Genomic DNA, 72,089 nt, shown 5'->3' with positions numbered 1-72,089 from the left:
GACTGAAATCAGCTGTTCAACTGTGCTTGGCAAAAAGAATTCAAAGCAATAGGCGATTGTACCTCTCATTTGTTCCTTTTGATGCAACTATAGAAGATGGGTGAATCATACACAGCGGGGTTTTCTATGTTGTTCTCTCTGGAGGGAGGGGCCTCTGGCAAAAACAGTATCAGCAGTGCTCTTGGAAGCTGAGACTCATGATGACCTTGGAGGTGACACTGGGGCTTGTTCAGAGGTAGCAATGGAAGGGCCTGGAAAGGGGGACAATCAACTTTGGGCTTCCCAAATGTGTGTGGATCTTCAATATTTGTCATCAGCTTCTGCAGATGGCACATGTAGTGTGTGCCCATTAGCAGCGGCTATCCCGAAATCATTTCTCAAAGCAAGCAGAGAACAATATGTGGAGATTTCTCAGAGCCTAGAACATGCCCACTAGGCAGCAGGATGACAGGGGCGATGAAGTAAGGAGTTTGAGACCTGGCCACTTTGAGTATGAGCGGCTGAGGGCTGAGCGTCACATACTATTGCAGCAGTTCAGAGGAGTGACAAAGGACATAGATTCAAGATAGGGAAAAGATTCCTCTGAGTGTGAGCCCCAGCTTCCCAGTATTACACTATCCCAGGAGAAATGTAACTACTAATAGAACTGCATCAAACCTGAGTGCTTGCTTTATCCTACACTTTACATATTTCTTCTGTTATTCTTGCTGTGGTGTGTGTGTGTGTGTGTGTGTGTGTGTGTGTGTGTGTGTGTGTATGTGTGTGTGTGTGTGTGTGTGTGTGTGTGTGTGTGTGTGTATTCTCCCATCCATGTCCATGCAGAGGCCAGAGGAGGATGTCAGGTATCCTGTTTTGTCATTCTCTACTGTATTCCCTTGAGATGGCGTCTCTCACTGCACCTGGAGCCTCTAGCCTTCCACGTGGTCTCACTGGGCAGCAATCCCCAAGCATCCTGTTTGCACCCATGCACAGTGCTGGGGTGCACATGAACATGGTCAGCTTTTTGTGTGTGGGTGCTGGGGTCTGAATTCAGCAAGGGCTCTTATCCACTGGCATCTTCCCCATCACTCCTTTTTACTCTTGAGAAAACTGACATTTCAAGACTGGTCCTGGGTCCCAATAGCCCATCAGTGACAGCTCTGAGCCTGAGAGATGAGGTCAAAAGGATAAGTAAATCCTCTGGGAGGAGGTTCTAGGAACTAAGCAGTGCGATGGGAAACAAGAAAGTGCAAACAGAGGCAGCAAGATGCTTACCTAGGTACAAGGGGCTCAGCCTTGCTGGCAACTCTAGAATTGGAGCACAATACTGTTTAGTTATTACTTGGCCCTAGAAGCAAGACCGCTAGGGGCGATTATGAATAGATTTCCTGTCTGTCACTAGTTGATGCTACTTCGTGGATTGGAACCTTCATTGGCTTGTGAGCGTAGACTAGTACGCTCCACAATCACTTGTTGCAAGCAGACCTCAGTACTAGAGGTGGCAAGCATGGGAGGTATAGCCAACCTATACACCCTAGGAATGCAGACACTTTCCCCCTTTCATTAAGCCCTGCTTCATGGGATGATTTAGACGGCCACTCCAATAAGGGAAGGGCAGAGTTCCAAACACTAACACATAGGGCTCTAGCACTTCTGTTTTCCCTCCTCCCTTTCCTCTGATAGTGCACCTGCAGTTGTCCTCATCGGGCCCTAGCTTCTACACTGGATGAGACAGCACTGTCCAGGAGAATGCAGACCCTGGACAGACAGGTCCATGTTCAACAGAACCTATGGCATCTCTCCAGTAAGGTCCCAGGCTACCACCTCAGCTTTACAACCGTACGTTTCTGAAGCCTGCTCTTCACCTGCTTAGTCAATTTCCATGGCTTGGACATGGCTCCTTGAATGCTAGTCCTTGTCTCTGCCTAGGTCTCCTGCACAGGAAAGCTTTCAGTCTCCAGGCCCAAACAAAGACAAGTAATGTCTCTCTCTCTCTCTCTCTCTCTCTCTCTCTCTCTCTCTCTCTCTCTCTCTCTGTGTGTGTGTGTGTGTGTGTGTGTTTCATCACAGGGTCTCTGTGTTGGCGAGCCTAGTTCAAATCCCAGCTCTGCCACCCTTGGCTAAATGATCTCAAATGAGGTACTGAACTGTTTCCTCTTGGAACAAGGGAGATAATAATAGCATGTGTTTTGTCAGCACTGTTACAAAGATTAGACAAGTTAATCCATATAAAGCCCCGAGAACAGTGCTAGGCACGTAGCAAACACTTGAAAATGTTAGTTAGCGCTATCACCAACTCGGAGCGTCATGCCAAGGGTCTTACCTAGGCTGTGATATTAATCCTCTGAACAACTGCACATGGAAGGTATTATTAAGGATTTGGTACGAATAATTTATCACAGCTCAGAGGTTAAACCTCAGCCTGGGTTTGATTTAGGCAGGATTCCAGCCCAGTTCTGGAACATCTGCCTTTGGAATTCGGCTGCCTTAGTAGGCTTCTTCTCTGTATCCGCCATAGCATCCTGTTTTGTGCCCAGCCCCTCCTGTGCATGGGAGGAGGGAGTGGCAGCATGTTGGTAGCCTTGACCTGGTGCCTGCCTCTGCCTTGGCCGGACTAGAGCGGCTCTCTGGGATCTGGTTAGCAGCTAATGATCAGTGGGCTCTGGCTGTAATGATCGGATTAGCTGTGCCTTAATCACTGTCTATTGTTTCAGCAGCGAGAGAATTTCACAGCTCATTGACTGCTCTGACTCCTAATCTACACGGAGGAAACAATGTCGCAGCTCATCAAAGGCAATCAGCTGCTAATTGAAAGGAAATGGAATTTTACAATTACAGGCCACCTTTCAGTGCTCAGGATTTCTAAGCACTTCTCTCCACCCTCCTCTGCCAGCTCAGCACTGGCAGTAGCAATGACACCCCTGCTAGAGTCTTCCCTGAGAGCTGCATTTAGAAGCCTGGCTCCATAGGCCAGCAAAGGGAAATGGGCATCTTAGCCAACGTCTGGTCTGTCCTTCAAAGCTGGATGTAAGGAAAATGCAAGGGGTTGAACATCGGGAGAGCAAAGGATGGTCCAGCTTCCCCTACCCAACCCCTGCCACATTGAGCATACCCCCTTCTTCTCTGTGCTCCTCTCTCCTCTCTGAAATGGAGACATTGACTCTGACGACCTCCAAGACTCCTCTCTGCTCTGGTGATTCTATTTGCTGTCTTCACTGTTTCTCCCAGAGAGTAGAAGACAGTTCACTGGAGTCCTTTTCCTTGCCCAAATATCTGCTTTCTCAAGTGCTTCCAATGTGACTGTCTTAGATCTCCCAAAGGACTAGTTCTAATGAGGCTTTAATGGGATGGAAAGCAAATCTGGGAGCTAGCCCACTCAGCCCTCTGATGAGACATCTCTCTCCCCTTCCTGGATCCATTCACTCTCTTGGATGAATATCAATCACGATTAATTCTAAAGACAGCCCCGTGAATTGTTCTGGGTTCTGTCTTTTTCCCAGGGAGATTCTGTGGAGACAAGATTGGGAGGGCTGCTGGCCAGGAGGGCCTTGCTGCCTTGACCCTGTCTTCCAGCCCCATTTCCAGCCGCCTTTCCTCTGAGAACAAGACAAGCCCATGTCTGCTTTGAGCTCTGGTCTGTATCATCCTTCAATAGCACTTGTCTGTCCCTGAGCACAGCCGAGGCTCCATAACCCTGCAGTGCCATTCTCTCAGGATTCCCATGATCCCTGGCTTGTCAGATATGCTTATCAGGCCGACACTGGAGCCCTTCCACCCTTTTAATTTTTTTTTTTTTTTTTTTTTTTTTGCAAGCAGACATGTTATGGAGTATCTCAAAAAAACAAAAGCATGATCAAAAATAGTTTCTGTTTGGCCATGTTTCAGTTTCAGTCCCATTTCCTTGCTTTAGACAGACACTGCAGCAGGACCCTAGTGTGACTTATGGCCTAGAGAAATGGACAGTAATTGAGGCAAATCGAGGCAGCCAAGGGCTGGCTGAATCTCCTTTCCACCAGCCCACAATGTGCTGGGAAGAGGCAGGGTATGGGCCTCCCACTGTCTTTTTAGAACCCAGGCTCAAGGAGAAGATGGGAGGAGAAAGACCACAAGGGCTAAGGTAAACCAGGACAAGAGAGAAGAGGAGAAAGTGGTGACGGAGCTGGGCTGTATTCTCTAATATGAGAATGACTTGGAAGCCAGAAGAGAGTCTAGGTTGGATATGGTAATAGATACACAGGCCTATTCCTCCAGGATAGGTCCATTAGCCAAAAGTTGGGTCTAGAGAGTCAATGTGGAGGGCAGAGTGAAAGCCAGGGACAAGAGGAAGGTGGTTCTAAAGACTCACTCAGGATATGAGTGACATCTGCAGTATAGTGATGCTTAGTGACAATATCAGCTATTTACGAAATGCTACTGTCCCAGGAGAAGAATGCTGGCTGCAAGGAATCCTGGGATAAGTCTGCCCACTGGAGATGGTCAGTGGGAGAAACTGGGAAACTCAGGCCATCAACCTCAGTGGCACAGCGTTCTTACCTACAGAGCTATCCTGCCCGGCCTCTTGCCTTGCCAATGCTTTTGATAGATGACAGGTAAGTGTCATAGATATATTTTTCACATTCCTGCTTTTCAGATTCGGTGTGCTTTCATTCATTCAACAAACACTATCAAGGCACCTACAGCATGTCAGACGTATTTATGTAAATGAAGAAAACAGGGAGGATTTTTTTTTCCTGCCCATTTGGGGCTCAACCCAATCAATCACTTATTTAAATTAGCAAACATTCATTCTGTTCTATGTATAAACCACTTAACATTTTTCTGTTTTTTTTTCTTAAGGTAGAAATATATTTCAACATATGTAAAGTTGAAAATGTCAATACAGATATAAATAAGTGCAGTTATCAAAATACCTGAACAGAGAAGTTCAAAGTTGTCCTTGTAACCAGAAGGTACCAGTGCAAACCAGAAAGGCTTATAGGATCCAAGATGGCTCCAAAGGCCATCCCCAGGGGACCAGAGCTGGCCCTGTCTCCTCCCCAGCAGGCAGCAGCCACGCCCTCTGCTCTGCTTCTTGTGGATGGTCTTCCTGGCAGCTCTCCTTTGTGTCTGAAGTCTTGAGAATGGCAAAGCAGCCTTTACTGTCTGCTTTTCCTTTTGCTGTATCTCAAATTCAGATTCAGCAGTGAGAAGACAATTGCCACATTAGAGCCCGTCATCATCATCAGAGGTGCTGTTGCAGGTCTGTGCCCTCCCTAGGTGGACTCATATTTAGGGGGTGACAGTTATGAAAGCAAAGCCTTATAGAAAGAAATACATGTCTGGCAGGCCAATTCATTGCCTTCTATAACTCATTTATTTGTTCTTTAAATATTAATCGGTTATATATTTATGTAAATCAGTAGCGAGGATGCATACTAAGCTATCTACATAAGACATAGTCCCATGGATTGCAAATTTCACACCATAATAAGGGGAGTAAACAGCAAATAAATATTGTTCATGAAGGATAATGGCATGTAGATGTCTTTCTGGTTGTGCTGTGGGGATGAAGGAGAAGACATCAATTCTCTTTGAAAGAGAGAGAGGACAAGTTCATTAGGGTGAAAATAAAACCACTGGATAAAAGTAGAAGGGCTTACACCAGCAAGACACTGGGGTGTGCTTGGGGAGGAACCTGGTGGTACTACTGCTGGTGTGACTAAAAGCCAATTTAGGACTCTGGGCCAGAGAGGATTTAAAAGCAAGCTAGGAGTCAAACAGTTGAGGGTTAGAAGGCCTTGCTGAAGTGTTTGTAAGTGACTTGAGGAGAGAGACTGTCATGATCAGACTTATATTTTGAAAGAGACTTCCTTGGTGGCAGCAGCAAGAATGGATTAGGGTGGATGGTGCTGGAAGATGGAACTCAATCAGCAGGCTCTTCTACCAAGTGAGAAAGTAGGAGTTGAGGCAAAGAATGGGGGGAAAAAACATCAATGTACCTGTGTCAGTATTTTCTTAACCTAATTCCATGGAACATATTGTCAACTGATCCCTTCTCCCCAGGCCAGATAAAACATGTCAGTGCTATTCAACTTAAACAAGGAAGGTGTTACTGTAGCTTCCTTAGATGAAAGCTCCTGACAACCAGCATCCAGTCTAATCCACTTACACTGAGACGGAAAAGAGAAAGAAGTCGGGAATGTTCATGGACCCCAAGAATTCAAGAGAACTTTCTAACAGCTGTTCCTATTCTTGCCAGTCATGTGTGCCATCCGATTCTACATAACTAGTCACAACTGGCTAGTGCTTGATGGCTGCTCTCCTCTTTTCCATGCATAAGTGTGTGCGGCACACATTCCTATATGTGTGTTCCCGTGTTTGTGGGTACACCAGTGTGCAGGTGCATGTGTTTGCAGGTGAGTGTGGTGGCTTGAAGTTGACATTGGATGTCTTCCTCAACCACTGTCGGCTTTATTTTAGGCAGGATCTCTCATTGAAACTAGAGCTTGGTGATTTTGGCAAGTCTAGCTAAGCAGCTTACCTTGGGGAATCCCCTGCCTCTGCCTCCCAGGCGCAGGGATTATAGGCAGCCCTATATTGGATTCACAAGTGTGCCTGTAGTAACCTCTAGGGTTCTAGGATTGGAGCTTGAGTTTGCCCTCAAATTATTCACGGAGCCAATTCGCTCCCCCCAAATTTCCATGTTCTAATTTTCACCTGAACCCTAGAAGCAAGAAAGTACTCAGCTCCCATCCTCCAATTTCTCTTTCCTTGGAGCCTAAAAACGAAACCAAACAAAACCCCCCAAAAACCCAAACCAAAATCAAAACAAACATCAACAACAAAAACTTAAGTGTGGGGCTGAGAACCTGGGCTTCCTTAGAATGCTGGGTTCTTTAGGCCTTTGAATCCCCTCAGCAGGCACTGTCCTGGAAACCTGGTTTTTAACTCAGTGCCACACACTGTAGACAGAGCAAAGCAGGACTCTGGACTAAGTGTTCTTTTATTGCCCCATATTGGATTCATCTCAGCAAATTTGTTTTATATCTTCTTCCAGTTTGTCAGGTCCCCAAGGGCAACACCTCTGGGAAGTATTAATGCCCCAATCCCCTCCTGATTGCAGCAGCACATGAGAACAATCCACAGAGAAGAGGCAAGCAGCCTGGATTTGCTTCACCTTGGCTGGGACATCAGAGCTCAGAGATCCAGCCCAGAGATCAGCTCAGAGGTCTATTTCCGATCATCCTGGTATCCATCATTCTGGCCTTCTGCTCATTTAAGGTAGTAGAGAGAACAGACCCAGCCCTGAGATTGAGTGCAAAGCCACAACCAGATCCTGCAAGGCCCTGACATATGCAAATCTAGTGAGTATCCACTGGCAAATGTAGGAAGGCTCTGCCTCACACCCCTCTAAGTCCAACTCACCCACTTCATGCTGCTCTGGACTCAGACATAACATCTTCTCAGACAAGCCATCTTCTGCCCTCATGGACACTGACAATTTCTCATCTCTATCATTGATTTTGAATCTAAGTACTTCTTAAGTCTCAAATTGATTGAGGTAAGAAAGAGGCTCCTGGGGGCTGGAAGGATGGCTCAATTATATATGCTTTGCAAGCATGAGACCCTAGATTCCATCACCAGAACTCGTGGAAAGACTGTCAAGTATGCTTTTAATCCCAGTACTGGGGAGGTGGAGATTCCTGGGCCCAGTGGCCAGTCAGCCTAGTCAGAGAGCTCCAGACCATGGAGAGATGATATCTCAAAACACAGGTAGCTTTTGAGGATTGACATCCATATGAGGTTGTCCTCTGGTCTCTGCATGCAAATATATATGCACACACATACAAACACACACACACACACACACACACACACAGATAAAGACAGAGACATAGACATAGAGAGACACAAAGAAACAGACAGAGACAGACAGAAACAAAGAGACACAAAGAAAGACACACAGAGAGAGATGGAGACAGAGAGGGACACATACACAAAGACACACAGAGAGACAGAGACACAGAGACACAAATAGAGACACAGAGAAAGAGATGGAGATAGAGAAAGAGAGAGATTTTCTGATGCTGATGTCACACCAGTCACACCTCCAAACTGAGTGTAATTTGACTTATATGTGATTCCCTAGCATACACAAAATGACACTCAAAGAAATGTCCTCAGGCTCAGCTCCCCTCTCCTCCCGACCTCCTGCCATCACCCCAGGCATGTAATAACATTCCAGAAATATACTGCCTGTCATATATTATCACTTAAATTTAGGCCTGATGTTTCTTTTGGTGACAGCATGATGTGAGTGCTACCTGGGCATATCCTCTCCCCCTGCCACCCGCCACCTGCCCCAGGGAATGAGACAAAACATCATGATCCAATCATCTCCAGGAATTATTCCAATTAAAGCTGCCTTTTCAGGAATATTGGAATTGCAACACAGCAAGAGATATGGACTTAGAAGTCTTGCCCTGTGCCTACTCAGCACCCGAGTGTCTGAAGAGTCTGCTTGCTATTTGCAGTGTCCTTCTCTGTGGAAAGAGGGATGATGACATAATTAGGCAGGCGGGTTTTTGACAAGATCAAGTAAAGATGTTTTGTAATTGAGAGCTATGTCAATATTATTTAATAATAACTATAACAGTGATGGTAATAATGATGATTCCTGGCTCCTTCTATGAAGTGTGCATTTTCTATGCAGTAGCATTATCAACATTAAGTGTGTGATATTTTATAGTTTTGCAGAGGATGTGCAAATCCACTCTTGCATGCTTTATTATTTCCCATTAATACCGGAGGAAATGGTGTCCAGACAGTTGTGGTGAACGCCTGAGTCACACAGGCAATGGAGGAGTAAAGATCTCCCAAGCTCAAACCCCACAGCTTCTTCACGTGCTTTCCACCAGTACAAAAGAAGGAGAGAGCTAGTGTCACATGGGGACACCAGGGGGTGGAAGAAACAAGGCTGCTAACTTCACTCCACACACCAACCCTCTGTTCATGCTGAGCAATCTTGGGGCCTTCACCCATTTGCCAAGAAGCAATAGAAACTTCTGTCTGACAAATTGGTGTTTTCCCCTCTAACTATATACCACACACCCCATCCTTGGTGCTGTAGATATTGTGGGATATGTATTCATTTCACTGAGGTAGTCTTGTTCATGGGTTCTTTATTGCTGAAAGCAAATGTGTCAAGCAGACCCTTTGTGCTGAGGTAGTTCTGCCCTCCTGGTCATTCTGTGCTCAGGCAACTAGGTCACCTTGTCCTTCTATGTGAAGGTGTCCCTGGCTTCATTCCCTTTGTCCCTGGAATCCTTCTGTTCCCATCCTTCCAAGTCAATGTGGGGGGGGGGGGGCTGAGATTTTTTTTTTTGTATTTTGTTTTGTTTTTTTGTTTTTTTTTTTTTTCTTGAGCCCAATCCTTCTAGGTGCAGGTAATTTCTGAGTTCCCCTGGAAACAGATCTGCAGCACATGCTGGTGTGTGCAGGTTTCTGATGTAAATGAACTTGATCTAGGGTTGAGAGAGGGAAATGGTGTGAGCTGGGAGAGCAGACACAAAGGGTACTAAGGAACAGGCTATTGCCACAAACAATGGATATGTGTCCTCCAGGACAAAAAAAAGGTGTCTTGAATCTGTGAACTAGAAGTGTCTCTCAACCGAAGGTGTTCCTCTGCTATTGCCTTCCTGAACTTCTAGTGGCACAAGAATGTGCCTCTCAACTTCAAATTGAGGGCCCAAGATGGGAAGTGGGAGGGATATGCTGTGCACCTAGGCAGAGAAAGCACCATCAAGTAACCTTTGGGACAATCTAGGTGTGCGGGTTCTGTTTTGTTGTTGTTGTTGTTGTTATTTAACATAGAGTCTTCTGAAAAGAGGAACGTCAACTGAAAAAATGCTTCCATCAGATTGACTGAAGGCAAGTCTATAGGAGCATTTTTCTTGTGTAGTGATTGGTGTGTGGAGGGTCAGCCCACTTGTGGGCATGTGGCCATGACTTGTATAAGAAAACAGGCCGAGCAAGCCAAGGAAAGCAAATGGGTAAGCAGCATTTCTCCATGGCCTCTGCTCTAGTACCTGACTTCCTTTAGGGTAAGCTATAAGCCATAAGATGAAATAAACCTTTTCTTCCTCAAGTTGCTTTTGAGCACAGTGTTTACTGCAGCAACTGAAAATAAATGTAGACACTGACCAAGATCCAACAACAGATCTGATAGAAGTGGGTGCAGCTGGAAGAAGAGGAGTCAAGAGGGTGAGTGGGTCAGAGGAATCTCAGAGCAGGAGAATGAATGTTTAGTGGGCCTCTGATCATGATTACAACGACAGGTTTGCTGTTCTATTAGGGACTTCCCATGGCCATCTGTTTTCGTTGTTACTCTTGTTTCAGACAGGGTCTCATGTAGCCCAGCGTGGCCTTGAATTCCTGATTCTTCTTCTTCCACCTCCCAAGTACTAATGTCACAGGTGTACACCCCACCCCCACTCTCCCTATGGACATCTGAACCTGTTAATGCAAGACCATCAAAGTGCACAGTCTTTCTTGGCTGAGCACTCCCACAGCCAAGTCTTGGGAGCACGTGTAAAAAGAGGCTTTGACTCTAGGTGACCATCTCTGGGACTCTGGACGATACATGGGAGCAGCATGAGCCATTAAGGGTCTAATAAAGTAATTATAAAAAGGCTACACAGTGTAAGGAATGGAGAGGCACTCTGCTGCCTCAACAGCATGCTCCAGGCCTTACTGAGGGCCACTCTCTCAAATGAAGGGGGGTGTTGAAAACGCAGAGCAGAAAGATTGATAATTATTTGAAACAAGCTTAAACATTCCGATTGCTCCAACTGCCTTAAATCACTCTACCATATTTATACTTGACTAGTGTTCTACATAACAACTTCCAAATCAAAGACTTTTGAAAAATCTCAATCACTGTATTTTGAAGTGATTGAGAGCTTAGGGCGTGAGCAGTGTGGAAATAAGGCATATTAACATTATTAGCGCGACAAATTTCCTGAAGTAGTTACAGTAAGAAATGATCAAGGCCTTAGCCTCTGCAAAGAACGAGCAGCACTTGGTTCATGCACTTGGGCCTGAAAGGCTTCTTAACTCTTTTGATGCTGAGAGGAGCTTAGTAGCTGGAAAGTGGAGGATTCAGAATGGACAGTATCTCAGGCTCTCTTCTGTTACTGTGATAAAAAAATATTCTAATAAGAATTACTTGAGAACACCAGGGATTATTCTGGCCACAGTTCAAGTGTATATAGTCCATCATAGTAAGAAAGTCAAGAAGTCATAACCTTGAAGCATCTGGTCATATCTTCTCTGTAATTTGGAATAGATATGATGCATGCTTGCTGCTTCTTAGCTCCTTTCCTCCACTTAGATGTCCAAGATTCAAGCCAGGGAATGTTGCTACCCACAGAGGACAGGTCTTCCCACCGGAATCAATGCAACACTTTTGATCATCATTCCTACAGTCCTGTCACTGAGATTGACAAGCACATGGTGTTGTCAGGAGATCTAACAAATCAAGACATCCTCTAGTAGAAGCATGGTTAGCTGATAAGGATGAAAGGAAGCCAGATTTTATGTAACACCATCTACAGGGCAGGTATTATCTTAAATGCTTTATAATTTTGTAGCAACTGATACGTATTCAACTCAGATTAACCAACTCCTCATGGGAAATATTATGATCTCCCTGAAGGTCTTCCTGACAATTACTCTAGTCAGTTTGATGGGGTATAGAATTACCTAGGGATATGTGTCTAGGTGTGTCTTTGAGGAGGCTAATTCCAGAGGCCATTTTCACATATTGGAAATATGAGAGTTGAGCCCTCCTCAAGCCTTTCATGTAAGTCCCTAACAAAGGTTTAATGGAAGAGGGAAGACCCACCCTAAACATGGGAGCCACCACCCCTTGTTTTGGGTCCTGGGCTAATCAAAAATGAGAAACCAAACTGAGCACCAGTGTTTATCTCTCTCTGCTTCCTGACTAATAGGTATAATGTGGCCAGTTACCTCATAGTCCTACCATCATGCCTTCCCAGACTTGGTAGACTATATCCTCAAACCATGAGCTAAAAATAAGCTTCCCTTCCCTACATTGTTTTTGTTATACTAAGAAAAATAGCTAATAAAGCTCTCTGTTTACATAATGAAATGGTCAGGATGAAAAACAAACCCACTCTAGGCTCTCTTCTCTTGTAAGTGGGAAGAAAATCTTAGTTCTGGCTTTGTTGTACACCAGATAGGTGTTCCCATTTAAATCTTTGGAGAACCTTCTAGACTTCAGCTCTCATTCAACACCCAAGGAAAACAGAGTTCCAAGCAGATTGACATACAGCTACAGAACTTTAATCTACCTATCTTTCTGGCCATCTGGCTTCTGTTTTGATCTTTGTTAAGGGCAGGGAATGCTAGGTGTGCAGAAAGAAGTCAATGCTTATAACATGAACAGGACAAGGTTAAAGGCCTCTTTTCCTTTCCAGTCTACCAGACTGCCATACTGAAAAGGAGTATCAGAGACAACTGGTCACTTCAACTGGGACCAGGAGGAAGCAGTGACATTGTGAGTCACATGGTTTGGTTCTATATCACCATCTACTTCTGAATGAAAACATGAGCTTGAACAAGTAGAATTTTCATTTGTCCTTTTGTCTTTTTGTTCTCTCCTCTCCTCTCCTCTCCTCTCCTCTCCTCTCCTCTCCTCTCCTCTCCTCTCCTCTCCTCTCCTCTCCTCTCCTCTCCTCTCCTCTCTCCCCCTCCTCTCTCTCTCTCTCTCTCTCTCTCTCTCTCTCTCTCTCTCTCTCTCTCTCTCTGTATGTAGGATTGAACCCCATGCTTACCTGGCAAACACTTGACTCTCGGTCATATTACCAGTCCATAAGTAGACGATTCTGAAGTTTATCTGGTCTCCTTGAAGACTGATGGTAGTTCATATGTACATAACATTCTCCTGAAATTGCATAGTATATGATAGATGTTGAGTAAATATCAGAGCCCAGAAAATGGCTAGACTGTAAATGCCCCTGTCAATAACATTATCATAATTGCATAATGTGTGTGCATAGTATGTGTGTGCATGTGGAGGTCAGAGGTCAACATCAGATGACTTCTTCAATGGCTGCCCTTGTTAGTTTGGAGACAGCACTCCTCACTAAACCTGGAACTTGTGGCTTTGGCTAGGCTGACTGGCCAAAATGCAGCAGGGATTCTTATGTCCTTGCCATCCCAGTGCTGTCCTACAGGTCCAGCCTACCAGCTATTGTGACTTCCCCTCTCAGGAGAAAGTTAAGTAAAAATATGAACAGACAAGACTTGACTTGGGTAAAGCTACAGTTTAACCTTGACTGGGAGGGCAGCTGTTTCGTTAACTGAACATCTAGCACCCTCCCCATAGTCCTGCCTACCTTGGAGTACATTCCTAGTGTCTTTCTTTTCCTAACCAGGATAAACCTGGCAGCTTCCAGCCTTCTTCTAAGATATCCTTCCATTCATTAGCTGGTATGAAAAGAGAAACCTCTTTTGCTGTTTCTCAAAGAGTCATGGCAAGCCATTGTAACTCATTATAACTCTGTTACCTATTTCTTCTTTTTGAGACAGGTCTCTTATGTTTTTGAGGCTGGCCTGGAATTCACTATATAGCATAGGCTGACTTTGAACTCACTGTTAACCTCCTGCCTCAGCCTCTTGAGTACTGGGCACAGGCTTATTACCATCATGCCCAACTTTAGGTTGCTCCTTTCTAACTGAGCTCCATTTCAAAGTTCTCAGAGATTAGACAAGTTATTTGTCTTCTCCATCTCTGTATTACTCAAGTTAGGCTATGACCTCACCTGGAGCTAAGTGTTCAACCAAATACTAATGTGTTGTCTAGATTGCACAGTTGGAACCTTAGAATAGTCACAGGGTCAGGATTCCTATCTTGATTCCAAGGGTGAGAAAATGACTGGAATGGCACATACACACAGATTTCATTTACTTGGGTAATAGGGACTCCTTAATATTTATTATCTTTGACATGACTTAGACTAACTTCAAACTGTATTACCACTGCCAATCTTAGCCCCACCACCACACACACACACACACACATACACGGCTCTCAGACCATTATGGAAGAGGCAGTAGAAAGACTAAAAGTGCCAGGATGTGGAAGGACCAGAGCCAAAGAACATCTTCTGGACATTGACAGGATCATTCCACTCAGGAAGTCTCAGCAGCTCTGGTTGCCTGCCCAAGACCTGTGCACAAGATCAAGCTAATCAACATTCCATCTTGTAGTGGGGAGGGGCTTATGAATCCCAACTCCTATGGAGGCACTGTTAACAGTTAATAGCTTCTGCAGGAGGAAGAATCAGGTTTGTAGTGGTGTAACTCCCAGTAGGTTGACCCATACTCCAGAGGATCTCCCCATACTCCTGTGTATGTGTGCAGTACAAATCTGACTCAGTGAGATAAATATATGTGTGTGCATGTGTGTATGTATGTATGTATGTGTGTGTATATATATATGTGTGTGTGTGTGTGTGTATGTGTGTATGTAATATATGTATATATATGTATACACACATATGTATATATACACACATATATGAATATATATATTTATATGAAGTTGGGAGTGGGTGAGAGGGTATCTGGGAAGAGTTAGAAGAATTAAAAGATAAAAGAGAAGAAGGGGGTGAATATAATCAAAATGCATGTATGAGATTTTTAAAAGTTAATATTATATTTTTTGAAGTAACAAAATTTTAAATTAGATAATTTAAGTTCCCATTCATCTTCTGCATTATAAAACAAATTTAGGGGAAAGAAATTAAACAAACTTCTTTTTTTCAGTTATGGCACAAAATCTCAATGCTAGATAATATGCCCAAGAGGGCTTTACTCTCCAACAGAAACTCTGTGAGACTGGTCCCTGCACACCTACTGAATGTAAGAGGAAGACAAAATAAAAAAGCTGGAGTTGTCTAAGATAGGAAAATTCACAAAAATGCAGGACTAATTCCTGGTTAGGGTGCAGAATATGTAAACAGAGTTGTATCTTAAAGCCAGACAAGTGCCTACTAAGAGTTACACTGCACAGTTCATTAACTAAACAAGGAATCTACCCTGCTTGTCTATGAGCTTCCCTGCTGTGATGCTGGCTTGAGGTGACGTCAAGGCCCTCTCTGGAGTGGGTCTCAAAGAGAATGAATGCACTGATATTTGGGTACCAGCATAAGATTTCCAGAGAAGCATCTCTGGGAAGCTGCTGTGTGGTAAGGATAGAAAGCTAGCCAGAAAGACCATGCCCAGCCATTTTCCTGTGAAATTTTTCCAGGGTGGATAGATTCATTGTGGTAGTCAGTGTACTTTAAGAGCACTGTCATGACTACCACCTCTTACCATAATGGCAAGTGTTGACCATCCTGATGGGTTCTAAGCCTCTCAAGGGAAGGGGTTGTGTTGTTAACCATTGTGAGTGACATCAATCCACCTTGATGACAGATAAAATCTAGTCCACCATACTTAAGGCTCCAGAACTCATTCTATCTGGCTAGCTTCTTTTCTGCACGTTGATGGCTAAACAGTGGATCCCACCATGTGGTATATTGATGGTGCTCCACATGTTGGGTTTCCCAATTGCTGACACACTCTTACTGTACTGTGTTTTCCAGGCCAGGGTACTTGAGAAGAATGCTAAGGTACAGGGGTGGGACTAGGTCTTGGTTTATATTGACAAGGGTTTGTGCTGTAATAAAGGTGCATTTGAGCAGGGACAGGAAATAAAGGGAGAAAGGGTGTGGCAGTAAGTAGATAAGACATTTGAGAGCTACAGACACTGAAGAATGTCTTTAGGACCAAGCATGTGCGTACAGCTCCAGCCTCAAGGCACAGCTTTTATGAACTATCTTCTCTGTGCACTTGATCCTCCCAAAGTAAGATTGTCTCCTATTGAATCCCAAGACAGTGGTGAGAGGTGCTATTCTGCTTGTCTCTTGCCAAATATCAGCATGCCTGGCTCTTGGTTAGCAGCTGTCATGAGATTCTGCCTCTGCAGTGAGTGTGGTAAGTATGATGAACAACTTGCTGGGCTTTGACCAAATGGACCCCTGCATCACTCGGACTGAGATTTGCAGACTGGAAAGCAATGTGGGGAGGTCGTGGGTTACCAGTTCTAAATCCTAAAACACACAAACCCCACTTCAGATCCATTCATTAATGGATAAAAAGGTGCTTCACTTATAGGTGTGAGGTCTTTGAGGTGGCCATCATGTTTCAGAGGAAGGAAGTGTTGGAGTGACATATTCTACACAATACTGTCTGTATAGTAAATTTATTTCATGGACTGTGGTGTTGTGACTCCGTAGTACTTAGAAAAGCAAAGACCATACATAAGCTTAGAAATGGCTCAGTCTGTAAACTACTTGCTGTGCAAGCATGAAGACCTCAGTTTGAGACTCAGAGTCAACATAACAAAGCCAGACATGGTGGCATAAACTGGTGATCCCAGCACTGGGGTAGCTAAGACAAGCATATCCCTGTAGTTCACTAGTAAGCAGCCTAGCCTACTTGGTGAGCCTTGGGACAATGATAGGCCCTATATCAGAAAACAAGATGGACAATGCCTGAGATACAGCACCTGAGGATGTTTCTAGCATACACATGCATGTCCACATGTACACTTGTACACACACACACACACACACACACGCACATGCACATGCACACGCACATGCACACACAAGCCAGACCCTTGATTCTTTTATCTTAGTCAATAAGAGCAGATGATCATGTAGCTTTACATTTCTTCTTCCTGATGCTAGCTGCTGTAAGAAAGGCTGGCTATGCTGGGGCAATGCACAGGAGAAACATTGCAGTGAGGACAACCCAAAGACGTGTACATCCCTCTCTGCCTCTCCTTCATTGGTTATAGCTTCAGCCCTCTTCTTGGTCCAGCTTTCTCCTTGGCAAGCTTCCTGGGTTGACTTCTGTCGAAGTTGGATGGCTATCTGGGTATTGGATTCCTATAGCCCTGGACAGAGCCCAGCGCCTGCACTGCTGTTCACGTTTGATCTCCTCTTCAACTTTCTGGAAGAAGTTGGCTAGACTGAGGATCAAAGACTCTCTGCTTGCTTTCTGTTCTCCCTTATGACAGCCGCCATGCTAGCAGTTCAGCACAACATCAGATTCACTCAACTGATCATCTGTAGGGTTTCTCACACCCTGGCAGAACGCACAGCCCAAATGGACCCTGTATTTCCTAGTGAGGATTTTTTGTTTCAGTTAGAACAGACACACAGATAAAACTAAGCTCTATTTCCATTCATATTCAGAAACCCTCTTGAAGAGCTATTCATTTTTGCCAAGAGAGTTTTGTTTGCAGAATGAAGTCCTAGGAGGCAGGTCTCCCATGAACACAAAAACTAGGAACACTCAAAACAAAGAACATTAGGACTTCTTGGCTTCTGAAATTATGAAACTGGAAACTCGAGACTTCTCAGTGATGACACACTCTTCAGAGAGCAGATTATACTATGATACCAAGAATATGGATATGGCCAAAGATCCTTATGTTCTCATGAGAAGACTTAATTGGTATTGCGTGAGTCTGTTGTATGTTACATCACAGCTTCAGCTTCCCAAATCAGGCCATTATTCAGGAAAAGTAACTACCAACTTCCTACTATGTACCTGGTACTGCCAGAGTGGCCTCTGGGTATTCAAAGTCTAGACCCAGGCTTTTGAGTCCTAAATATGGTCTGAAATATGCTTTGCCTATGGATCTTGTTAAAATATACTCTTTAGTGTTCTGATGCATGCCTGAGACTCTGTGTTTCTGACCAAGGGAGTAGTGCTTTGATTCCTGGCCCTGGGAATGCATTAAATTAAATAAATGCATTAAATACATTTAAAATTTATCCTTTGAAAATTTCATATGTGCATATATTATATTTTGACCATATTTACCTCCCATTACATCTTTTATCTCCCTCCCATTCCTTTTAAACCGTGTTTTCTTCTCAATAATTCTCTCTTCTATATTTATGGTGTGTGTGTGGGCGGGGCAGGGGCGGAGGTCAGTGAGTTTAGTTAGAGCTGTCTGCCATCCACTGGAAAGTGGGCAACTTACCAGTGTCCAACACCCCATAAGAAAACCAGTTCTCCCTCTCCCAGCTGCTGTTAACTTCCAATAGTTTCTCAACTAGAGGTGAGCCCCTCCTCAGTCTATGATGAAATGTTGAAAGGTCTGGAAGACCAAACGTATCCTTTCCTTGTAACCAAGAAATTTTCCGGTAGGTTTTAGCATCCATTTGAATGCACTAAAATACTGTATAATAGGTAGAAATGGAATTATGCTGGCCAAATGAAGACAGCAGATTAGAAGCCCTGAGTACACCCAGCTCAACCCCTCTCCACTGTCCTACTCCAGACCTTGTTGACAGCACCTACAGGGCACCATCATGGTAAATGCAGAGCATGCTGTTTAAAGCCCATGGCAGTGAATGACTGTGGGCGTGTCTTTCATACGCTGTGAATGAGGTGGGAAAAACAGAGAGATGTTACCTGCATTTTAAGGAAGACTAGTCACGTGGTCCCAGGGATGATGTTGGTGTCAAGTCAACTAGGCCAAAGTACCCAGAATGTTGATTTAATCCTGGCCCAGATGTTCCCGTGGAGGCATTTTAAAGACAAGACTGATATGCCAATCAACAGAGTTAAAGAAAGGTCAAAGATTCTGTGGGCCTCTTAGAATCAGTTGGAGGCCTCTAGAAGATATAGTCTAAATCTCCTTGTGAAAGAGGGAATTCTGTCTTTTTGTTGCTTAAATTCAACACTGCAGCTCCAACTCTTTCCTGAGCATCTTACCCACTAGCATACTCTGATGATTTGGGACTTACTAAAACCCTCAATGGCCTGAGCTAATTCCTTAAAATGTCTCCTGCCTCCTCTCTCCACACACCTGAGAATCATCACTGACATAGGTCCCTCAAGCACAGAGCAGCTTATTGGAACACTCCCCTCTCTTTTAACCACTTTCCCCTGAAAATATTAGAGATAAATGATTTGTGATCTGTGATTCCCAAGTGTGGCCCTTGTAGTATTAGTCTCTAGAATCCCACAAATGCCCCCATGCATATCTTTCTCTGCAGTAGTATAACTTGGAACCACCCCAGACCTTAACATGAGCCATCTGGGTTGTGTTCTTGGTTTATACCATTAACACCCTAGGGCTGTGGAGCAAGCCCCCTTTCCTGACTAAGCATTGTCATCCTTGGACTTAGGAGCAAGCCTTCTTCCCAGGCAGAGCACGGTCATCTTTCTTTAAAGCTGGGATCTGACTTAGGTCAATGTTTCCTACATAGTGGGTATTTTTAAGAGTTCTTTGGAAAAGGTTTAAGGTTTCTCTATTACCAAGCCGACTTGGAAAAGCCTGTATACAGTCATTCCCTCTTAGGGCATAATGGGAAACATTTATTCAAGGCTCTGAGAAGTCTTAAAGAAAAAAACAAACAAACATAAAACAAAACAAAACAAAAAACACAAGCAAAAATCAAACCAAAATAAAACAAACAAACAAACAAACAAACCATTTAATCCCACTCTCCCTGACTCTGAGTTATCTGATGAATAATTGCTAATATCTGTTAAATATAGCAGCGACCTATTCCTGGAATTATAATGAGCAATGGTTGCCATGGTCTTCTTTAGCCCTCAGATTGTTTATTCTTTACAGGCAAAGATGAAAAGAATGTATGAAGATGGAGGAGAGCTACGAAATGTGTTCCCAACATGACACGTTGCTTGCTGCACTCATGAACTCACAGCAGATATGGCATGGGTATGTGCATAAAATTTGTGCAGGGTGGAGTCTGTCAACATGCCATCACAGATGGGGAGGAGCTCACCCCTAACTGAGAAACTATTAGAAGTTAATGGCAGCTGAGAGAGGCAGACTCAGGTTTTATTGGGGGTGTAGATACTGGTAAGTCACTTACGTTTTAGTGGATGGCCCTACACCCATGCAAACAATTTTAACTAAACTCACTGAAATCTCCCTCCTTCACCCCCCTCACACATACCATGAAAGTGGGAGGGGGATTTTTTGGGGGGAAGAAGAAAGGATTCAGAAGGAATGGGCAGGGGATAAAAGAGGTAATGAAAGGTAAATATGATCAAAATATAATATAAGCACATATAAAATTGTCAAAGGATGAATTTCAAAAGTAGTTGTTAAAAGACTTGAAGACAAGTATCAAGATAAAAATTGGTCCTAATGTTTTCCACAATATCTGAAGGGTGTTCCACCTTTTACATCAGAACTTAATACACTGGCTATTGTAAGGATGAAAGTAAATAAAGTATGCAGAATACTTAGCACAGAGCCTAGCACCTAGAAGGCAGCCTCAATTTTATTTACCCTTGAGCCCAATATGTTTATGTTTAACAGTTGGGTTCTAAGAAGAATAATTCTAGCATTCAGTCCATTAAACCAAACTCAAACTTGTTTATGCTTAGATTATTTCACCCTTGGTGATGGGCTACTTCCAGGCATTTGAGAGCTCTGACATATCTTTGGCAAGCCTGGAACATTCTGGAGCCAACATACTAATGATTTAAGTGTTAATATATCCAGAGATAGGTCATTCAATTTTCTTTTAAATCCAGATCATAAAAAAAGAAAGGAATATCTGGGTCAAGGTGTACTGAGAGTTTGACTGAATCTGCAGGCTTTGGGCCTTTTTTTTTTTTTTTTGGCAAATGACAAGGGCTAGCCTCATGGTACAGCTTCCTATCCCAATACTGGGAGGGACAGAGTTGAATCTGCTGCAACCTAGCCCCAAAGCTCTGTTTTACTTGTCCAATACTTTTAGCTAATACACATATTTCCACACCTACTTTCTCCTCAGCCTTTCAAATCCCAGCTGACTTAAAAACAATTCTAAATACTCATTTAGCAGATGTGCCAACTGAGGTCCAAAAAGGTAGAGAGTTTGTCCAAATTCCCTGAGTTGGCCAGAGAGCCTGGACTAGAAATACTAGCCAACTGAACTTCACCTCATATAAGTGGTCCCAGGTAGAAGGAACACAGCCCTCTGGATCTGGATAGCAGGGAGCAGCTAGTGTGTGGGATACAGTGGATTGGTATGCAAGCTTGGTGGGCTCTGGCTAATCTCACAGGGAACCCTTCAATCTGAATAACAATCAACAAGATTTTAAAGAAATTTGGGCCAATTTCCTGGAAGTCTATGATTAATCTAATTGCTGGGTTTTCCTCTGTTTTTGTCTCCCACTGTTAATTTCATTTATTTTTCTCTTTCTTCCCCGACACAGCTTGCCTTGTCTCTATGTGCGGTTTTTGTCACTGTTGTTATTTGTCCATACATAGTTTGTCATTGGCGATGTATTCAATGGGATTGTTGTATTTGCTATGTTTGGGAATGAAAATTTTTCAATAGACAACATACTGCGTCGGGAAAAAAAGAGCACTGGGCAGAATTTCAGAGACCCCTTTTCCAAGCTGAGCTCTGTGGGTACCTGCTGAGTGTCTCTGGTATGCTAACTTCCTCATGATTAGAGGATCCTCTGCTTTCCCTGTCTCCTGTTGACATTAAAGAGTAGCTGGGATTACATGAGAAAACTTAAGGCCAAAAAGTTATGTATGTTCTGTGCATAAAAAAAAATACACAAGGGCTAAATATCATTGAGAGCCCCTCCTTTTTTCACAAAGGGATTCTGTTTTCTATGGACACTTCAAAAGTCATTAAATAGTAAGGGGTTTCTGAGGGCCAAAGCCATGTTCAAATTTATCTTAGTCAAAAGCCAGGAAGTGACAGGTGAAGGCCTTCAGAGCTCAGCTCGCACAGGTCAAGGGATGAGTTGAGGGGAGATTGGAAGGGTAAAGGAACTTGTCTGCACTCTCCAGAGCCAAACGTTCTAGATGAGACAGAGATCACAGACCTGGATGGGGCTGGAGATTTCCAGAGCACCCACTTGTGAAACGAAGGAATCCAAGCTCACAGGAGTCCAAGCCTGTTTCTGTTCCCTGACAGATGCCTAGGCCGGAAGCTCCCAGATGTGGAAGAATACAGATAAGCCACAGTAGATGGCAGTAATATTTGATACCAAGGCACTGAGGCAGGAGTGTGACATAGGTTCTGAGGCAGCCTGTCACTCCAGCTCTAGACCCAACTTCATGCTCTGGGGAAATGACTAAGCAGCCAGTCTAGGTCTTGGTCGTGGCTCTTCATTTTATCCAAGTCCTAGGCAGAGATTAATGGGGATCCTGCCCATAATTATCTTTGAAGACTTGAGAAGTCTCTCCTTACCAACCAGTGGTGAGGAAACTGAAGAATCAGTAAATACTTGGTGGGTCACACAAGAGACCACAATAATAATTCCCCTTAATCTTAGTTGTTAGTGTGCATTAGCTATAGGCCTGCCTTGCCTCATTGTTCCCCTCCCAGAAGAGATACTATTGCAACATACGTTTTATAATAATGACCAACTACATAAGTTGCAGGGTCCACCCAGTGCAAAATGGAAATACAGGTTCCTTGCTTAGTAGAATGCAGAGATTTTCAAGATGGTGAGTACAAAGCATTAAGCCAAGCAGGGGATGATTCTAAGCATGGCGCTGTGCAGATACTCAGGTTCTAGGCCTGAAGCCTAGCCCTGTGGAACTGAGGTATGGGGATAGTAAGTAATTTCCCCCCAAACAATAACATTAAGAAGCAGAGAGTTTGAGTACGTAGCTACTCTGAGGAACTGATTCAATGTAGGGAGATGGATAAGGGGTGAACCATCCAGCCTGCTTAGGCTGCCTTTGGAGAGGGAACCTCAGCAGTTACTTGCTGATTCTCTTAAAGGTCTCAGCCTGCCAGTCATGTGGCAATGCTAGGGCTAGAGGCTGTAGTGCTAAAATCCAAACTTGTACCCTCTCGTTCCAGACGTTGCAATTTCCTTTGGAGCACGTTTGCCTCATCTAGAAGCAGCAATAGTTTCAGTACACAAGCAACAGCAAGGAACAGGGTTACACATCAGGGAAATACTGCATAGTTTTGCCCCTGTGTTCACCCAGACCTCACAAAAAAAGTATCTTCTCTTAGCCATATAGTACACCCCTCTTCTTGAGGATGGCCTCCTTGACTCTGATTTCTGTTTTGGGCATGCAGATGACAGATGGGAGCATGGAAAGGCCCTAAAGCCATATCCCTGTGTCTTCTTGTTCTACATCCCAGTTTCTCATAGTTGTTTTCTTCCAGGAGTTCAGAGCCTCCTGTACCCCCACAAGTGAGAGTTGTCAAGAAGTGTGAACAGAAGAGGTGTGAACAAACTTCCATTACTCCTCTCCACCTTGGCGTTTGTGCCTTCATCTTCCTATGTCCAAAAGTGAAGGTTCCCACCAAAGTCTCCCTTAGACTTGGTGACCTTTGTACGTGTGACAGGCGAACTGGTGACAGACTGGACTGGTGTGTGTAATCAGGGGGCTACCTGCTCATGGGTTTGTTTGGAAAGGAAGCCTATGCTGTCTTGAGGTGAGATTGTTGAATAGTTGAACCCTGTATGGTCTGAGAGTAGGAAACCTAGTCTTGGATGAGCTAGAAGCAATGCCTTCCTCCCTCCCTGGAGCTTTTTTTTTTTAAGAGGGCAACGGACAAAGGCTTGATTTATTTTAATGACTGATCTAAGTGAGACACTATGTAGAGACACGAGGGAAGCTTTATTTCTTGGTCTCTTCCTCCTTCGACAGAGTCTTGATGATTTCTTCCTTCTTGGCCTGGACGCGCTCCTCCCGGCGCTTTCATGCTTCCTTGGTCTTAGACCTGTGAGTCTCAGCCTGATCATCCAGGAGCTTCTTGCGGGCCTTGTCAGCCTTCAGTTTGTGGATGTGCTCCATGAGGATCCGCTTGTTTTTGAATACATTCCCTTTGACCTTCTCATGTACAGGCTTGGTACATATGGCGGTCAATCTTCTTGGATTCCCGGTATCTCCTGAGAAGCCGGCGCAGGATCCTCATCCTTCTCATCCAGGTCACCTTCTCGGGCATCGGAGCATTGGCAGTACTCTTCCTCTTCCCTATGCCCATATGCCTGCCCTTCCATAGGGCCAGGGTGTTTTTCCGGCAACGAGCCCGGGAATGGACAGTCACAGGCTTGCGGATGATCAACCCATCTTTGATCAGCTTCTTGATCTGTTGACGGGAGTTGGCATTGACAATTTCATTGGTCTCATAGGGATCCAACCAGGCCCCCCCCCCCCTGCAGCGGAGGACACTGAGGCAAGCCTCTTCTGTATCCTGAGCATACTCATGGCTGCAGCCGCAGCAGCGAAAGGAAAGAGTCCCTGGAGCTTATGACTTAGCAGACAACACAGAGAGGAAACAATTTCACAAACAGTGTCCTATCTGTAATAGTGAAAAGTATGGGAAATCACAAGACCTGGTGAGTAGTAAGACAGTATGACCTAACCAGAGGCGCAGGAGTTAGGAGAAAAGGCAATTGGCAAAAACGTGGGTGAAGAAGAGGAATTGGATAGGAAATGGTGTGACAGAGGTGGTTAGATGTTATTCTAGCAGCAAAGGCAGCTGAGAGTGTGGCCGGTAAGTGCCTCAGTTATTATCAAACCATTATAAAGCTGCAGCTAGAACTCCACAAGGTGGCCTTGGCCGGGACTGGGTGGAGACAAGTCACCTGGAACTGTGGAGCTCTTTGGCGATTCTCACTTGTGTGGAGAAGACAAGGATTTCCCAAGAGTATGATGAGCATCCAAGGGTGAGAATGTGTGCGGGCTACCTATCATGGTGAGTGGAATACAACAGTTTCTGGACAGCCTGCTTCTGCTGACACTCTCAGTGAGACAAACAAGCTTTGGAGTTAGAATGGCCTTGAGTTGAAACATGGCTGTCTATACTGCTTTTGCAATCTTGAACTTATTATCTTTTCTTAGTCTCCTTTGCATCAAGTATAGAACAAGGATCACATGATTCACTAATGCCAAGGTCTATAACATTAAGTCAATATCACCTCAGCATTTTATCAGTCCTAATTTCTGAATCCATCTGTGAATTCAACATCCGAGGGAACGAAGAATTATGCACACACATAGAACACAGTCTGCTCACTGTATCTCTGCAGGCCTTGCATCCAGCTTGAACATGATGCATCCGCATAGCCACTTCTTGCAATTTTTCAAAATGTTTTTGTGTGCACCCTCTCGGAGAGGAGGCTGCAAGTGGGAGTTCTCACCTGTACTTCCTGGAGAGGAAAATAAGAGAAATTCAACAGTGTCAGTGTGCCACTTTGAATCATTGAATTCTGCAGGCAAGTCAATCTTGAATCCTAGTCTCACACAGGAGTCTACACCTCTACCCTAGCTACAGAACAACAAACAACAACAACAACAACAACAACAGGACATTGAGATTTCTGTGCAGAGGAAATGTTAAATGAGCTTCTTTCCAGAGAGACCAGTTTGGGGTAGATGCTTATTGGTGGAAGGTGAATGAAGTGCTAGGAGAAGCTAGCCCAGCACACTTAGAAAAAATAAAAAAAGTCCCAGAGCAGGCTAGAAGGACTCATCCTGTTTGTGGCCGCAGGCAGATCTGGGGAATAAATGCAGGCTGAGCTCCTCCCTCCAGTTCTTGGGGGCTCAGCACCTCCCTCCTGGGCTCCATCCAGTCCGCTCTGCTCTTGCCAGGGGCTGGAGTGCTGGTGGCCGGCTCCTCCAGCTCGCCTCTATTGGCCCGACTGTGTCCTAGCCCGCTCTGGATATTAGAGCATTCTCTCCTTTGAAAGGCTCCTTTATTTTTAGTGCTAAATCAACAAAGCTGTTACTGTCATTTTCCATCAGACCGTCATCTTCCGCGGATTCAAAATTACACTCAGCTGCAAACTATTGACACTCCTCTTAACAAAAAAATGGTTTTAATAAATCTTTACATTAGCCTATGAGATAAAAAAAATCTTTACCATGAAATATACAAGTGTATAAGTGTTTTATGAAAGTTTTATTAACTTTACAAAAGAAAAATTGGCAGTGGACCACGAACATCCTGTACTCCTAACACGTGGTTATAAATTACATGTTCTTTCCAATAACATCTGAAAAAGAGACTGTAATTTAAATTTCAAAACCACTTGGCATACCTACTATATAGTGCTGACATGAAGTAAAAGGAGGAACTAGAGAGGCCCAGACAAAGAAGGGAAATATAAAGACGTCCTTAGCTAAAAAGCTGCTGATGGGTACGGTCCCCCCTCCAGCTGGACAAGGATCAAGTAGTCGCTTGTCATATCATTCAATGCGCTGTTCAATCTGGGATTCTTCCTTTCAACAAAAAGGAAAGTTAAGTGGTAGTAATCATCGCCTACAGAACTTTATCTCCCAGATACCTTCTTTATGTCAGGATTTCTCAATGACCATGGCGGCTGGCAGAGGGATCAAAGTTGTCATTAGAGCCAGATGCAGACTCCAGCAGGCAGGAGGTGTGAGCTGTGGCATTCTCTCCCCAGGATGCAGTGAGCAGACCACTTACTACCTGGGGAGTTTTCATTCTCTGCCCTGCTCCTGTATAGCTCAGGGGTGCTATACAGGAGTGTATGTTTTCTTTGCAAACTAGTTTGTGCATCCTGGGACTCCTCTAGAGTGCTGAGGCCACCTGGTGGGGAGCTTTGCTCCTTGGAGAAGTCCTTTGGAAGTGAACAGGTGGCAGGTTTCCAGAGTCTGACAGGAACGGACAGAGTCCCTAGCCTTTTTTTTTTTTTTTGCCTTTAAGGAAATCAGGTATATACCTGAGCTCACCTTGCAGGAAATGTTATCACTAAAAACTCCTGATGTGAGATAGTGAGGTGGTACAAGCCAAGATTCCAAGTTCCTTCTTTCTAGACATAAGCTGTATGACTCTGAGCAAGCCACTTAGGATCCTTTGAATCATAGAGATAGAGTCTGAATGGTTGAAGTCAACTTCAGTGAGTGCTCACATTCCCCATTTACGCAGCCCAGTGATGTGGCTTGGAGTCCACCCCTTTCCGACCCAAACATCTAGCCAGAATCTGTTGAAAATTGCTGAAGATGGTGGAAGAGAAGAATCTGTTGGTAAAGTACTTGCCATGATCAGGAGGACTTGAGTTCAATTCTCAGAACTTATGTTAAAAAAAAAAAAAAGCCAGGTGTGGCAGTGTATAGCTATAATCCCAGCCCTGGGAAGGTGGAGGCAGGCAGATCCTGAGACACATTGGCCAGCCTAGCCAAATCGATGAGCATCAGGTGCCAGTGAGAGACCATCTCAAAGAAGCAAGGTAGATGGCTCCTGAGGAATGATACCTAAAGTTACCCTTTGACCTCCACATGTATATGAACACACACAAGCATGTAACACACATAATCCCAAATGTTCACACACACACACACACACACACACAAGGAAAGAGACCGACAGAGACAGAGAGACAGCGACAGGAACACAGAGTGGTGGGGAATGGGACACTCCATATGGTTCTGTAGGTATCATCTCCCAAAGCCTCAGATTGCTCAGTTTAATTCAAGTGGTGAGTAACAGTTTCAATCTACTGCTGCTAAAAATCTCAGCTTCTAAGAGGTGTCCTTAGTTGGGAGTCCTAGGCCAGATAGTCAGTTAGAAGAGTAAACTATGAATCCCTCTTAGTTGCATGGCAGAAGACATATCTAGCTCCAGCTGAGTTTCTGAAGATGGGCCAGGATCTGAGCCTTAGAAGGAGTCTGTCAGGCCATGTTTGTTTGTTTGTTTGTTTGTTTGTTTGTTGTTTTCATAGTAGCAAGAGGTTAAACTGGTTTCTGTTTAACGGAGAAGCATCTGTGTTTTCTACAGAAACTCTGAGATGGGAGACTTCTGGTTATATAACTGTCCTCTGACATGTACCTTGGTAGGTCTAATTTGTGAATTCAGTTTTACTTATTGTATTCATTAATTGATTGAAATAAGCTGAAGAAGGAACCCCTGAACTGAAATGAAGGTGAAGACTGGTCTAGCAAAGGATCTAAAAGGGCCATTTCTTTTTTCATTATAAAGTGGAAATATACATGCCCTTAATGGAAAAATACAACAACTTCAGGTCAAATAAATTATTTTCTTCCAGTTCAAAATAAGTGATGGTCTTTACAAAGTAGAACTTGCCCTCCTTCCGAATGTGTTGAAGGAAAATGACATGTGTCTTGGATGCAGAATTACAAGGCCATCATGTTAATCTGCCGGGATGTATCACCCTGATGAGCTGACACCAGAGGATGAGCTGGGGTGCTCACAGTGCAGTGCCGGAGAACAGCTGTGACTCCGTGTAGGTCACACTCGGGGGCTGTGCAGGAGCTGACGGTGACCAGCTAGTGCTGCCCAAACTTCATTATGTGGCAGAAATGTACTCGGAGGAAGACGCAGGCGATCTGAGAATCAGTGAGAAAAGTTCATTTGGGCTGACAGGAACTTGATTGATTTTAAGTCTGGTGTGTGGTGAGGGCCTCCCTGGCTGGGTCCTCAGAATATTAATGGGTAGTTTGAGGAAGAGCAGCCGAGCAGGAGACATACCTAGGGATACTGTGTGTCCTTCTTTGCAATGGCAGCAACCACAACAGCAATGGTGACCACAGACAGCCACAGCAGCACATCTAAAAGGCCTGTATTCACTGAGGCCTCACCACCCACCAGGAACAGGGGCACCTTCCCAAATTATCCTTCACAATACTCATCTGAAATGTGCTCTGACTCACACATTAAAACCCTTGTACACAGAGAGGAAAATTGAATTTCCCAAAGCTACACAGCTTGAGGATGGTAGCTAACCTATAATCTTCTGTGGTCTGGTTAAACTTGCATACCCACAACATGAATTTACCTGCAGACCAGACCTCTACTGGAATGATCACCAGCTCTGATGCCTTCTCCTGGCCCATCTTAAGAGTCTTAAGAAGGAATTATTTTATTTTTTTAAAGTGTGTGTGTGTGTGTGTGTGTGTGTGTGTGTGTGTGTGTGTGTGTGTGTGAAAAGCCAACACCAAGGACTCTTGAGTCAGGTAAAATCTGGTATGTGCTGGTACAGTCTGTAACAGTGGATGGTACACAGAAAGAGAAGACGAGGATTTAGGAGTCTGGGCATATTCCTTTGGACTAGGATGGCCAGAGCAATACAGAGTCCATAAAGTCCTTGATAAAGGCAGGTAACAAGGCAAAGACTTGAGGCCATGTTATAAAGACAAGCTCAGGGCTGACTCACGTGGGGTGTAGAGATGGTGCTTTGAGTATGGGGCCATGTTCATCATGGAAGCATGAAAGCAACAATGGAAGAAGTGTAAGAATGACATTCCCGAGCCATAGCTGTGAAACCAGAACACACAAAGCTGCACTCATTCCCCGATTTCTACATTGCTCCTTCTGCATAATTTCTTTACATTGAATGTATTAGGTCTATAGGTATTATTTGAGCAACTTTTCTGAGATAGACAATGCTATAAAAGATAAAGGGAGTCTGACAGGACCTGGTCTCTTAGGAGGCAGTTCTGTAATCAAATGCATACACTGTAAAAAGCTGCCATTATGGTTTGAATATGAAGGTCCCCACAGGCTCAAGTGTTTTACCATATGGAAACCAGATGATGATGGCCCTGTTGAGACGCTCTGGGACCTTTTGGACACAGGACCTGTGCTGGTTAGTTTCTCTAAAGTTGACAAAAACTAGAGTCTAAGACAGGACCTAATTCAAAATGTAGTGCTGTAGGGATGGGACATTGGGGGTCCAGCTTCAGACTCAAAACTCTGCTCAGCAAAAGTGTTCTCATGACTATGAACTAAGCATGCCTTCCTTGCCATGATGGACTGTATCCTCTCAAACCATGAGCCAAAATAGTTCTTTTTGTATGTTTTATCTTATCAGGGACTGTGGTGGTTTGAATAGGTATGGCCACGATAGACTCATGTGTTTGAACGCTTGGTGTTGCAGGATATTTGATCACACTGTGAACCCCAAGATTGTGATTTTTATTGGAAAAACCAATGTCTAGTTGTGGTGTGGCCAACTCTTAGCACACATCTTTAATCCCTCTGGCTGGAATATAGACGCGCCCTTGGTATATATATATATATATTTGATCTCAAACAGTGAAAGGAAAGTTAGTTTGTAGAAGGAAGAAGCATACATGTTTGAAAGTTAAGTCTAATTGAGTGGCAGACAAAGTGATGAATCAGAGAAAGATTTGACAGAATAGGATGTGCATAACTCTCTAGAGAAGAGAGAGAGGAAAGAGAAGCTACTTAAGAGAGCAGTGCAGGCAGAGAAAAGAGAAATGAGAGAGAAGGAGGCAGTTTTGCCAGGAGAGTTTTACAGAGACAGGTTGAAAAGAGAACAAGCTAGACACAGGTGAAGACAAACAAGCCAGAGAATGAGAAGGAACAAGAAGATTAGAACAGATTGCTAGAGTTAGTTTGAGGTCAAGCAGAACAATTTAGGAAAAGCTGTGAGAAGCCAGATTTAATCAGTTAACTTGGAGAGGCATTTGAGCCAGAAGAGCTGAATTGAACCAGCGAGCCAGAGTTTAGAAACAACTAGGAAGGTGTGATCTTATTTTTTAGTAAGTCTCAAAGGCTGAAATTTTTCTAGGGCTAAATTAGATTAAATAGAGGCTAGAAACTTCCAAGACTATGCCTAGGTTAGCAAAATGGGGCAATAAGCCTCAGAGAGAACAATTACTACAGGAGAATAAAAGTTACTTTTATAGCTTGGCCCAGTGGGAGTGACATTATTAGGAGGTGTGGCCTTGTTGGAGAAAAAGTCACCGTGGAGGGGGGCTTTGAGGTTATCTATGCTCAAGCTCAAACCAGTATGGAATCAGTCTCCTTCTGCTGCCTTAAGATCAGGATGTAAAACTCTTGGCTCCTTCTCCCATACCAGGTCTGCCTGGATGCTGCCATGCTTCCTGCCATGATGATAACGGACTAAACCTCTGAAACTGTAAGCCATCCCCAGTTCAATGTTTTCCTTCATAAAAGTTGCATGGTTGTGGTGTCTCTTCACACCCTAACTAAGACATGGACTGAGTCACAACAATGAGAAAAGTGACTGTTGAATTGCCCTGCAGGTGCAGTTATAAAAGCCTACAGGAGATATACTGATTATCTTTCTCATTGCTGTGGTGAATACCTGACAATAGCAGATTTGAAAGGGTGTACTTTGGATCACAGTTTGAGAGGACACAGTCTCTCAGGGTGGGGAGACATGGCAGTGAGTGAGACAGCCCATCACATTGTATCTGTGGTCAAGAATCAGAGCAACAGTTGCCAGCAGTCAGCTTGCTTTCTCCTTTATTCCCTGAATCTAACCTGGATTGTGAGGATGGTGCTGCCCACATTTAGAATGAGCTTTCTCCAGTTAAACTTCTCCGAAAAGACTCTCAGAGGTAAACCCACTCAATGATGTGACGGCACGGTGATTCCAAGCCCATCCAACAACCTTTGAAGGTTATCCATCGTAAGAGGGGGCATTTGATTCCTCTTGTGCTCATTCAAGCGTGCTTTCTGGAGGATGCCAGAGATGAATGAGCGAGTCCTGGAAACTAAGTCTTAACCAGGTAGACAAAGAGAAGAGAAGGCGGTGCCCAAATTGAGGGAACATCTTAGATGGAAGTCCTGATAACAGAATGTGTAGGGCTTATTCAAGGAGCCAGATATGCGGGGTAAAGAGAGAAGGGGTATTTCCTGTTTCCAGAGGAAGAACAGATGCATGTGCTGCAACCCAGTGCTTAGTCAGATTTAGACTCCAGGGTTGTCTACCAGCTGTGGTTTCTTTCTCTCTCTGCAGCATGCTGAGAGCTCAAATTTTCATGAACAGCGAAGACATCCCATCTTTCTTCTCGTGGTTAGCCTTCATGTCAGGGTAGAAACAGGGAAATGGGTAGGGAGCTGGCCTTTTGTTGTTACAAAGCATGGGGTTGTTATAACCTTGTCTGAGATGCAAAGCTGAGGCTGTTAAAATCCATTGCTCCCCCCAACAGAAGTTTCCAATTTTGTATGTTCAACACTTGATCTCATTCAAAAACGAAATTCTATTCTGAAGCCTACCATATGAAGAACATCAAAGAGATGCTGTTCTTATTGAACTACATGGGGATGACTTGAAGGTCTGACCACTGATGTCCCCACCCTTGAACCACAGCCCAAGACCTCAGAGCTTCTTTGAACTTGGAATGAAAGTTGCAGGCCTGCTCTGTGACTCTGGATTGAGCCTGACTAGTACTTAGTGCATTGAAAAAAAAATTCTTCCTTGTACTAGAACAACCAAGGTGCCTAGCAGAGATAGGATAATCCTGGACCCTGGACCAAGGTCTTTATTCTTTAAAGGATAAAGTAAAGGAAAGTTAATTTGTGTCTGCTGGGCACTACTGAGAAGGAGTTTATGTTCACAGGAGTTTCACTCCATTTGTTTTATACAAGTTCATCCCCCTTATGGTCAGTAGCTTCAACTGTGAGGGGTCAGCTAGCACTGTCCCAGGCCACATGAGTAGTGAGCACAAGAAAGGAAAGGCTTGACCTCAGTTATATGCTAAGTAGCCTTTTATCTCACACCATCAGGGCCTCAGGTTCTTCATCCACCAGAGATGCAAAGGGGACCCACTATGTGCACCATAAGATAATACAACGAACACCAGAATGGTCCTGCCACTTTCTCACCAAACATGGGCGGGCACTCCCTCTGCAATCTCAGGGATGGCTGTCTGAGGAATGCGTGGGCAGAAGGTGAGGATGGTGTCTTGGAGTCTTGAGGTTTCTGCAAGCAGATGAAACACTTCTTTAGGATTGGCTCTGAATAGAACCAACTGTTAATCAGTTCCTAGCATCACTCTATCTCGAAATATGCAAAGCATTCCACAGACAAAGTCAGTCACACTCTTTTCCCATCACCATGGAAGCCAGCAGTAGAGAAAGGCCCACGGAGCCAGAAGAAGACAAATGGGGTGAAGTCCTGTCTGTAGCATTTGCTAGTGATACATCCTTGGACAGATTACTCAACTTATCCTTTTGGATATTCTTTCTTTCCAAGGAGAAATTTATCTTGTGTGGTTACTGTCAGAATTAAATGGGCACAGTGCTTAAGACAGCAACTGCCATAACACAGTACACAGCATAGAAAAGTTGCCTTCTTCTGATTTCTCTCAATAGGAAACCACTAAAACTAACCCCTTATCCACACCTCAAAACCTAGACTACTTGATATTTCTTCCAGAAAAAAATCTTCTCCAATCCTCCAAAACAGAGCTGGCACTACTCCATGTTGGAATGGTGCATCCAAGTAGTCATTTCCTGCTCTTATGTTCATATCCCCCAGGAGGCTGGGAAATCCCTCCTTGAGGCTTGCCACCTACGAGTTTGCTCTATACCTATGAGGAGTTGCACTGATAGCCAATAACCCTTAAGTGATTTCTTCCATCAGCTCAGCCAGCATTGTATAGACCACTGGGAAAATAAGCTGGAGATGATACCTGAGAGTTCATTTGATTTCAGCACAGTGAAGTCCTGTGTCCTTAGCCATCCTTTTTGAAAAGTAATCCTTCAAAAAAAAAATCTGAATCTCTCAACCTCTCTCTCTCTCTCTCTCTCTCTCTCTCTCTCTCTCTCTCTCTCTCTGTGTGTGTGTGTGTGTGTGTGTTTGTGTGTGTGTGTGTGTTTGCCTGCCTGCCACCCACCTGCCTGCTGCTTGTCTGTCTGTCTGTCTGTCTGTCTATGTCTGTTTGTAAAAATATTGTGGAGAAAGTTTTTGGCATTGAAATTCTTGGGCTCTTAAGGAACACTAGGGTTTTGTTCTTTTTAACAAATATCCCCAATATGATGGAAACATTAAAAAAAGAAAAAAAAAAAGAAAAAAAAAGCCAAACCCTGTTCTAGGCCAGAACTCCCCACCACCAACTTTTAAAATTGAATCCCAGTCCTGTTGAAATATGAAGCTATTCCTCTGAGGTACGGAATACTCCAAAATCCAGGACTTCTTAATTGTATGGTATGAGATTGAATTCAGTTCTGGGCCCTAAAATAAGCATATGCACTAGCAGGTTGGGATGACGGGTGCCTGCCTTGAAAGCGTGGGCAGGGCCACACAGATCTCCTGCATCGTGCGTGCTCAGCGGAGTGTCCTCACAATGAGGCTCTTTCCCTGATCCCAGGCTACCTCGTTTAATCCCCACAGCACTCTGCTTTACAGTCATTCACAATTTACAAGTGACTCGTATTAAATTAAAGTAAATTTGGCCTGCAGATGCCTCTGTACCTGAGTCCCTAGGTAACAAACTACAAGCTAACTTATTATATAAACAAACTGGAAGTCTAATTTGGCAGTGTAATTTTTTTGTGACAAGTTGCTGAGTCTCAGCCAATCAGAGCAGTGGTGTTTCAGCCAATCATAGACCACCAGCTGATCAGACCATGTCCAAGTGAGACAAATGCAGAGCTGTGGCCAGAGACTCTCTGTGCATCACTTCTGTACCCTGTCTTCAAACACTCTCTGCCTATGCTACTGCACAGAGTTCTTGTGGATTTTTCACTTAGTTAAACCCTGTAGGTGTAGTTCACAGAAGTCTGTCTGTTAAACTTGAAAGTGTATGCCAGATGTCCATAGCTAGGAAGTGGGGCTGATGGAAAGTTAGGGTGTTGGACTCAAGCAACCTGTGTGGGTCTTCTCTCCTCTCTTAAACCTTCCCAGATGGAATTGCAGTGATAACCTAGGTATGACTTCTAGGTTATTCCAAATTCAGTCAACATGAAAATGGAGGTTAGTGAGCATCAATAAGGAAGACATTTGATTCTACTTGGGGCCAACCAGGAAGGCTTTCTGAAGGAAGTGGGTAATGAGTAATTAGACTCTTAACACTCAATTATGTTTTTTAATAGAAGAATCAAAAATTTAATTCTTGAATATAAATAATAGAAAATCAGACTAAATCTTTTGAGTTTGTGTTAATTTACTTATGGCAAGAGCATTAACGATTTAAAAATATGTTTTTTAATTGAATTAGAATTATCCCATTATCCTCCCTCTCTTTCCTACCCTTAATCCCTCCCAGGTACCTTCCCTCTAACCAACCCATCTCATACCTCCCCTCCTTCTCAAGATGATAACCTCTTTCAACCTGAGAATTTAATTCTTAACCAGGTAGACAAATAGTGAAGTATAAGGCCAAGCTGGAGGAAATGTTTTGAACAAAGTGTCAGAGAATCGAGAGCTTACGGTGTGTATAAGACTATCCATGAAAGTTTGGAGCAGACATGTTGGATACAGAGGAAATGGATACTTTTCTTTTCTGGAGAAGAAAACAGGCTCTGGTATTGTGAGACAATGCTGAGCCAGGCTGAGACTCCTGGGCTGTCAAGACAACCAACAAGTTGTCAGCAAGACACTGAATCTATCAGTAAGGTTTCCTCTCAGCAGCAACTCTGGGGGCCACCCTTTACCCTGCCCCAGTTCCCAGATTCCTTTAAGGAAAGAAGCCCTGGGGTCAGAAGCCAGCCCCAGGTACTTGCTACAGAGGTCATGGCCTCCCATACCCTTTTGTTCGCCTCCTCCCCTATCATGCAATGTGGAAGGACTATAGAGAAAACAAGCAAGCAACAGTCCTGTGTGATGAGTATGGACAATTCACAGCAGCTATAGGGATGGCTTCATAGGGCCAGCAGGGAAGTCAGACTCAGGGAGCAGTCTCACCAGGAAGACACCATCCCAGCCATTTCTGAAAGTTGTGGAGCCAATGAGATGAGTGATGGGTGGCCCTGATGTCTTGGACCACCAGGCTCAGCAGCCATTGGAATTGTATGGTGTGGTGAACACTGGAGGGCATTGCCCATTTTGCCCTTGAATACTGTGGCAATTATTATGATAAAAAGTATCAAATGATATGTACTCACTGATAAGTGGATATTAGCCCAGAAACTTAGTATACCTGAGATATAAGATACAATTTGCAAAACACATGAAACTGAAGAAGAAGGAAGACCAAAGTGTGGACACTTTGCCCCTTCTTAGAATTGGAAACAATCACCCATGGAAGGAGTTACAGAGACAAAGTTTGGAGCTGAGACAAAAGGATGGACCATCTAGAGACTGCCATATCCAGGGATCCATCCCATAATTAGCCTCCAAATGATGACACCATTGCATACACTAGCAAGCGTTTGCTGAAAGGACCCTGATATAGCTGTCTCTTGTGAGACTAGGCCGGGGCCTAGCAAACACATAAGTGGATGCTCACAGTCAGCTATTGGATGGATCACAGGGCCCCCAATGGAGGAGCTAGAGAAAGTATCTAAGGAGCTAAAGAGATCTGCAACCCTGTAGGTGCAACAACATTATGAACTAACCAGTACCCCGGAGCTCTTGACTCTAGCTGCATATGTAACAAAAGATGGCCTAGTCGACCATCACTGGAAAGAGAGGCCCATTGGACACGCAAACTTTATATACCCCAGTACAGGGGAACGCCAGGGCCAAAAAATGGGAATGGGTGCGTAGGGGAGTGGGGGGGATGGTATGGGGGACTTTTGGGATAGCATTGGAAATGTAATTGAGGAAAATAAAACAAAATATTTTTTTAAAAAAGTATCTACAGTGTACTATGCTAGACCTTTCAGCCAGAGTTAATAAACACACCTTAAGACCGAGATCCGTGATCCTACTGTGTCCTCGACCTGTTTGTTTAACCTGTCCTAAGAAAACAACATAACCGCCAACCTTACTTGCCTTGCATTTTCCATATAATCAGCTTTTACAACCTGGCTTTACATTTAAGTTATGCACTTCCCCATGCCTCTGACCTAGATAATACATGTGTATCATCCACTGAAAGCAGCAAATACAGAGGTTGAGAGTGACCTTATAAAATGAATGTCATTTATGGCTATTTGTTGATAAACAATGATGTTTGCCATACTGTTTGTTGTCTGGGACAGTTGGGATCCATTGGAGCCAGTGACTTAATCCCTTGTAAAACTCTGTTAAAGATTTCTATAAAGTATCCCATTCCTTCTCCGTGTGATGCTTTCTGTGCTATTCAACAAACATAGAGTAAAGCCTTTTGAGGGGGTGGATACAGACAGAGAACACAGACACACAACAGACAGACACACAGGGACAGACAAGACAGCTTTCAGACAGGCACAGATTCAGCTTCACACAACAAACAAAAGAGAAGTATGGAGTATTCGAATCTGGACTGGATCTTGGTTAAACCGCTTCCAAGGGAAAGTGTTTTCAGTTCTTTCCTTAATAAGACACTGACCTATTTATTATCAGTGATTTGGAGTCCATCTCTAAGATCACTAGCATGTTTTATGCCCACATTTAATACCTTAGTTTCTTTTCTCATTCTGGCATAGGGTCTGATGAAAGCAAGTTCACAGGGGATGGATTGATTTACTTGGGTTCACGGTTTCAGGAGGCAAAGGGAACTCACAACAGCTGAAGCAGTTTAGTCCTCAGTAGTGGGAGAGAGAGACATTTGGTCCTAAGGTAACCAGGAAGCTGAAAGCTTGGGTAGGAACCAAAAGTGTCTATCATCTTCAAAGCCAAATCCCAGTGATCCATCTAGCTAAGCCACGGTCCCAAAGGTTCTAGTACCTCTCAAATACAATGTCACCAACTGGGGAATTCATATATTTGAGTTTGTGAAGGCATCTTATCCAAATCATAACAAAGATCAAGGCAATTGCTTCCTTCATTGGCGTGGCTTCTAAGAGGTCTGGGGATTGTTCTCAATCAACAAGATATGAAGATACTATCTAGCTTGAGGTCATAGCTCCTCCTTGGAGGCCCAAGGCTTGGCCCCACTAGACTTCATTTGGAGAAATGACAAAGATCCATTCCATCTCTGGGGCTCTTCACAGGACCATCTGAGGTCATAGTGCCTCTGTAGGTACATGCTTTCATCCTCTCCCGGTAACTACTCGTATCCCAATAATAATCTTAAAGTCTGCTCCTAAAGAACCTAGGACCAGGGAGACAGTGTGTCTGGGAGATGTATACTCTGTTTTCTTACCAGTGGCAACCGTGGTAACATAGGCCAGCTTCTGTTTGTGCCTTCTACTACAGAGTGAACACATTCATCCTTAAAGGTTCTTTCAGTCTGGGCCATCCTTAAATTAGGCCCAGTTGTGGACTGATTCCTCCATTTTAAATCTGTCTGTCTTGCTTGGGAGGCCACACATCCCAGCTCACTCACCACTACCAGACGTTTTCCTGGGGTATTCCATTTGTTCTGGGAGCTGCCTGGATTTGATGATAGATGCTTTGTATATCCTTCATGAGGAGTAGGGGCAGGCTTGGGAGGAAAAAAAACAAAGTAAAGCCAACAGGTCCAAAGTGCTGTCCTTCTGTCGCCTGCATGACCCTGACTCTTTCTCACTGAGTAACTCCAACATGGGCAGGTTAAGCAGATCTATCTGTTGCCTCTGTGATCCCTTTGTTCCCAGGAGTTAGATGGTTCCGTATGGATGGAAACTGTTCATTCAGCTTTCGTGGGATAAGGAAGAGTTAATGCAGCTTCCAGGGTGCCAGACGGCAGCCTCATCAGCAGGCCCTGATTCTGATTAAGCAGCTGTGCACACAGAGGTATGGAAGCTGTATGTGCGAGCCAGGGAGCAAGGGTGCACAAATGTGGGGGGAGATGCATTTGCAACGGAACATGTCTGAGAATACATGGGATATACGAGTGAGAGAGTGTGGCTGAGTACACAGGAACATGTATGCATTTAAGTATATGCCCATGAGATGTGTCCTCATGATGATGTTTAAAAAGCAACTAATATATGTGCCTGTTGGACTATATGTACAAAAACCATGCAATAGCAGATGAACATACAGCCTGAGTGTGAGTGCAAAGCCTTTTGGAAATTATGTAATATTTAAAATAAGAATCGTGTTTAAAACATGCAGTGTGGCTACACATGTGTGTACATACATAGGTCTGCATGAGAAGAGGTGGGTGGACAGCGATGAAGTCTGGAGCACTTATTGGGCAATGAGACCAGCAAGGGTGAGGACAGTGCAGTTCACAGTCTCTGGCCACATGATCACCTCTGAGTCGGATCGGGTTGTTCTCAGCTCTACTTTGTTGTCTGCATGTATGTCCCTTGCAAAGTGTGTTGGTTACCTTTCTTCTTACTCTGACCAGGTACCTGACAAAGCAATTTAAAGGAGGGAGGATTTATCTTTCTTTGTACAGTTTGCCACGATACAGACCACTATGGAAGGGTAGCATGGCATCAGGGAGCCCCATGGAAAGCAAGCACCAAGAATCCTGTCCCTCAGCACATAGTTAAAATTATTCACATCTCAGCAGAACAGGAAGAAGAGGGAGAGAAGGAGAAAGGAAGAAGATAACCCATTCCTTCCATCCAAGTACCACCCCCTAAAGGTTCCTCAGCCTCCCACAACAGCAATCAGCTACTGGAGTTCCAGATGATCAAACACATAAGCCTGTGGAGACAGCATTTTATACTCAAGCCACAACACAGAGCTTGAGAGTAGCCAGTTTATTTCCCTGCCCTGCTGCTGTGGGCTTTGACCATGTGTGATGATCAATAATGTCAACTTGATAAGATCTAGAATCATGGAGAAGACAAAACTTTGGGTATATAGATGTTGCTAGATTGGGCTAAATGAGGGCAGGATATGCACCCTAAATAGTGAAAGCACCATTCTACTCTCAGGCTCCCAGACTATACAAGAGGGAGAAAGAAAGTTGAACACCAACATCCCTCTCTCTGCCCTCCTGATGGCAGATACAATGTGTGCAGTTGCCTTTTGCTTCTGCCGCCATGCCTTCTTCATCATGATAGACTGGACACTCAAACTGTGAGCCAAAAGAAACCCTTCATTCCTTAAGTTGCTTTGGTCAGATATTTTATCTTAGCAACCAAAAGTATAACTAACATACGTACCATGGAACTTGTTTTGATCCATACAATGGAAGTGGAAAGAAACAAGTGCCAACCAGAAGCAATTGGCAAGGGATAAAAATGACTTGTGTCATCACCTTGAAAGCTTACACTGGCAAAGATGTTACTCTCAGAAAGATGAGAGAGTTCAGGGCTCCTGAACACACAGAGAAGTTTGAACCCACACCTAGATGACCGGTAGCCTAATGCAGAGCTATTGCCTGCACACAGCCAAATCACAGTCCATCAGCAATGACACAGGAACACAGAAGCTTGTAAACATATCCAGTGTGACTGGGGCTTGGATGTGCCTTACCTCCTGGGGAGCAGCACTGAATCCCCCAAGATGATGACTGAGTTGGTCTCAGAAAATGTCTAGGCCTGACAATTATATAATCCCCAGGTGATTGGAGCATACAGATAAGTTTGGGGACCACTGCTCTATACTTTCAGGAGGAAACAGTAAAAGGAGAGAGGTAAACACAGGCTCCATCAAGCTCTAAGTGCCCAGCCAAAGAACCGGGCTATATTCTGAAAGTCACAAGAGACTCGTGAAGGGTTTTAAGGAGACTTAGGTTGCGTTTTAAAAGTTCCACGCAGGTGTTCCCAGGGATCTATAAACCAGGCCCCAATGGCCTGACCCTGGTTTTCATTTGTCTGAGGAATATAGATTACACCTGGTCAGTTTTCTTGCTTAAAAGTTATGTCCAAATGCCCAAAGCTCTTTTATACCCAAGTGACTCCAACACTGTTCATGACTATATCTGCAGAAGAGAATAAAAAGCCAACCTTTCCCAGCATTCCATACCTAGTGACAGAATCCACCACTCACCCATCATCTTTTGTTTGGAAAATGACATCCTGTTAGCACTCCTTCCACATACCCTGCCTCTATTGAGATTCTGTTTATTGTCCCACTGGTGAACCAGCTCCTGGTGCCTGTAGAACCAATCTGCTCCCTTATTCTTGGGCCCCTCCTATTTCAGACTGCACATGTCTTTCCAATGTCCACTGTGATCACATGTCTTTTCAATGCCCATAGCTGATCTTCAAGAGCAATAATATGAGCAAATCTCGTGTCTTAGTCGGGGTTTCTATTTCTGCACAACATCATGACCAAAAAGCAAGTTTGGGGGGGGGGGTGTTATTCAGCTTACACTTCCACGTGGCTGTTCATCACCAAATGAAGTCGGGACTGGAACTCAAGCAGGTCAGGAAGCAGGAGCTGGTACAGGGGCTATAGAAGGATGTTACTTACTGGCTTGCTTCCCATGGCTTGCTCAGCTTGCTTTCTTATAGAACTCAAGACTACCAGCCCAGAGATGGGGCCCTCCCCCCTTGATCACTAATTGAGAAAATGCCCCACAGCTGGATCTCATGGAGGTACTTCCCCAACTGAAGTTCCTTTCTCTGTGATAACTTCAGCCTGTGTAAAGTTGACACACAAAACCAGCCAGTACATCTCGGTTATCTCTATTTATGTCTCTGCCTAGAATATTCTTCTGGGGTTTTCACTGTGAAATCATATTACATCTCATAGCCTGCACAGGAGCCTCCCTCTCCAAAACATCCCTAGGAACACACTGCTTCAGAATGACAGGCGATGCCTGACTTTGTCATCAGAACCCCACACCCTGTCCCTTGTTCCATTCCTTGTTTCTAAACAGGATACTGATGCCCACAGTCTTTCTGTGTGTGTAGGTACCTATGGTCTGGGAACCAAGCTCTCCTACCTCTTCCAGCATCCCTAGTATTAGCAGCACCAGCATCCAGAAGAAAGGTAAGTATCTGGGCTTTTGGGTTAAAAAGAAATACAGAGCTGGCTCCATGCTCAGGAGTGAGTCTTCTAGCATTCTTTCCTCCTTCTCCAGTGAATCCTCTAGTGTGTTTAGCCTTTGCTTTCCCTGAGTACTCCACCAAAACATCTCTTAGAATTCTTTTACCATCTCTTATCAGGACAAGGCCTGGACCATTGGCAGTTCTCTGTTCCACAGCTCCAAGTGCCCTTAAGAGGTCACATGATTAATCTTGCTTATGTCTGTGACTTTTCCCAGGCTCCTTACTTCTTGACAGTGTCACAGAGCAGGCCTGCTGCCTGGGATATGTCTGAAAAGTGGCTAGCTCCTTCAGGGCTGGGAGGAGAAGCCAATCATCCATGCTGGTTGGGACATTCGAGGCCAGTACATGGCTTGTCTGTTTTCTGCCTTGCAGGCTGGGTCTGATGCTTGAGCTAAGCATAAGCAATGAATACGGAATTGTGGGAAAGGTAGAATGAGATTGCATATCTAACTTGCTCCTGAAAGTTTAGCTATTCAGTAGTGAGCGGGGGCGGGGGGGGGGGTGGGCACAGATGGGGGAGGATGGAGGGTAAAGGCAAAGAACAAAGAGCTCCTGTGTAACCTGACACTAGAGACTATGGGGCACAAAGGTCATGAGACAGAAGCATATTTAGTATGTTCTAGGGGTATAAAGAAGCCAGTGTAGGTGGAGTTGACTGGGCAAGCTGAGGTTAGGGAAGTAGGGAGAACAATATTCAATGCAAAGCAATGGTAACAATTATGGCTTTAATATTGAATGCTTTCCCCACTGGTCTTTCTAGAAGGATGCTTTGGGGACCACAGTCACCCTCATCCTCCCCAGCATACTTTAGTCTGTCTTGTTTTCACTAGTTCTCTAGAATCCCACAAAGCAGGCACTCTGTAGCTATTTCTTGACTATATTGGTCAGAATTCTGTTCCCAGCATTCACTTGGATTCATCATGAACATTGTGACTGTCATCTAAATGGTCACCTTGCTTAAGAGTTTCTTCTCTTGTGGGATCTGTTTTCCAGATGTTTGGTGGCTTATAATTGCCATGTGGTACTTCTACAGCTGGCAAAAACACAGCTGAAAGTGATCTTGTGCACATCTGGAACCCACATGTCTAACCTTGGACTTGATAGCCAGCCACATATCCATGGTACTCTGTAGACAAGCAGTCCACATGAGAAGTTCTAGGCAGGCACTAGAAATGGGTATTGAGAGCAAGTGTCTTTCAGCATGGTATATGGTCATTTTTTTTGAGGTGACTTGGATGTCTGTACTATGCATCAGACAGTGCTGCAAGTCCAGAGCACTTCTGTTTCCCCAAACATAAGTACAAAGTCACACGGCCAATGGGATCCTAGGTACCCACTTTCCCCAGGCATTGGTTCTGAGAACTGGAAGACTCTCCATTTGAAAGGTACTGGTTGCACCATTAGGTATGATGGGGATATCTGACTTTTCTCTGGACCCAGGTTCTCTGTAAATTAAGGATGAATTCAACAGAAAAAAAGAATCTTGTAGCTTTCTGTGAGGTCCCTGACCCTTCTAAGTTATGTGATGTGATTTCCCACATTTTCTTTATCCAGTCTTCTGTTAATAGACACATAAACTGGTTCAAGAACTTGGCTATTGTGGGCAGTGCTGCAGTAAGCCTGGGTGTACAGGCATCTCTGTGACATGATGACTTCGATTACCAAAGCTATATAAAGGATTCTCACAGCTGGGTCATATGACTGATTCCACTTTTAGTTTTTTTGGGGGAAACCCACACTGATTTCCATAGTGGCTGCACTGATTTGTACCCCTACTGGCAAAGTTGGAGTCTTCTTCCTCTCCCATCCTTGATGACATGTGTTGTTATTTTCTTTCTTAGTGTCTTAGTTAGGGTTTCTATTGCTGTTTTGAAACACCATGACCAAAGCAACTTGGGAAGGAAAGGGTTTACTTCACGCACAATTCTATGTAATAGTTCATCATCAAAAGAGGTAAGAGCAAGAACTCAAACAGGGCAGGAATCTGGAAGCAGGAGCTAAGACAGAGGTCATGGAGGGATGCTTCTCTTTGGCTTGCTTCTCAAGGCTTGCTCAGCTTGCTTTCTTATAGAACCCAGGGCCACCAGCCCAGGGATGACACTACTTGCAATGGGCTGAGTCCTCCCTTATCCATCACTAACTAAGAAAATTCCTCAGGGTTGCCTACACCCATCTTATGGAGGTATTTTCTCAATTGAGGCTTCCTCCTCTCTGATGATCTGAACTTGTGTTAAGTTGACATAAAACTAGCCAGTACACATAGCAACTGACTCCTTCTTCACTGTTTTCTCTGTTACCAAGATTCTTGCTTCAGGAGGTGCTAAGCAAAGTGTTTCTATTGGAGGAGCCTGGTACCACTCCTTCAGCAGCAGCAGCAGCAGCAGCAGCAGCAGCAGCAGCAGCAGCAGCAGCAGCAGCAGCAGAGGGCTTCTTGATTGCCACTGTCCGGCTACTTCATAACTGATATGCCTGAGTGATTATCACTAATAGGTGTCAGAAACTACTCCGTTTCTCTCAATGTAAGAAATGTCAAGAGAGAAATCTAGATTTGGTTTCAAGTTCTTGAACTTTGACTATTTGTGGAAAGTATCTTTAGTGAGCTTCTCTGAGCAGTAACCATTAGACGAGGCACAGGCATCATTTATTTATTCCACAGAAGGTCAGGTCTCTCTGCTGAGCACCCTTCATACTCAGAATGACTTGGTAACTGTATCACTAAGGAGGCCTTGAATACACAGAGCAAAGCCAAATATGGCTGATTTAAATCTGAGGAATTTATTGGAAGGATAAGAAAAGCTTTAAGAATCAATAAGATCTACAACAATGACCAGCATGGGAGAATAACTTTAAGGGCATCATAATGGCACACATACCTCGGTGGTAGCCAACAGCTCACTAGTTAGACTTAAGATATGATCAACAAGGAAACAATGCTGTGTACAGGAAACATAGCCAATTACCCAGGGCTAGTGAAGTAATGGATCCTGGAGAAAGACCTAAATTGCCACTTTAGGAAAAGGCCATAAATTAGAAAGAACAAGACAGGGTGCATGGAAGAGGTTAGTGGGAGGAGAGAACACTGGAGAAGTGATATAATTGTCTCAGAAAATCAATTTTTAAAAATTATATTTAAAAAAGGATTAGTGGGAAAGTGACTATTTGTTGATTGAAGAACAGACTCAGAAATGGTCTAAAATCAAAATGCACAGTTAGAGAGCATAGGACCATTTCCATGGAGGGGACACTTGGGTGGATGTGAGGATCAGGGATTACTGATTAGGTCAGGCAGTTTTGTAATATTCTCTCAGGAATCAGACTCCTCATGGAGACTGTTAGTGAGCCACACTGTGCCACATGTCTGTGTTAGTCCCAGCAGAGAAACTCTCAGGGAGATTCCTCTACCTTCTCTAGTAGTTACTTTTCTGTCACTGATAAAAATACCAAGATCAAAGCCGCTTACAGAAGAGAGTTTACTTGGCTTACAGTTACAGAGGAATAGAGGCCATCATGGCAGTAAGTGACAGGCATGGTGGCAGAAGCAGGAAGCTGGAAGAGATCACATCTTCAACCACAACCATAAAACAGAGACAGTAAAGTGCCAGAGGGGACAAGCTATGAACTCTCAAACCTGCCCCCAGTGACATCCTTCCTCCAGCATGGCTGTACCATTTCATCAAACAGCACTGCCAACTGGGGACCAAAGGTTCAAATATTCAAGCCTGTGTGGGACATTTTTATTCAAACCACCACACTGTGATGAAGAGAAGTCATCTGCATTTCTCTTCCCTGAAATTGAAGGTGCAGTGTGTGATGGTTAATTTCCTTGGTCAACTTTATTGGACTGAGAAATGCCTAGGGCACTGAGGCATGCCTTTGGGTGTGCTTATGAGTTCTTTTCTACAAAGGGTTAACTGATGGGGTGTTTCATCTTGAATGTGGGCAGCAGCATTAAATGGTCTGGGGCCAGCTAAGTACATCTTTTTTTTTTTTTTAAATCTTTGCTCCCTTACCTCCAACAATGTTCAAGCCACTTCATGTTCATGCTGCCATGCCACCTTCCATGATGAAATATATACCCTAAAACAGTGGGCACAGACAGATCCTTCTCCCTGGAGTTTTTTTTTTCATTATTGGGGTACGGCAACAGGAAAAATGCCCAATGCACATGGAAAGTATGGTTTCTAAAAATAAATTAGGAATTCAATGGAATATAGAATCAAAGTGGGCGATCCTCCTCTGTCTTAGTCAGGGTTTCTATTCCTGCACAAACATCATGACCAAGAAGCAAGTTGGGGAGGAAAGGGTTTATTCGGCTTACACTTCCATACTGCTGTTCATCACCAAGGAAGTCAGGACTGGAACTCAAGCAGGTCAGAAAGCAGGAGCCGATGCAGAGGCCATGGAGAGATGTTCTTTATTGGCTTGCCTCCCCTGGCTTGCTCAGCCTGCTCTCTTATAGAACCCAAGACTACCAGCCCAGAGATGGTCCCACCCACAAGGGGCCTTTCCCCCTTGATCACTAATTGAGAAAATGCCTTAGAGTTGGATCTCATGGAGGCATTTCCTCAACTGAAGCTCCTTTCTCTGTGATAACCCCAGCTGTGTCAAGTTGACACAAAACTAGCCAGTACATCCTCCTACCCAGAATTGTCTACCTACTTTCTCACACTTTAGATTAATGCACACATACGAAGAGAAGAGTTGAAAGCCCAGCTGTTCGATAAACATTTTCTGAACACCTACTCTGTGCCAGGCATTTTGTTACTACTGGAGTTGTCATGGAGAAAGGGCTGAAGCAGGAGATGGAGACACCATAGCACGTACTGCAGAGTAATGTACATGTAAAATTCAGTGCTGTGGAAACAGCTCTGCCCTTCCTGACACTTCCCAGAGAGGCTCTTCCAAGGGGGGGTGACAAATTTTAAACTCAATAGCATAGAAATAGAAATGGATGGCTTGTGATACTATGCACACACATGCCTTTCTTTTCATTCACAAAGCCATTCAAGAAATTATTAGGCATCTAGAATTTGTGAGACTTAGGGATTTTCTAGGTTAGAGGGAAAACAGCCTTGGTTATATCCAAAGGAAACCATAGAAGAGGATGACACAAGCTTTTCCTGAGTTCTTCCCCCCACCCCCAGATGTATATGTATCTTACTAGTCAAGGTTAGATTCTATCCCTGGATGGCCCTTGTTATGCACACAGAAGATGAAGCAGAGAGGGAATCCCTTTGACTCCTTCTATCAGGACTTGAAAGTATTTGGTTCTTTCTTCAAAACTCTTCTGTCTTAGGGTTCCTATTGCTGTGACAAAAAAAAAAAAAAAAAAGTGAGCTGGGAAGGAAACAGTTTATTTGGCTCACACTTCCACAGCACTGTTCATCAGTGAAGGAAGTCAGGACAGGAACTTAAACAGAGCGGGAACCTAGATGTAGAAGCTGACGCAGACAACACAAAGGAGTGCAGCTTACTGGGTTGTTTCCCTTCCCCTCCCCAGGCTTGCTCAGCCTGTTTTCTTATAGAAACCAGGGCCACTAGCTCAGGGATGGCCCCACCCACAATGGGCTGGGCCCTCTTACATCAATCACTAATTAAGAAAATGCCTTACAGCTGGGTCTTATGGAGGCATTTTTCTGGACTGAAGTTTCCTCCTTTCAGATAACTCTAGCTTGAGTCAAGTTGACATAAGACTAGCCTGCACATCTCTCCTTTTATCAAGCTCTCTATGATGCAGCTGTTGGAGCCCTGGGAGAGGAAGAGAAAAGACACCAAGTGCCCCTTACCCTCATTTCTCCCAGCCTCAGCAAAAATCCCTTCATTTTCTTAAGCTCAGTAGTAGCCAGGTAGATTCAGAAGTTCAGAGATGTCATAAGCTTGGGGCATGACTGTAGCATGGGGACATGGGCATGCTCATCTCTTTCTGTGTCTGTTTCCTCTCTGAGATCAGACCACTATGCTAGGCATCTTACATTTCCTGAGAGACTTTAGCCTTCCTTTTTCTCCTTCCCCATGCTGACTGATCTGTCTTCCTATCATATATCCCTGCCTCATCCATCTCCTTCTGGACCCCATCTAGGTCTCCAGAAATCACAAGTATCACTTCTTATCCTCATAGACAGCCTCAGACTCCTCCTGTGACTCCTAAGTTTCCTCACTGGCTTAGGGAGTGGGAGCAGAAGCAAGATCCCCATCCAGGCTCACCTCACACAAATATGATCTTCAATGGGCAATGGGTCCTTTTAGGAATTATCTACAGAGATGGTTTCATGGGTAGGCAATAAGCAAGATGCAGAAGCCTTGCAGAGATCGATCCTAATTCTCTGCTTGCTGTCCCCCTGGGGACCTCACACAGCATTCCACCCTGTCTGAGGATTTTGAGTCTAGTGAGGCCCCGTCTTGGCAGAAAACCCCCCCTCCTCTCACCCTGCTCTCTTCCTGTGTTGTGACAGGTGCTACTCCGATACCCTTGGTACCTAGCTCTCAAAGAAGAAAACAGATCACCCATCACTGGGTAATTATAGAGCAACTGAAAGGCCATTTAGCTACTGTGTGATAAGCAATAGACTATTTTAATAATAACCAATTACCATACATTATAGTGTATCATTTGGCATTTGATGATCTACTGGGGTCTCACCTGCTCCTTTCCATATGAAGCATTTCACGGCTGTTCACACCTTCCCCAACAGAAGTTGTGTCACTTTCTAATCGAAGCACTATTTTTAGGAAAGAGTTAGGGAAAGTTTGCAGAGGTGGTGCAAATTATATCATGCCAACCCAAAGCTTGCATTCTGCCAAGCATCGCTCCTGACAGTTCTGCTGCTCCGAAGTGCTCGGCAGAATGGAGAGTGAGGTTTGTTTCATGATCTGCATTAGCCTTTATGCATCAATGAAGGGGCAAACCTGGAGGCCAGCTGTCCTGACAGTGATACTATTAACCCTGATCTCCCTCTGTGGGTGCCTATTCTGTCTGCTACTTGGATGCATTCTTGCTGCCTACTGAACTAGAAACTGTGGGCTGAGAATCCTGATGCAAATTCTGCCCTGGATACAAGAGCAGACTTTGCCAAGACCATGGTGAGTCTTGAGTTGGCCAGGGAAGATGCTCCATCAGCCTGTGAGACCTGCTCAGCCCATCCTCCTACCATAAGGTCCCTTGTTTTTCCTCTTTCTTCACTTTGTGTGTGTGTGTGTGTGTGTGTGTGTGTGTGTGTGTACATGTGATGACTCAAGTGAGATGCCCCTCTCATAGTTCTGTGCATTTAAATGCTTGGTCTGTAATTGTGACTGTTTGGGGAAGATTAGAATGTGTGGTCTTGCTGGAGGAAGTATATCACTGGGGGAAGACTTTGAGGTCTCAAAAGATTCCACCACTTCAAGTCTCCACTTTCTATTTGTGGGTCAAGGTTCGAGTGCTCAGCTATTGTTCCAGCACCAGGCCTGCCCCTCCTGCTGCCATGCTCCATATCACAATGGCAATGAATTCTTATCCCTCTAGAACTATAAGCGCAAAATAAACTCTTCCTTCTATATGCTGCCTTGCTTGTAGTGTTTTATCACAGCAATAGAGAAGTAGCTAAGTGTGTGTGTGTGTGTGTGTGTATGCAGGTGCATATGCATGTGCACCTGTGTTCATTTACACATGGAGGCCAGAGGTTGATATCAGTTGTCTTCCTCAATCTCTCTTCACCTTATGTTTTGAGATAGGGTCTTTCACTGAACCTGAAGCTCACTGGTTCAATCAACTATGCTGCCTAGACAGTGAGTCCCAGAATCTTTCAGTCTCTACCTTCTGGGCACTGGCTGTAAGGTATGCATGCTGTACCCTTCCCAGCTTTTATTTGTGCACTGGGGATGTACGAGTTGTGCAGCAGACACTTTACAAACTGAGCCATCATCTCCTTAGCCCATTTCTTGGACACAGTCTGCCAGGCAGACAGCCATATTAGCCATAGGTCTAGTAACTGTCTCCATCATATGTATTGTTTTGTATTGGTTTATTGTTTTTAGATTTTATTTATGTTTATGTGTATGGATTTTTGCCTGCATGTATTTCTGTGCATCATACATGTTCCTGGTGCCTCTGAAGGTCAGAACAGTGACATTGGATTTTATGGAACTGAAGTTATAGACCGTTTTGAACAACCCAATGTACTGAGAATCAAACCTGCATCCTCTGAAAGAGCAACCAGTACTCTTAACTGCTGAGGCATATCTCCAGCTTTTCTTTTTCTTTTTCTTTTTCTTTTTCTTTTTCTTTTTCTTTTTCTTTTTCTTTTTCTTTTTCTTTTTCTTTTTCTTTTTCTTTTTGTAATTGTCTCCACGCAGAAGAGTAACCATTAACCCTTTCTTCCCCAAAAGGCTTCTGGAGTCCCCATGAAAATGTCCAATCTCTTTCTCTCTTACATGCTCCCTCCCCTTGCCCACACAGTTGTGATCAACTGCTAGCAAACCTCACTATTGTAAGTTACAAAATTTTGGTGCTGACTCAATGGGGCAGTCTGCAGGGGCACAAGGGCTCACTCTTTACCTTCCTAAATTATGTATGGTCCAGTCATCTGCCACTACTGCCCTTGTCTCACCCAGGGGCTTTTATGCTGACCCAATCACTCAGCTTGCCACACGCTGTTCCTGAGTTACTGTAATGGCTTCCCTGCTGGTTTTCAGGCTCCCACCTTTCCCCTCAATAATCTATATTGTCACCCTGCAGGCAAGACATCCATTTTCCTCATCAGAACAACTGTGTGTACTTGCAAGAGACTCCTGAGTTTGGGCCTGTTGACTGTTGATGTTCCCATCATAGTAGGAGGGAATGAGGAGGACCATTGGACCCTCACCCCAAAATATTAGCCACTTATGCTACTTGTATGTAATTATTCCCTAATTGCATGTGGCCTTGTGGTCTCAAGAGGATGATAGAAGATAAAGACTGTAGAAAGCTATCCTGAAGAAGGGAATCCATCTATGCAGGCACGGGGAAGTCATTATCCATGCAGAGATGAGGCTTATCAGTGGTGTGGTTGCTCTGGGGACAGGCTTTTGTAAGTACCCCTTCATTCGTGTTCTGTAAGTTACCCTGATAAACTGGTCATTTCAGAGCTTGACTGTGACATGAATCTCTCCTAACACCAAGCATCTCTGAATGACCCACCCCCTGCAAGACCAACTCAACCTTGGAGAGAGAGAGAGACAGAGGGGGGGGGTAGAGAGAGAGCAGTTCCTGGTCACTTGTGTGGTCTCAGTCATCGACTGAGGACTCTGGCAAAATGGAGTTGCCTCTTTTGCATCCAGGGTCTCCTTTCACTGAGACTCTGCCAATTCTGCCTCATTCTGCTCTAGTAGTCTCATATTTCCCACAAGTCACGTGATAGCAATTATTACCCAGCTTTAAACAAGGCTCAGAAGTGGTTGCCTTAAGTAACCACTGCTGAGAATGGGGGCTCCCTGAACATAGCCTCAGAGCCTAGCACCAACTGGCTTCCCTTTTGCTTGCCTGGGCTTTGTTTCCTGCCCTCCAGCCTGGGTATAGGTGGATGATGGTACTCTTAATTCCTGTGCCTATTTCAGGTGAGGTCAAAGTGTATTTCTATCTGCTCTGGGTTCACCCCAAGGGCAGCTCTTGAGTCTTAATGGTGAGTCAGATGTAGCTTTTTTAGTCACTCTAGAAAAGATGTAACCTCTCACAAGTGAAACTTAAGAGACCACCCAGGAATTCAGCAGTCCAACCTGACCACTCAGTATGTGTCAGACACTGGTGACATGCTGTGCCCTCCTTGGTGGGGGTGAAGTCCAGAGCAGATCAATAACCAAACACAAGTGCACAAGTATGTGATAGAGGAAAAAGTGGGTACATGTAAACTTGGCTTGACCTTCAGAGGTGGTATGGGTCTGGCTGTGAATGGCTCCCTAAACCAGAAATGCTTAAGCTGAAACATACAATTATACTTCTCCAGGAAATGGAGTAGGCATGTATGTGTGTGGCAGGCTGTGAGGGGAGAAGAGGACAATTTTCAAACAGAGGTATCTGGGAGTACCTGATATTGGAGGGCGAGAGGAAACTGTGCTCATGTGTTTTGAATGATGTAGAGTAAAAGATGAGAAGGAGGAGAGAACAGGCTAGCAGTGCAGACAGTAGCACCCAAGGCTGGACTATGGGGGACACTGTAAGTCATCTTTTGGAGTCTGAGATTTATCTTGCAGCTTTATAGTGTGGCTAACAGACTTTAAACTGAGGAATAACATGGCTAGCTTTGCAATAGAGGTGTGGAAAACATACCAGGGAGGCAGAGAGGGGGCATGGTTCATTCTTCCTCATTTGAAGGTCCATCAGAAATTCATCTTGAGAGTCTTTATTAGTTAACTTTTCTTACTGCTCTAAGTACTTGGCCAAAGCAATTTAAGGAAGGGAAGGTTTATTTGCGGTAAGGATTTGAGGGTACCATTGTTTATGATGTGGAAGGTGTGGCCATGAGGGTCACATCACATTCACTACCAGGAAACACAGAGAGATGGAGGCTGGTGCTTGGCTCACTTTCTCCTTGGTACCTAAGTACCTAGTACCCTTAGTACCTAAGTACCTAAGTACTCCTTAGTACCTAAGTACCTAGTACCTTAGCCTAGTACCCCAGTTCATTGATGCTGTTACCTACATTCATTGTGGGTCTTCCTTCTTGTTAAACTTCCTGGAAACACTCATCACAAACATGCCCAGAGGTGTGTGTCTTAAGGCAATTATAAATCTAGTCAAAGCGATAGTGATGATCAGCCATCATAGAGTCCAAGACCCTCCTTCTGAACGTGTTCCTGGTTCTGGACCCAGAATCAACATCTTCCTGGAGTTTTGCTAAGGATTTCTAGAACTCCAGCTGTACTTCCCGTGGCTTTCCTATTCCATAGAACTTATTTCCTATGCTTAGAAATGAAATGGGCTTTGCTTGACGTTTTTGTCCAGGAAGAGGCTATTAGCCCATACCACTGCAGCCCTGCCACAGAGCACATGTAGATTACATGCCCTTCTAAACCTGATTCATCCTAGTACTGTGACTTGAGGCTACTATTACTATAGCTTAGATTATTATTAGGTATAATGAGAAAGTCCAGCCACAACAGGGACACAAGAATGGTACCCTGATAGAAATAACCTGCTTCTCTGGTATGGTCTCCCTCATCTATAATCACAGCACTAGAAACTGAGGACAAAGCTCATAAATTTGAGGACAGCTTGAGCTACACAGTAAGACCCATCGGAAGGTTGGGGGTCAGGGGAGAATGAAGAAGAGAAGGAAGAAAAGGAGGAGCCAGGAGAACGAAGAGTAAAAGGGGAAAGAAAGGAGGAAGAAAGCCACAAGCAGTAACCCTTTCACCTCACCACACCTGTCATCTTGTTCTCTAAGGGTTGCAACTCAGTAGTTATGGGTGACCTTGAGCTAAGTAGCCATCCTCTGTCCTCCACACTCTTTATCAATGAGAATAAGAATTTATTTATAGTCTCCTTGCAAATATCCAAGGATGTAACATGTATCCAGCTTTTAAAAGTGTCTGGCTTAGGAAAGTTAGGCTCTATTGTTACTAAGAACAGTCCTGTAGTTGGGGGATAAGCTGGAAGGATAAACCGTGAGAAGATAATCCAGCAAGGCTGTGGGCATCAGTGAGTAGGGACAAAGCAAAATTATTAGTATTCCTCTAAAATGAATAAACTTTAAAAATATCTCTCTGATTCGGTGTTCTTAACAGACTGTTCTCATTGCTTCAGTTGTCATTATTGTTCGTCAGTTCTGAGGAACCATCAGACTCCCCTCATGAGGAGCACTTAGAGTGGGGGAAAAGAAGCACGGTGACTGGCTTCAGACTAAAGTGAATTTGCATCCTAGCCCCACCATGCCTGGCCATGTGACTTGGGGAAGCTCACTCCAGTTCTGTGAGATCCAGGCTCAGCATCTGGGAGGTAGGCACCGGAGCAGAGCTGAGCTCTCTGGAAGTAAGATTTGAACACAAGGGTCATTTGAATGCCTCTTACCTTTCTTCCTTGGATGATTTGAGACATCCCTTTACAGAGCTGAGTCCTTGGCAGGACTGTGAGGGTCAGAGGAGTACACAAGGAGAGACAGTAGCCTCCTTTAGTCCTGCTGCCCTCAGGCTGGGCTGTCAGCCCAAGAGCCATTAGCAGGTGGCAGGGCAGAGCATGGGGCCATCCGTCAGAGGAGAATGGCTGCCACAGTTCCTGGGATGCAATGGTGCCCTGAGGAGCCATTGGCAGTAATGATGATGGGTATTTAAGCAAATGAACTGTTAATGAGCAGGCAGAGGTGAGCTGCCTCCCAGACCAGCTGGAGCCCCGAGTTAGCAAAGGATGGCAAGGTAGGAACAAGGGGAGCCAAGATGGGGAAGAAGTTTCATTTCTAAGTAGGAAGTAGGATCCTGTGGGGAGGGTCGGTTGGCCCTGGAGCAAAATGCCTGCTCGCCCTATCTGTTCTTCACTAATGCAGGTCTCACCCTCACTCTTATGACTCCTTGACACTACCCCTGGCAATCCTAGTCAGGTGTATCCACCTTCCTCCTCACCCGTCTAGATCTTAGCAAAAAGAAAGAAAAGTTTCTAGTTGGAAGCCACATCAACAAAAGAAGCACAGCGATACTGCCAACTGGCTCCAGTCTCTGGGTCCTGTAGACTGGGGACTGAGTGTCTATAGAACATAGGAAGTCATGTGACCATCCTACTGCCAGAGTTACTATTACCATGCTATGCATGGGTGCCAAGTATGTGCCAGACACTGTCCTTAACTCATAATGGGCATTGGGGTATGTGGTATTTGCATTTTACAGAGGAAGAAACTGAGGCTCAAAGATGAAATGGCTGACTGGATCAAGGAGCCAGAAGATTGGCACAAAGCTATGTCTTAAAACAAGGCAAAGAATGAAGATAGGGAACTTTCATCACCCAAAATACAGTGTAAGGCCAGAGGATATGGGGGTGAGGCCTGAGGAGTCATAGAGACTGAGCCAAGGCACTATGTCATCCTTCTACTTACACAGATTCCAGTGGATAGGGAGTGGATGCCTTGACGTCCTGTAGGTGGGCACACTTGCAATAGCCTCTGCACCTTCAGTCTCTTGCTCTCCCGTCCCTCTAGCCCAGTGGTTCTCAACCTGTGGGTCATGACCCCTTTGGTGGGGTCAAACAACCCTTTCACAGAGGTCAAATATCAGGTATCCTGCATATCAGATATTTACATTATGGTTCATAACAGTAGCAAAATTACAGTTCTCAAGAAGCAACAACAATAATTTTATGGTTGGGGGGTCACCACAACACGAGGAAACTGCATTAAAGGGTCACTGCATTAGGAAGGTTGAGAACCATTGCTGTAGCCTCTCAGCATGCCCAGCATAATTAAACTTGTGAGCTGCTGAAAGCTATCAGCTCTGCTCTCAGACAGACCCTGCCATGTTCTTGCAAGCTAACCCCAAACAAAGTACCAAATGGTTCCAAACCCATTTCCCCAAATGGGAAATGCAGTAGTAAATGTTTTCTAATTCTTGGAGTTAATTAGTGCTGGAAGTGTTGTTATTTCTGGGCTCTGACTCCTGACAGCAGGGTGAATTCCACTGGGTATTAAATACCATTGACCCTCTCTTTTTTTAATCTGTAAAAATGGTGTAATTATTTCTACCTGGAAGGATCTTCATAAATATCAGAAACGATGTACATAAAACATTTGCCACACACTCACTCTCCACAAGTAAGAGCTGCAGTTAACCTTCCTGTCAATCAGGCGCTATTCGGCCTGGTACCAAGGTCCTCATTTCCATGTTGTGTTCCCTGCTACATCTCCCCTTCCCCTTCTGTAAGGACACTCTTTGACCTTCTACCTAGGGCTGTACCACCTCCTAGCTTAAAATGTCTTTCAGTGAGCTGGCTACTGGCCGATCTCACTTGACTTGTGCTCTGATGCTGCCTTTATTTGCTACTTAGCAACCACCCTGAATTTCATGGAATTCCACCCTTAGTTGGCTGTGTGAGCTTGGGCTCGTAGTGTTCCTTCTGTGAGCTTCAGTGCCCTCACGAACAAGTGGAAGTTTGGCAGAACTTGGTGTCTTGTCACCAAGCCACAGACTCTGCCAAGCTCAGACTGACTCAGAGCACAGCCCATAACCACTGTGTCTCCTCTTAGCCTTTGCCAACATCTCCTGCAAATGGCCTGACACCACATCTCAGCATCCAATTTAAAGATATTTTTATTTTGCTCTGAGGTTGTGTGCATGTGTATGTATGTGTGAAAATGTGCGTGTTTCTGTGTGTGCATGTGTGTGTGTATGTGTGTGCGCGCGCGTGCGCGTGCCTGTTTGTATAAATGTGCACATGTATCTAGGTGCCTGTGGAGGCCAAAAGAGGCTCCTGATTCTTCTGAAACTAGAGTTGCAGGCAATTTGGTCTGCCAGGCAGACATGGGTGCTGGGACCCAACCTTGGGTGCTCAGTCAGATCAGCAAAGGTTCTTAAATCCTGGGCTTCCTCCTTAGCACTCATTTTAAATGCCACCTGTGCCATGAAGTTTACTGAATCCTCCCTGTCCCCTACCCCATCAAAGGTGGCTTCCACTTCAGCATTTCAGAATCCCTAGTTTTGTCCACTCTCCTATGATGGATATTCCTGTATTTTACCTGGAATTGTCACTCCTTCTATGATAGCCACCATCTCCAGACACAGAGGTTTAAGTGGTGTTGTTCCCCGGCCTCCCACAACACTAATTTAGCCTTTGTTCCTGAGTACCCTGATGTGGGGGCTCAAAGATGTATTATACAAACCTTAACTAGGAGCTCACAAGCCTCAGTCACTTCTAGAAAGGGGACACACTTAGCTGTGTATGCAAGTATGGCTTCACATGGATATAAAAACAAATGCCCCTTCCTTGATCTTCTCTGTTTCCTGATTATTTACATTTCATCCAATTTCTTCTAACACCTGAGCTAGGAGCTACAGACCAGAGCAAATTCCCTGACTCCTGGTGCGATATTCTTAGGCTGTAACTGGCATCTGTTTGGGTGGACGAGTGAATATTTATCACCTCTCAGTAGGCATCGGTCACTTTAATTGTTTTCTAGCTCAACGTACCCATTGCTGAAAGCAGAGCCCCTTGGCCATTTATCAGATTCACTAAGTGAAAGGGAGCTGGGCAGAGATGGAAGTTCAGGCTATTTTGGCTGCAGCAGAAAGTCTTGCCCAAGACAAATGAGTCCTCCGATGGTCATCTGAAACTGATGGTTTAGGAGATGAGCACCGGAGCTGTGATCTCAACACACAGGATTGCTGGACCAACCATGCTCATAATTGGATGCAAGTGGCATGTGTTTAGGGGAGTGTTTATTAGTAGTAGTAGCACTACTAGTATTTTTATAGTGTGGGAAGCAAAGTAAACAATCCTTATTAAGTGTCTATTAGGTAATATGAACTGATTATAAGTTGATTGCTTTTTTCCATTTGTTTAGTGAGACTTGGGGGGCAAAACATATATATGTCTAATGCACAATACAGAAAAACCAGAGCAGTAGAGTTCTCACTGTGGCTTGGATGAAAAACAACTACTCTTTTTCTTTTTTTCTTCTCTCACTCAGTTTCCCACCCAGTTGGCCCTTAGAACCAATGAAAGTTCTTTCAACAGTGATTACTCTGATCTTCATAGTAGCTCTCCAAGGCTGGAAGAGGAAGAGAAGGAAGCCATTGATAGTATAATTCAAGGAAAGTAATTTGCTGTCCAAAGGCCAGTTAGTTTGTTCACATACTCAAGGTGACAAGACTGGGGTCCATGTTCCAGATGGAAATGTCCAACTTAGTGAAGGATACGGGGACATTATCTATATTTTAACTACTCCTCCATAATTCTCCTCACCATGCTCACAAGTTGTGATGGTGAACCTTCACTGTCAACTTGACTAGGCTTAGAATTACCTTGGAACTACAGCTCTGGAGATGTCTATAGGGGTGTTTCCAGAAAGGCTGGTCTGAGGTGGGAAGACTGAGACTGCAGACTGGATAAAGAAAATAAGACAGCGTTTTTCTTCTTGCTTTTATCTTGCTCTGCTTCTTGGCTGAAGATGCCAGGTGTCCAGCCATTCCCTGATTTTGTCACCATTGCTTCCTCACCATGATGGACTGTATCCTCAAACCGTGAGCCAAAACTAGCACTTCCTACCTTAAGGTACTCTTGTATATTCTGCCATGGCAATAATAGAAGTAACGAATACACCAATAATTCTAATTTCCAGATCCAAGAGGCTCCTTGCATGTAAACACACTAGCATCAAGTAGGTTAGTTCATTATTCAATGAAATGGCCAGAAGCAACACACTGCCATCATCTTGCCTGTCCTGTAGCTCCTGGCACACTTGTCAGAATTCACAAAGCAGATAAATGTGATTCATCCCACACTAACATGAAGGCTTTATCCAGGACAGCCAAAGTTAGCTGTCTAATGTTTAACTCCTTCTTAGGCACCTTCCAACCAGCTGTGGCCAAGTGGCCCTCCACATGATAAATGCAAGCTTGTGAGGCTCTTTGGGTAGTTTTTGATTTCCCAACAGAATCTTTTTTTCTCCTTACCACTTCCTATCCAAATACAGATGTGATGGAGGGTGATGTGACAGTCATAGTGGACCATGAAGGAACAGGAAAGAGAACTGGCAAGACATCAGTGACACCATTAAGCTACCTCTGCAGCTGCTTACCTCTACATAGCCTTCTGTGTAAGGAAACTCAGTCAGGCTATGTTTCCATTATTATGGCTATTTCTGGAACTAAAAACCGGAATTCCTGATATGGCATGACTTTGTTACAACCCTTGGAAGTAGACATCCTCCTTCCTTTAAACGAAGAAAAATAAACTTGGGTAGGTGTGACTGGCAGTGTTCCTTGCCAACTGGACAGAATCTAGAATCACCAGGTCTCTGAGCATGCTTCTGGGGGATTATTTTGATCATGTGAATTGATGTGGGAAGAGTTGTTTTAATTGTTAGTGGGACCATTCCTTGGGCAGGGATCCTGAACTGTATAAAATGGAGACAGCAAACTAAACAATGCTAGCATAGACACAGCCATTACTCTCTTCTGACTGTGGATGTAATGTGAACAACTGCCTCATGCTCCTGTACCATGAGCTTGAGCTAAAAGAATTCTCCCCTAGGTTGCCTTCATCATAGCACTTTATCACAGCAAGAGGAAAAGGAACTAAGACAGGAGGTGACTAGACAAAAGTCATTAGCCTGCCGAGCACACTGGCAATCTCAGCACTTGGAAAGCTGAAGCAGGTATGGCAAGTTTGAGATTAGTATGGGCTGCATGGTGAATCTGAGGCCAGCCTGAACCAGTCTCTGCTAAAGATAGCAAAGACTTATCTTTAAAAAGGTCATTACCTTGTAAGCAATAGAGTCGATGTTTAATTGCAAGCACTCCAAACTCACATTAAGCAAGAAGGTTGATACTAGATATTTCATGAAATACAAATACATTTCTTATGTCTGTATTTTATATGTATTTACCCATCTTCCTAATTCTTGTGTCTAAGCACTCCCACACACCTGTGCACATGTAACACACACTTTAATCCTCTTCTGTGACTTCTTGCCAGCCATGGTAACAGCCTCTCCTTTATCTGGAGTCCTGGATGATTACTGCACAGGCTCACATCACTCTTGGTCTGCTGGATACAAGTGAAAATCATCCCAGCAAAAATACAGATGATTTGGAAGTGCCATGCTCTCGAAACATTAAGAAAGAAGAGTGTCTGAGTGTGGGAGACAGCGTGTAGAGCATAACGAACAGAGGCTCTAGAGAGAGAGAGAGATGGATTTTACAGTCCAGCTCTGTCGATGTTCACTTGTCAATCCGCTATGACAAACTCACTTTTCCCATCTCTGAAAGGAAGGAAGGCATGGTGGACGAGCATGTGTATAGGTGTGCATGGAAATGTGTATATGTGCATAGGTGCGTGTATGTGCACATGGGGACAGTAAGAGGTTACAGAGGGGAGCTAGGTGAAAATTAACAGAGTTTTGAGGTGAATGTTAAATACATGCATACATATGGACATATACTCCTATCTGAGCTAAGCCTGTGCCTACCTGCTAAGAACCTCACTTCATCCAGAATGCTAGCTCCTCTCATGGTCTATGGACATGGAGAGGACAGAGCAGCATGGAGGATGTGGATATGCAAGCTGCACTAATCACCAGTATGTTAGCATTCTATAATTCTCTTCTCAGAGCTCCCAGAGCCCATTTTGTCACATGGCCTTTGGGTTTTGGTCCAAAAGTGCAAGTTGGCAACCTTTTTCTTCTTCTATGGAGGTTTCTCTCTGAACCCCTGCCTTCATGATCCAGCTCTAGGAGATCCCAGCAGAACAGGGCCTTGTCACCATACCCTCAGTGGCTGCCTCAGCACATTTTGCTTTCCTATTGACTACACTCTTCATCTTTTTGCTTCCATAATAGAATGCTTCAGGCTAGGAACTGATGAAGACCAGGGATTTTCCTGACTATGCTAGAAGCTGGGAAGTTCGAAATGAAGGTAATAAATAGCACATGGAATTCTTGCTAGGCCCTTACCTAATGAGAGATGCCAGAGGAAGAAGAGATGAGATTTCAGTCCTCCTATAGCAGAAGGGCAAGAGAGCACACACCCCTTCAAGGAAGCCATTCTCATGGTGGCATTGACATGCCCATGGAAAGTTTTAGCCTTGACCCAAACCCCTTCCACTAAGCCCCAGTTGCATTAGAGTTACATCTCCAACAAATGAATTGCAAGAGCACATGCAGGCCATTGCATCCATGTTCCTAGGTTTCCAAGGGCAAGTCAGCCACCCTATCCTATAGGCTTTGGCAGGTGCCATCATTCTGCACATACTAATATAGCTTATATGGTTTGGATGGAAAATGCTCTGCATACACTCATGTATTTCAGCACTCAGCCCCTAGTTAGTGGCACTGTTTGGGGGAAATTGTGGGACTTTTGGAAGATGAAGCCTTACTGGAGAAAGTGAGTTGCAGGGGTGGGCCTGGAGGCTTTATAGCTCAAGCTCACTATTATCTGTTCTTTGTTTGACTGCAGACTCAATGAGACTAGCACTGAGACCAGCTGCCCCACACTTCTCTAACAGGACGGACTCTATTCATTCTTAAGCTCTAAGCCAAGCCAAACCCTTCCTCCTTTACCATGGTGTTGCTATTCTGTGGTTGTCATGGTCACTCTAGCCAGAGGACATTCTAATGTGGTGGCTGGAATGGACTTCCTAGTATGACTAGATTGCCACTTTCTTTCATATCCAATGCAGGCTCCTTCAGGACTGAGCCTCCTCAAGGACAAGCCTCCCTTGGGAGCTGCTTGGTTTTGGATTACCCTATGCTGAGATCAAAATGTTTACTGGGATTACGCAAAATACATGGAGATTAACATGTGGTGTTTAACTGCAGCGCCTCAGGCCCTTGGCTTCCCTTCCACATGAGCTGCCAAAATAAATTCCCACTCACAGACACCCTGGGCCTGTTGAGCTGTGTAGAGTGAAAACAGAGAGAGCCTGCCACACAATAGACTCTTACACTTACAAGGGAAATACCAATGCTCTTCAATTTAAGCAGCACCCCTGCTACACACACACACACACACACACACACACACACACACACACGTGTGCACGTGCGTTCAAGGACAGGGTCTTTTCTTCTTGTCCTGAAGGAAGACACATAAGCAAAGTCTCATTATCTTCATCTGTGAGAGAGAACCTTCTAGGTCTTCTGATCTTTCACTCAGGTACCCCAGCGCCATTTCTCACTGCATTCAACAAAAATAGACAAACAGATTACTTACTTAAACACCTGGCATGCCAACCTTGGTGCCACTCTCAAGAATCCAGAAGGAAAGTGACAATGAGGTCCCTAACCTTGGTTCATCCTCTCCAGAGTACACTCGGGCAGTCTGCCTTCCTTCCTCTACAAGGTCATTGCTTTGTCTGCAAAGGAAGAATCATGGAGGGAAACACCTGGTTACTTAACCCATGAGGGACTTCAAATTTAAACTTCACTAACAGTTTTTACATTCCACTCCACAGACTCTGGGCTATAGGCAATTTCACATATGTTCAGCACGCTCAGTGGATGTCTGTGGAATTGGATTATTTGTTAACATCATCACAGCTGGAGAGAGTTATCATTTGCCCCGTTTCCACTTAAGATAAGGTACCGAAACTTTCCTAAGATAATGAGTGGTGGAGCCTCCTAACATTACCACCATGACTGCTGTTACCACTCTGCAATGTGTACCTACTAAAGCCACTCCATAATGTTATTACTACAAGTGCCACCCCTACTGCTCCCACAGTACTGTGACCGCCACCAATGTCACTGTTACTATCCACACCCCATCATAACCACAAAATTACTACCACTAAGTTACTTTCCCACAACTCAATGTCACAATATGTAGCTGGAGCTTATTGGGTTCTGATTGCCAAACATTTGCTAATACTAGTATTTTCAGTGCATTCATTCATTGAAACATCACAATGGCCTTAACTAGAAAGCATTCTTTCCCATTTGTAGTTGAGACCATTCAAGGATAGTTAACAAGCTAGACATGACAAAACCAGGCTCCACTGAAAGCAATCTGATTTCTAAGCCCATGACCATAAATGATGTCTTATATGCCTTCTTCTCTGGATCCCTTTAAGAGCCCAGATCTGCATCTAAAGGTTTTCTCCTCACTGGATTGGTGAATTAGTCCTGGATTCTGGTGCATGAAATGTGCAGGTGTACAGAGCTCAGCCTGACCCACATATGGCAACATTCTTGAACAAGAATGAGGTAGATATAAAGTTTTAATCTGTGGCAATGGGAGCCTTTAGCATACAACAGGGGAAACAGCACCCCTGGTAGAGCAGTGGCCCCCTGTGAACCTTGAATTGCTGAACTGTAGATAATCCCCACAGCTTGCATAGCAATGGTAATGGAGTAGAAACCTAATTCTGGCTACACTCAGGACAAGACATCATGCTCTCCATCCCTCATGGTCCCTGAATTTGTCATCCCTTGTCCTGGCTATACCAGGATTTTCCCAAGTCTAGAGACCCCTCTTCTCCTGTCCCAATGGTCCCTTGATAACAGGAGACAAATGAGACACAGTGTGTGTGTGTGTCCTATTCTCTATGTTTGGGAGGCCTATTCATCTTTTGATAGTATATCCCATGTGGGATACAAAAAGCAAGCTGTTGGGTAGGGGCTCATCTCTTCTGGATGTGGCCCATTGAGGATTATATTGCTTTTATCCTGGTTATCCCTGCTGTACCTAGTCCTGTGCCTGCCTTATGAGAGGGATTCACCAAATGTAAAAATGAAAAGAAAAAAGGAGTGAGGAAAAGAGTGAAAGAGCAAGAAGAAATGGAGAGAAAAGAGTCAAAGGCATCTAGAAACCACACAACCTAAGCCCAGCCCCAAAGCAGAGAAGTCAGTTTCTAACATGAGACCAGATGACCTGGTCTTTACTATGGGCCAAGCTCATTACATCAGGCCCAGGATCAGTACCATTAGGCAAGCCTTAGAGGCTGAGGGAAGCAGTGCTCTCTGAACTTTTACCAGCCAGAAAACAGTTGTAGGGGAAAACACACAACATGTTAAGTTCCAGGGCCTTCACTCCAGTCTCAACAGCCCTCAGATCTGGGTTAATTTTTGAGCTCCCCTGAAGCTCAGCTTTCCTCTTTATCAAACAGCAACATAAATGTGGTTGAGGTGTCTGGGCAGCGGCTTGTTCAGCGGGCAGCACTGCTTATCTAGATCAAGCATGATACAGAAGTTATTATTTTTACTGTTTGAGTTTTCTTCTTACCCAAGGCAACCTTGACATTGACAGGAGAGGATGGATCCTACTGCTTGAGGAAGGCCAGTTCTAGAGAACCACGAGCTCTCTGTACTTCCTGATTCCTGAGATTGCACCTTCCCACTCCATCCCAGGGCTGTCTGGAATGAGGAAGCCAATTCAGGATTACTTCCTGGAGCATCTCCGTGGCATCTGAGCAGACCAGAAGAAGAAGGAGACGAGGAAATATAGCAAAAGCTCCCTGGGGAGCAAGCTACTCTAGAATAGTTCCTCCTGGGCTATGCAAGAGGCCGCACCACTGTGGAAAATGCCGGGTGAAAAAAAATGCCGGCTAATTTCAGAGGCTCCACGTTGGTGGGCCAACATCCCAGGGAGAATGAGCAATTATGATTTCCATCTAAGCAACATGTGCTGTTTGCTGGCCTCTTTCGAACAGCTGTAGGTTAGATGCTGTTAAGATTGGTCTCCTTCTCTCCTCCATATTTCAGAATTCAAATTAAACTAAAATAACAGCACCTGCTGAACAAAAACCCCATTGGAAATGTGTCCTCGTACACAATTACTGCAGGGAGGCTGGTCACCATTGTTACCCGCCTATTCTTCCTGAATGGGAACGGCAGTGAAGTTTCCCAGGCAGCTGCAGCAATTCAATTGTATAACTAGATCTGGCCCCGTGCCAACCCTCAAGAACTCAAGTGGCACCAAAAGATACTATATTGATTTGCAATCGAACATAATAGGCCATCAGCTTAATTATTACTGAAGTGACAAGGTTCTGGGTATTTCATATTTATATTTCGGGGCCCGCGAAGGATGAATGTAAATCTTTTAAATGCACGGATTTGCATATCCTCAGAAGGGTTGAGTGCTCTTATTACATTCATAGCCTTTGAAAGACCAAAAGGACTGGCTATTGAACTCAGGTTGCCAGATCCCACCGGCATTCGCTTGGATGAAGAGACAAAAGGCACAAAATGGAAATTGCTTTTAGGTTGTTGGGTTTTTTTGTTTTGTTTTGTTTTGTTTCTAAAAAAAATTTTTGGCAAGAAACAAAAAATACAAAACAAAACAAAAAACCCCACTTCCCAACTCCATTAAGTACAGACCACTTTGGGGAACTTTTAAGAGAAATTGGTTATAGTGTCCTATTGGAACAGAGGCATTGTATCATTGGGAAGTGAAACTAATATTTCTGGGGCCCTGACTTCTGCATCCACACAGCCTGTTCCTGACCTCTGGGAAGTGCTCGCCAATGACTACTTTGAAGAGGTGGAATGTGGTCAAGGAAGGAGGAAGGGAGGAAGGCATGACATGGGGTAGGGCAGCTCTCTCAGTCTTACCACACCACACTGCCATACCAGGTAAAACCCATGGAAATATTCTTACTTCAAATTGACGATTGTAAATGTGTCGTCCCCCTCTGATCACGGTCTGTCATTGCTACTAGGACCTGCTACCCTAGCAACACATTTCTGAATTTCTCCCTGCCCCTCCCCTTCTAGTACCTGTGGCCATGGTGTTTTTATAGACCCCTCTTCCTCTGTCTTCAAGAAGGGATTGTTCTCTGATTCTAACTGGTTCTCCTGGCACCAGCTCCTGCTAAGTGTCATGGAAAAGGCTGGAGTCATGATGTTTTCCCATGGTCTCATCCTGCCTCTGTAGCCAAATTAGCAACCACTCTCCATCCACCATCAGAGGATATCCTGACAATTCTGGAACAGGCTGTTCTTCTGCCTCAACCTTTCAGTTATGCTCAGAAGATGAAGGTCGACTCTCCACATGTCCCAACCCAGGCTTTATGCCATCCAACACAGTCCTACACGCCTGCACATTTACACATGGCATTCCAGTTTTCTGCCTAATTGCCCTCTTGTCAATGAAGGAGAGCAATTACCTTCTAAGGATCTCTTTCAAAACACCTCATTCCCTCCTATGCTTTTTCTGGGCCTTCTCTCAGCATGTCCACTTCACTAGGATTTTTCATTGCAGGTTTGCTTAATCATTTTCTCATTTATAGCCTCTACTGGGAGGGCCTCGAAGAAGATGTGCCTTTAAATCATTTTATTCCCATGATCTAGTTCAGGGCCTGGAAAGTAGGATGTGCCTAGCAATTGTGAGTTGAGGTAACCTTCATCCTTGAGAAACATGATATATATCGTGTGTGTGTGTGTGTGTGTGTGTGTGTGTGTAAACACATATATGTGAAATGTTGTTACAGGAACCAAACCAAGAATAGTCCATGTGAGAATTGGCCCCAGGATATCACTGTATGCATAGCCATTGATACTAAATAAATAAATAAATAAATAAACCAAAGACTGGTTTAAACATCAGGTAGTCTCTAAACATAGAGAGAAATAGGAAATTTGTGGTCTGGAATGTTTGGGCCAGAACGGGGCTAGAACTCAGCCTAAAATCTTGGAAGTGGATGGCTTAAGGATCATCTGTACCATCTGATTTCCATACAGATGAGCCACTGAAGAACCCAAATAGTTAAGCTTCACACATGTAATAGAGTCATGGGCATTCTCCCTTTCAAATCCATTTTAGTTTCGATTCAGTGAAATAGGTAGAGTTGACTGGATGGGTAAATGGGGAAAGCATTCCAGATGGAAACATCTCATCACCCCACCATGCCCTCTCCATTCAATTCCACTTTGCCTCAATCTCCATTCCCAGGGCCACTATTGCTATCTCCTTCATCATCTTTGTCACTGCTTGTGTCTGTTCCAATCCCCTCCTGCCATCATGCCCATATCATGACCCTCACATAGTGAGAGGGCTCTCAGATTAATGGCAAGAAAGTGCTTTGATCCTATGTCCTTTGCTTTTGCCACTTGTATTTCCTGCACCCTCTAAGCAGGTCCCATCCTTTCAGAACCTAGGTTCTGGTCCAGACCTTGCAGGTACTGTGGGGACACTGTGAAAACCTCTCCACCCTGGGAAGAACATTTATTGCTTTGAACTGAGAAGGTATTTCCAAGGAAATTAGATCAAAGAGGATTCTAAGGTCTGAACAAGAGATAAGAAGAGAGAAAGTAGCATAGAATTTGGGAAATCACAATTCTCTTTTCAGCCCAGCAATAAGAGTTAAGATCTAGTTTCTTGAAGGGGGTGCTTAGGAACTCTAAGAGGGAGATGGTCAGGTATTTTTACCTGGATAAGGAAGCTGAGAGAAAATTCTTCAGGATGCAGCCAACTCCATTTTATCTTTTCCTGACTTTTGGTGTCCTGCCTCATAGTCTGCTCCTTGTCCTCTGTTTCTGTCTCTGGGTTCTCCTGTTTGTAGACTCCACTGAAATGCACCCCCTGTTTATGTCCATTGGAATAACCAAGAGAGAAATCACAGGGCTGGCAAAGACTCAATCCCTGGAGTCCCTAGGCAGCAGCATCCCCACAAGGGCCTCTCCTGCCAGGCTGAACACAAAGGAAGGCATTATCCTGGGAGGAGGAGAGGAGTCTCCGAGGACCACCTGCTCAGGCAATTCTGTGATAAAAGGAAGTGAGACTGGAAATTGGACAATTGTTACTAAGTAGCTGAGGACCCAGCTGAGTGGGGCTTTCTTTAATAAGGATAATCGAAGCCAGCTTTATAGGCAGATGGAGATTTTCCAGAACCTAGGGGTTCAGAGAGAAAAATGGGAAGTAGCAAGGCTCAGGAAAGGACATGTCTTCACATCTTCATAAAGAGCAACGACGAGTGGCATTCTTACAGGCTCCTGAAGCATTTCACATGTGACATTATTTATTTCCCACAAATATACAGCCTTTGCCAGCACCAGGAAAACAAGGGAAGTGATCTCTAAGACCTGGGGAGAGTTTCCTGAGAGTTCACACAAAAGACTAAATGCTTTTGTGGTTGCCTAGGTTGGAAAGTAAATAACAAAGTCTTTATCTTCATGGAATGGATAATGACAAGGTGTTATAAGAATTTAGAATTAGTAGCCACAATTTACTGAGCACTTACCATTGTCCAAATGCTGAACTGGTTTTTCCATACTTTAAGCCACTGGAACCCCTCCTTGGCTATTTATAGATGAGGCAAATGGGTCTCGGAGAGGCTTTGCACACTTGAAACCAGGGAAGCCTGGCAAGTGTGTATCTGCTCCGTGGTGGTGCTACTGTTTTTACTCTCAAACAGAACAGCCCCTAAAACCTCCAGTGGTCGCTGTTCCATTGAGCATAGGTGAACACCAGTACCAAGATTCTTGGTCACAATCACATGATGGGTACACACACAACCCTATGGGTACAGATATGTCCTTATACTAGGGACAACTATAGGAGGCTTTGCCTATTTCTACAGCCTTATCCAGTGGGTAGAACTTCTCAATCTGCCTCTAGAGTCTCAGGAAAAGCCATTGTCCAGTGGGCTAGGCAACATAGCTATAACACTGATGTGGGGCAATCAGGAGAAAAGTCCCAAAGGATCCACAGGCCAGATTCATATTCAAATGGGCAGCCTTGCTCATTATTATTAGTGACCCATGGGAATCCTGACCTCTCTATCTGCAGGACCCCTCTGTTGAGATGGGGATAGAAATTCCCATCATGCATTGCTCTGAGGACTGGAGGGTCCAGAGTCTGGAGTGGGTGCAGAGTGCTGTGCCTACCCACTAGTGCACCCCAGCCAGTTTTGCTATGTGCCCATGCTGCCACCTTCTGATGCCAAAGCCACTTCCAAGGCACCCTGCTGCACCTCACCCTGTCAGCAGCCCCCAGGGAAAAGGAGGTAGCAGAGAGTAGGGTGGGGAGGGTTGAGACCTTCAGCTGCTCCTGGAGAGGCAGGGCTGACAAGGCGAGGATTGTTTTTCTCCCCTGGTGTGAAGTATGTTGACTTGCTGTTGATAGATGGTAGGATGATATTAATTAAAATGCAGGCAGGTGTGAGGGCGCCTCTTAGAGCAGCACTCTCTGGGGCAGGGGGGAGGGGAGGCATGGGCCTCTGTTTTGTCTCCATAATGGGAAAAGCACATCCTCTTGCCCCTTCTTTCTCCCTCCGAGAGCAGATGTGGCACAGAGAAAAGGGTCTGGATTTCCCTGTCACAGGCAAAGATAAGATTCTAGGAGAGCTAGGCTTCAGGTGGAAGCACACCCAGGTCCTCCTATCCCTGGGGAGGGATACAGCCTCCTACAATAATTTGCTACCAGGTCTGAAAAGTTTCTGTCATTAGAGAATGTGCTTACAGAAGCACTTTCCTTTCCTGCCTCGCGCCAGCTATGCAGGATTGGTGTGCAAAGAACCCCTGACAGGGAAGAATTGGGTGGCCCAAAGCAGAGCCCAAAAGGGAAGAGCTGAAGGCAAAGACTACAGCGCATGGTGGAGGATATATGTCCAGAGGTCCATGGGCTGGATTTTCAAATTGAGGAAACTTAAAACCAGGGAAAAAAGATAAGGAAATGAGTGCAGAATGACTGTATGTAGCTTGGAGTGTTCTGGTTGGCTTTGTGGCCACAGGGGGTGGTTAGTGCCTCATCCTTCTCTGGTTTCCAGTTTTGCACTCTGGCAAAGAAGAGTAGGAGGTTCCTAGAGACATCACCTTCTAGTGTGTTGGCATGGTTGTAAAAAGGATTGCTAGACCTTGGCAGGCAACTGTAGAGTTGAAGTGGTGGAGTTGCAATTCAGACTCCAGATTGGGCAGGCTGCGGCTCATAGCTACTGTTTCCTGCAAATGCATTCCAAAAGGAGCCAATGGAATGAATGGCCTTAGAATGTTTTTCTCTGGCCTAGCAGAGAAGAAAGAAGAAAAACTACTTATCCTAGTTTGCTTTCTATTCTGCTGCTAAACACCATGACCAAAGACAACCTGGGGAGAAAGGAGTTTATTTCATCTTATGCTTTATAGTCCACATCATGAAGGGAGGATGGGGTAGGAACTCGAGGCAAAAAATGAAGCAGAAGTCATAGAGGGATGTTGTTTATTGTGTCCTCTCCCCAGCTCCTAAGTAAGTAAGTTTGCTTATTTGTTTCTATTTATTTGTTCGTTTACCTATTTGTTGCTGGGGGTCATGATATCAAAATATGTATGTGGAGCTCAGGGAACAACTTATAGAAGTCAGTTCTCTCCTTCCACCATGTGAGCCCCTAGTGATCCATCTCAGATCCAGAGATGTGGTGACAAGTGCCTTTACCAGCTGAGCCATCTGCCCAACTCTCAAGATTAACCCTAAGAGAAAGGATATATATATATATACATTATACATTTGTCTATAGGGTATAATATGTCTTTGCCTAGGGCCAAAGATACAACTCAGATCCTAGTATTTTGGGCAGAAAGATCACATGATAGAACAGATTAAATAGTGTAAAAGAAAAGATCAATAGTGAGTTTATAAAAACAGCCACACTTAAGCAAGGGCCAACAGCCTTCCCTAGTAGATCTCCACAAAGCCCTGCTACCTCTACCTTCCTCCCCTTCACTGGGCACCTAAAAACTTAAGGAGGGCCATTTAAGATATTTAATTTCTCTTTTTCACATGGTATTTCAAATTCTAAGGAGGAAGAGTTGTGATTCTTTCCCCTGCCTTAAAATTACCATGTCAATAGAGACACTGCCACCCAAAGCTGGCAGTGACCTTCAAACTTGCTTATTTGAACTAGTTATCTAACAGTGACATGCATCCACCATTATAGCTTCGTATCGATAGTTTTACTGCCTTAAAAAATTCTGCTTCATTTCATCTATTTAAAATCCCTTTTCCCTCACCCCTGGCAATAATTAAACTTTTCTCTTCCTTCTTTTTTCTTCCTCCCTTGTTTTCTCTGTTTGTTTCTCAAATAACTTCCACTTCTGATTTGTTGACAATTGATTTAATAAACAAGACAGTAGCCATACATTTCACACTGTGAGATGTTCTTCTTTCTGGAATTAAAGTAGAATAATTCAATAATATTAAGTAATAATTCTACACACATTCTGATGGTTGTGTGACTTAGACACCCCTGGACATGGTGGCATGTACCTGTGTTCTCAGTCCTTTATAGATAGAAGCAGAAGACCATTAATTCAAGGTCACCCTGGGATGACATCCTGAGAAGCTACCTCAAAACCAAACCCAATCCCAAACTAAGTAGATAATAAAATGGTGGTAGCTGGAGCTAAAGGTCAGGGTTAGAATGCTTATCTGGAATCCATAAGGCTGAGTGTTTCATCCCTAGTACAGAAGAGGGAGGGAGGGAGGGAGGAAGGGAGGGAGGGAGAGCTGGGGGGGGGAGGGGGAGAAGGAGGAGGAAGAGGAGGAGGAGGAGAAGTTACATAATATATGATGATCATCTGCATCTAGAAAGAAATTAAAGAAGCAATTATTCTAGCTGGGGCTATAGCTCAGTTTTCAGAACATTTGCCTACCATGAACAAATCCCTTGGTTCATTTCCCAGCGCCACAAAAAACGAGGTGTTGTGGTGCATACCCACAGTCCTAGCCTAGAGACAGAGGCTAGAGGGTCAGAAGTTCATAGTCATCCCCAAGTTGGAGCCCAATCAGGGATATAAAGAACAAAAGAACAACAATGACAACAGCAACCCCCCACCCCCAAATCCAAAATAAAATAAGGTGGGTATTTTTTTCTGAGACATTTAAAGCACAGCAGATTAACAAATAGTTTAACTATATGAAAAAAAAGTAAGAGTACTGTTTCTTTAAAAAAATGCAATTGTTTTCAGAGCAAAAGAGAACTGGTAGCTTCCTAATCAGCAGAACAGCTTTAAAAACAAAATGCAGAACAGAGAAGTCACAAGGCTTTTGTTTTAAACATTTTCCTGTTAATGTGAAAAGACACTATGACAATCTTGTAAAAGAAAACATTTCATTGCAGGCTTGTTTACAGTTTCAGAGACTGTGACCAGGACCATCAAGTTCTGGCACGTGACAGCAGGCAGGCAGGTATGTCACTAGAGCAGTAGCTGAGAGCTTATCTGGTCTATAAGCATGAATGGGGGTGGGTGGGGGAAGAGCCTGGCTTGGGCTTTTAAACCTCAAGCCCACCCTCAGTGGCAGCTCTTCCGACAACTCCAAACCTCCCAATCCGTCCCAAAGCAGCTCCGCCAACTAGAAACCAAGCACACAAATATATGAGCCATTCTCACGCAAACCACCACAGCTATCTACATGGGCTTTATGAAGATATTCTAAAAGGAAGTTGAACTGCAAATGTCTTTGGAATAAAACTAAACTAAAAGAGTGAGTGGGAAAATGTTTAAGAGTACTCTATTAGTGCTGGGGATTGGTTCTAATGCTCTGAATTGATCTGCCCCAGATCAGAATCAGAGTGCCCAAATGCTGAAAGTCCTGGTCTCCAGTAGGCTTTTGATCCATCATTAAAAAGCCAACATCCAATGGCTGGGCAGGTAGACTGAGGTGGGACCTTTAGATTTGCAAGGGCTAGGGACTGGGAAAGAGAAAAAGAAAAATCACCATGATTTGGAGGAAGATGGATCAGATTTAGAGCTGCAGAAGGAAATTCATCTCAAATGTAGGTAAGAAGGAATGTGGCCC

At 44.3% G+C, this 72,089-nt stretch overlaps 1 long non-coding RNA gene and 1 pseudogene across 2 annotated transcripts; both read right to left on the bottom strand.

The window, feature by feature from the left end:
* Rpl19-ps10 (ribosomal protein L19, pseudogene 10) lies at positions 23,602 to 24,301 on the bottom strand (annotated as a pseudogene).
* On the bottom strand, positions 25,089 to 63,842 carry Gm34282. Of its 2 annotated transcripts, XR_869888.2 has the most exons (4): positions 63,603 to 63,842; positions 61,593 to 61,734; positions 32,649 to 32,745; positions 25,089 to 25,215 (listed from the first exon to the last, which is right to left on the bottom strand). It is a non-coding gene; the product is annotated as a predicted gene, 34282 (long non-coding RNA). The 2 variants fall into 2 exon arrangements; XR_378440.3 differs by lacking the exons at positions 25,089 to 25,215; positions 32,649 to 32,745 and adding an exon at positions 58,613 to 61,556 and having other exon boundaries at positions 61,666 to 61,734.
* Between the last annotated feature and the right edge of the window lie 8,247 nt (positions 63,843 to 72,089).

The sequence above is a fragment of the Mus musculus genome, chromosome 7, assembly GCF_000001635.26.
Source record: "Mus musculus strain C57BL/6J chromosome 7, GRCm38.p6 C57BL/6J".
Lineage (NCBI taxonomy): Eukaryota > Metazoa > Chordata > Mammalia > Rodentia > Muridae > Mus > Mus musculus.
The sequence above is the reverse complement of the archived record's forward strand: the minus strand, read 5'-3'. Positions and strand labels throughout refer to the sequence as shown.